Raw genomic sequence first — 72,089 nt, 5'->3', positions numbered from 1 at the left:
TCTAGGATTTTTACTCTTAAATCTTGGCTACATGCGCAGATGCTGAAAATCGGTCTTGTGTTTAGTTAGGAATGAAATTGGATCTCCTTATACAGTCGAAAGGACACAGCTTGAAAATTGTTTTGTGGGGGAAATGCTTCATTGGGAGGGCTAGTGCGTATGAGATGAGTCAATTGAAAGGAGTTTTATTAACGAAAGTACGACCGAACTGTGTATTAAAAAAATACATATCACTTGCAATAATTACAATTCATGTGAAAAGTAGTCGACAGATAATTTATTCATCATAAATCTAAGAAGGGTAGAAATTTTTAATTAAAAAATATAGAATATCATTGAAACATGATTCCTATCGAATACATAATGACTGTGATCAAACTTGAATCCATTGTCCCTTCTAAAGGATAAAGTCAACTTTTTCCGGAGAGATATCGTGGAACAGCATATCAAATGATGAACAAATATAGCGTACTGACCACTAATTTTATTTAGCAGATCTACTATACGTGTTTCGAATACCTTGAAATCATCACTGAGAGACTGATGATGATGGGCAGTCAATCCAAACACGTGTAGTAGAGCTGTGAAATAGCATTAAGCGGGCTGCATGATATCTTTGTTTGTAAATTCTTTTTATGGGATGGTGAAATCTTGGTTCTCGGCCGATATGAAGTATTTGGAATTTTCTCCAAGAAATTTATTTATTCATTATCAACTTCCCCTTAAACAGCACTTGACGGCCTTTTACAAAGAGAGTTTCCAATATTAACAAAGTAGGTACAACACAAACATCCATGCCCTGGATAGGGATCACCTACCCAGGCGGGATTCGAACCCACGACCTTCGGTTTGGCAGGCGAGGACTTTACCCCACCGCCACCGAGGCCGGCATGTTATGCACCTATTACCGTCCGCAGTTATGCACTTATTTCCGTCCGCATCGATTAAGAAGAGGGTGGAAACCGACATACCCAATTTTGTATGTGTCGATTAGAAAAGGGTCACCGCCGCGGTCGTCAACGGCGAAGGTTCATATCCAGCCTGGCTTACCGGGTCCCCGAGATTTTCAGCTGGGTCTTTTTGCGGGGGGAGGGGTGGTTTAGGAGAGAAAGGGCAGGTGAACCAGTGGCTTGCGTTTCGGCAAATCCGGTCCCGCTCTCCGAGACAAAATTTCCACGGACACGATTCTGATCACGTATCCGCCATCGATTTATCCCTTTCGGGGCTTCCGAAACTTTTGACCTTCTCCCCTCCCACGCCTCCTCCGACCACCCCTCTCCCTTACCCATGAACAAGACTACTACACGACTACTCTCGCGGGTTGAAATCTCTTTCATAAATTCCCTCGTCCGAAAAAAATATTAAATTCATCCAGCGGTAGTGAAATGACTTGTGCCGTCACTGTAACACGAAGGTTCATCCATCAGGGTGAGCGATGGATTTGTTCGCATCCATAACACCCTAATCTAATGTAGGTCAGACTGTTGTGAACCGAATTTTGCTAAGTGGAGCCATGCTATTCCATGCATGAACGTGATTCTAAATTTGATTTTTTAAACTGTGGAAATTTTCATGACTGCTGGAAGTCAAGCAGATGTATACGGTAATATAACAATTGAGGTAACTGGAACATTGCAGAAAGAAGTATAGTTTTGTCAAATTTTAAAACATGTAGTGTTGTACAATAAAACATGAATTCAATTAAAGTAAATTATATTTGTAAATTGTTTTTACTAATAGGTACGCGCAGGAAGAAACATAGGCTACAAAGGAAAAAGAATAGAATATAATCGTAGTAAAAGAAATTAACTTACGAAGCAATCAAAGGGAACACAATTGAAGACCTGGTAAAAAAAACAAATATTTAATGAGAGTATTGTAACATGAAAGTATAAAAGATAAATTGTAAATGGGATGGTATAGATGGTCCAGACATTTTAAAATATCGGAAGTGGTGAGCCGAATGCTAAGAATAATGTAGCGACGATTGTTGAACTGAAAAAGTCCTAGAGAAGGATGGGAGGAAGTTGTGCAGAAGAGCGAGGAGAATAAGGGTCGCAAATACAAAGGAGGGAAGATAAATCGTAGAAAGGTAGAAGTAAATGAAGACGTATCGTCAGCATCCTGACCCTGTAGTAGCTGGAACGAGATCCGCATATGTTCGCTTTTATGTAATGCGAATCTTTGTCCTGTTCGAAGTTCAGTTTTGTCCACAGGTTGTTAATGAATACTCTGTAGTGAAAGAAACGTTTTTAATCCTCAAATCAATTTATATATGTACATGCTTATGTAAAGAGGTGTTTTAGTACACCTACTGTCATTCGATATAGCTTTATTATTATTTTCAAGTAATGTAATATTTAAGCTACATGTGCTGAGGGTAATAAACAAAGGATCTATCGCTCAAGTTAAAATCTCTAATCGGATTTGCTTGAGTTATTACGAACATTACTCATACTCTGTTGCAGTCTTTGACATCATTCAATTACACCAATTTGATGCGTTGGGATCGCAAATTTAATAAATCATCGCATGTTGACGTATCCAACTCTAAACTAGAGCCAGCAGTTCCCCTCTGCCGGTAAATATAATTTTATTTAATCTAAATAAGATAAACATATTTTTTTAAGAAATGGATCAATTGGAGTTCTTATGTGGTTCATATCCGAAGGAATGGTTACAAATATGAGCAAATAGTTTTCTCGAATATCAGTTCAACACTCTTTCGTCTTCAATCAAAATTCTAAAATCTTCTGTCAGACAAATTCGGTAATGTATCATTTATTTTTTCAATTACTTTTTGAGCCATTGTTTATTATATCGTTTGAAGATAGTTTTAAATGTTTGAAAATTAGTAAAAATAAAATAAATTTAAAGCCTGTCACAAATATATAACATATATTTCTGAAAAGACAAAGGTGGTATTTTCCTTTACATTCAGTCTTCTTCCTGGATAAATTCGTTAAATATTGTTTATCTTTTACCGCTGGTGTTTGCCAAAATTACTATTTGAATTTAACAAGTATGCCTGAGAAAATAAATGTGAGAAAAAATTCTCACGAAAAATGTACTGAATGGTCATGCTATAATTTTGAATATAAACATGATTTTTAATTTGGGGAAGTTTTCGAGTGGAGTGTAACCTTGGAGCACACTTATGCTCCACATGTGTTCCGCTATTCCGGATTAGCGAATACTTGACGATCATGATTCGTAACAATAATATGCTTGTTGTTATTTAGCATGTGTGAGTTAAGTTGCACTGAGATGGGAATGGTAGAGTCGGAGAGCATTAATGAAAAGCTAGCGCGTTGTACCCAATGACATGAGTCTAAAAGGTCAGATGAGGTAGTGTCCTAATTTGCATGGGAAAGTGGTGGTCTGGTGGGTCCAAGTTAAAGAATTTCGGGATCAAATCCGTGGGAAGCCTTTGATTCCCGACAAATTCTTTGAGTTGTGAGCCAAGGGATAAAGAAATGACCGCTTGGACTCTGAACGTAAAAAATCACGCCTATGACTTAGCTCCACTCCCACTTGTCTTATCACACCATCGCATCGGTTACATGGGATAATTGCTAGTGCTGGGTGCATTTTTATAGAAGTCAAAATAGCAACACAAGTAAAACCATTGTAATGGAGTAGAGTATAATAGTGTTCTGAATATCCTTTGGAATTTCATGAATGTCTCCAAGATAAGAGTAATCAAAAAAAGTTTCTACTATCTCTGTGGTATTGGATCGGGCCATCATCTAGAGAGGATTATAATCCATGAAATCCATAATTATCGAGAGTAGCGCGCCGAAATCCTCATTTTGGGATGGGACGCACCCTTTACTTTCTCTTGTATTTTCCATTGAAGGGACTACAATTAATTTATTATAAATATTTGTTTACTCAGTGTGCCGAGAGTAACCGCAGGGATGAGAGGAAATCGCGCCTGCCACGAATCTTCAAGAATATTCGTAAAATGCAATATGTCGATTTCGGCCGATCGAGTGTGTATCTCTGTATCTGTCATACGTATCTGATCAGCAATAACTTAAGATGATGGGTTGATCATATTTAGGAGGCAAGACTAACGTAAGGTCGGTTTAACTCATTGTAAATTAGGGCAACTCGTGATAATTTGTATTTAAATACATAATTAAAATAATAAATACGGCATAGTATCACTGCAAGCCGCGGCACATGACTCATTAAACTAATTTAGACAAAGATATGTATCTTTTCCTTTATTTTCCTCATTTCGTGAGGGGCAGATCCTCTCAGTCCCCTTCATGTGACCCTGATTATCAGCAATGTCCCCAATGTTGGAAACCGAGTCCTGATACCCGAATACCAGTTATAACTCAGTAAACTGAGACCAGCTTCCATCCCAACGCATTGTATCCATCAGTGCGTCACCGACCCCGAGAAAGCAAAGCGGGAAATAAGCTGCTCAATTAGGGCTCAATTATTCGGGGAAGTGTCAGCGCTAGGGTCCTCTGATCCGAGCGGATGTTGATAGCGGTCGCGCCCGTGGACTGCCCTCCTGTGGCAGAGCGAAATGGCGATGGCAGCCAAGTCGAGCAGAATGAACCATTGCGATGGAACAGGAGTTACGTCCCTCAGTGCGGGAGCAATATCTTATGCCATTTTGGAATAAATGGCTTCAGGCATTACTCTGTGGAAGACAATGATGATTTCGCTTCTTCAAAGCATCAATAATGTAAGGTTTTTTACGTTATATTTTAATGTCAACCACACGTCTAGGTTGGAGTTGATAGAAATACTCAAACTTCCCTCTCCTTTAGATGTTAATGGTATATCAGTCTGAAAATGTTTTATGTCAGATAGTGTACCTTTTGATGGCACAACTTGGCGAAACACGTACGCTCAGTAAAAACATTCTTGCGGGGTTGTTAAGTTATAATTGATTGCTAATAAATGCCTTTTCGTCACGTGTCTCAAACAAGGCCGTAACTGGAAATAATTGCCTTTAGAGATTAGAAATAGTATGCGTTTCGAGTAGGATTAGTACGGTGATTGACATTTCAGTGCGTATTTCCATTACATTTCGGGTTGGGTTGGGTAAACTCATTGACGTCCCGCGCCTGCTGCGTTAAGTGAAATCCTGTCAAGACGTATTCCCTCATGACCTTAACTGAGAGAGCGAATCGCTGCTACTCGATCGGTCATAATTTCATTTCATCTCGAAATATTTTGGGCGTATAGAGTACGTTTCTGCCAGCATTTTTCTGCATTTAGAATTCACAACTTTATATTCAAAAATATATCGAGGTAAATGTATAAAATTCGATATACAGGAAAATTATAAAAAGTGTCCAGTGTTTTCTAAATTGCACTTTCAACACTACCTCCACTCTGAAGAAGGGCTCTGCAAGTGTCCACGCTACCTCCTTTTCAATTTTTAAGGTGATATGGTGAGTTTTAAACGAGCTAAGCGTCACAAAAAACGCCGGTCACAGTTATCTTCTTTACCACTTAGATCGACGTGGTGAATTATACAATGCTAATTAGTTACTCAAAACAGCAAATAGGTTTTATGTATTTAGAATTTAGCATCTTATTTTCTTCTGAATTCGTTGACCAAATTTACTTCTTAATAAATACCAAATACAATGAGAGGATAAACTATTTTATTAATTAACTTAGTGAAGTGGATTTTATTTGAGGTATTTCTCTACTTAGTCAGTAGTCAGGGCGCCTTCGTAGTGGAGTTGTCTGCGCTCGCGAAATGATCTCTCCTCTACGACAGGACTCGCTGGGAGCGGAGTGGAGCAGATCGAATATGAATCTCTCCACGGAGCATCTCTCTCCCCGCCTAGCAACAAGTGCGCCTCCGGAGGCAGGTCGCGGACGCCGCGCGCCGCCGCTATCGTCTCACAGACACACAGACAGACACGGGGACGGCTGGCCGAATGGAACAGCGCTTTTCCGGTCGTTCGGGACATAATTCCGGCCAGTCGTCAACCTCCGCCAAATTCCGTGTTTTTTTTTAACTCGCGGATGCTCTACCCCCCCAAGAAGAGCCTCGCGCAATGATTAGCATTTCCTCCCCATTTATACTGGTGGTTACGGCGGCGATGGAAAATTGCCCCGTGTGAGCCTCGGGATTTATGTTTCAATTTACGGCCAACTGCTTTTCGCATGAGGAAATGCTTCATTTCCTATATCTCCATGATGTTTTTTCGGTATTTTTTTAATGAAAATCCAATTTCAATCGCTGTATAAATCGAAGTTGAGAGAAGGAGAAGGATCTCAAGTATAGGGCGAAAAAAGAGAAATTAAGTTATCTAAGAATAAAGTTGTAATGGTTTTGAGCTAGTTTAAAGGAATTTTAAAGCGTCTTCCTTGCTACGATTTTTTATTCTGGCGCATATTTTTTATCCAAATCGTTCCTAAAACTAATTCAAATATTTACCACTGAGTTCGTATTGATCAGAAATTTCAAAGGGTATGCAGTATGTAATTAAATGTACGGGTAAAATGTATGGCAATGCATTTGGTTAAAATTACCAAGATATCCTTGAGGCACGATACATTGAGTGTTTACATTTTATGAAATAAACTTTTTTCAAAATAAATCTAATTAATTTCCTCCGCGATTTTTTACCCTTGCGCAGATTTTTGTTTCACTCCGTTCCCAAAAGTAATTCCAATATTTACCACTGACGGCGGAAGTAATAGCGTTCTCCGTTAGAGAATATGTTTCAATGGCAGACAGCGGCCAAGACGAAAAATTGATTCATATGAGCCTCCGAATTTATATTTTAACCAAAGTGCACTTATCACGGAGAAGTACTTTTTTTACCTATATCTTCAATATATTTTAGTTTCTTTTTTTAGTGAAAATCCTATTTCAAATAAAGTGTAAACTGAAGTTGAGAAATGAAATATAAAATTCTAGATAAAAAACAGAGTATTTTGTAAAGGAAAGAGACAGGATGAACCCCACCGTGGCGCGCCGTTGACCTTGGCCGTACGAGGATTCCCGCCCGTTAATTTTTAACGCACACAAAAATAAAATTGTGAACATGATTGCTTGGACATACACTGTTAATTTAATACAATACAATGAATAAAATTAGATGTGGAAGCTAGTAACAAATAAAATTAATTCATTTCAGCGCACTTTACAGCGTAGTATGGTGCTGTGATTGACTCTGTCATATGTAGTCAAAGATAGATAGCATAAAAATAGACGTCTTCGTCGTTTTTGTGCCAAAATTGGTGCTTCAAAAATACAAATACCCCATTTATTAGACAAGTTTTACCAACGACATCATTTATTTGGACTAACGTTGCCAACCAAACCATTCAGATAGGTATATAAAATTTTGGGGTATACATCCAGATGACGGCAACTTCCTTTTAAATTGCATTCCCTCACACTGTTCAGTATTCTTTGTCGAGATACGAATATATAATTGCTCTATGATTAAAATTCAGAGGTTGACAGTGCAAATTATTTCTTTCGCATGCCAGCGAAAATTACCATACATAGCGAGCGCTCATAAAATCTAAATTCCCGGGTTTCCTATCTTTCAAATCATTATTCTGTTCTATGTTTTTATATAAAGGCTTCAAAATTAATTCCTCTGAATTTTGTTATGTATAGGCTCCAATTAATGGAGTGTGTTCATGAAAATATAGCCATTCCGCAATTTTGTCATTTAGTTTTAGGGTACTATAAACTATCAAATTTTTGCATAGTTAAACGTTTAATTTTGGTAAATTGATGGAGTTCGTAATTCAGAAATGAATTTTTCACTGTATGGCCTGTTAGCCTTGCTCTAAAATAAATCTTATGCATAAATAAAATTAAATAAAAGATAACCGATGAAGCCTCACTCTTCTCACTAAGTGGGCATTCACCGAAACCATAAACTTCCGGGCCATTTGCATATGGTGCAAAATGAATCCTTTTAGCAAATTTATGACCACATAATTTGCGTAATTCACGAGTCAATTTTTGGTCCTCACATTGTCAACGCTTTCATTCTTTATTATTAGAATTTAGTTTCGAAAGTGTTTCACGATGAAAAATAATGCAAATTTATGCAAACAGAGATAGGTGTGCGGGAAATAAATATACACTGGACTAATGGAAAGCTGACGCTTATTATTATTTACACAGGGGCCGGTACTGAGTGCAATAAAAATAATGAAAGGTCTAAATCACGGAGAAGTGGGCACATATATAAGCCGTGGTAACGAAAATTAGTGCACTTGATTACGCTGAATATATTCTATTTTATTATTCAAAGGTTGAAATACAAAGGCCAAATTGCAGCTTCTGTGCCGAGTATGTGTATTTTTATTTTAGATATATCAGTTTATGTTAACATTTCCTCACATTTATGAACACCATTTACCCGATGGCATGTGTCTCGCGATATTAAATAGAAGGAAGTGGTTGACCACTTATAAGTATTAAGAAGTCAAAAAGTTCACTAATTTTACGCATTTCTTTTCACTTTTGCTATGTATTACCCTAATATGTTTCAATTAGGATAAGCTAACGTAGCAGAATCAAGTTCAAAGTACTCAAGCATCCAAGACTAAATATTTTAGTACAAGGGGGTAGTTTGATACCTCTTATCATATGCATTTCTTGATTCCCACTCTTTGGCGATGTGCATCAATCAATTGAACAAACTTCTTTACTGCCACTAACTGAGTTATTTGAGAAGAATAAGTAAAAATGGTAGCTAAGATTAGGTATTCAAATGCATGAATGATTAGAATTTTTGGAACTTTGGAAAACCTCTAAGAAGTTAGAAGAAAAGAAATTTGCCTACTCAAAATAATGGGCGTATACAACGAAACCTAATTTAACTCCGAAAGCATCGAAGTCGTGGTTTTTTATGGTCTTAAAACATCACTATCCTACACGTAGCTTACCATGAGAATAATTTCCCCTCAAGCTGATAATCGAATCACTTAACTCTGAATCTAATTACTAGCGTGTTGGTGCATAGTACTATCGAGGATTTCCTTTTTTGCGCTGGTAAGTATCCTCATGGGTAAAGCCCCGAAAGATGCAGATTTGTGCTTTGGTTTTCGACTCTAGAGTATTTTTGTCATTAAATTTTATGTAAATTATACCTCTTGTTAATGTGGCAGGCTGGAAATTGCACCCAATTTTAATTAGCACAAGAAAATGAATGCCTGAAATGGATGCATTAATTAAATCTCATGACGAATTTTTCTCTTTTGGGTGTGCTTCTACTTGACTCAGTGACGTCGAATGAATGATGAAAACCCCACACCAAACGAGATTTAAGGCACCAAACCAAATGGGTAAACTAAAATTCTGGATTTTCTCACGAATATTTTTTATGGATTAAAGTCTCATGCACGTGGCACGTAATATAAATAGTTCAAGTCAATATCGATAAACACAGAGACACAAAAAAGAAACACTCACATTGGATAAATAAACTCGAAGCTATCGAAGCACTTCAGGCTTCTTCCTCAGCTGAAGTATGAATCTTCAGCTGAGGAAGAAGCCTGAAGTGCTTCGATAGCTTCGAGTTTATTTATCCAATGTGAGTGTTTCTTTTTTGTGTCTCTGTGTTTATCGATATTGACTTGAACTATTTATATATATATATATTTATTTAAATTATATTGTATAAAAAAACCGATTGCACTGAAGATGATTTAAAAAATAAATCGAAACGTTGACTGAAACTTATTTTATAAATGACCTAAACTCCAAGAAATACTATATTATATTTTGAGTTCCTATTATCGCGCTCGAGCTCGTATTTTTCAAAGATTCGTGATCAAGGCAACGTTGTCTTTAATCCGAGGATCACATTTGAAAGGAGAGAGAAGTTCCAAAATGATATAACGCGTTACCTCTCCAAATAAACTCCGGGATGTGATCCTACCCAACCTTCTCAAGGAGACCACCACGTTTTCGGCGGCGCAGCTTCCATGCTTACGTTTACATTCGCCAAGGATTGAGCAGGAAAGGCAACACGGCGTCCGCGCGATAAATCAACACTCGCGCGCACGAAAGGTCCCTCATATTCCAAAAACAGAGGGAGAGAGAGAGAGAGAAGTAGATGTGGCCCAGGACTCCCGTTTATCCCGACGCGAGCGTGCGAGATCCCGTTTTATTGAAACCCCTACGGGGACTTGGCCGCCTGGATTGGAGAAAAGCGCGATAAAGCAATAAAAAAAAGGAACTGCGTGCGATTTCGTCCGGATTATACGGGCCTCTCCATCCTCTAATTACACCCACTAGAAGCGCCACAAGTTCTGGAATGAATGAATGAACGAAAAAGAAAAGGAAAAACGAAATTTTCGAAAGCGGTAGAATTTCTGAAACCCCGTTTTATTTACATCAGGGAAGAGATTTCTTTTATAAAAAAATTAATTTTTCGCATGGAAGGGCCCCTTTGAAAGAGTTTTAGCCGGTACGGTGCCTGAATTCCTTGACATTTCCATCAAATGCTATGAAACGAGGGGCACAGAATGTTTCTAAAGGGCGGGCCCCGACGCGGTCGTTGGTATTTCATCCCTTGATGGCCTGAATCAAGCCATTAATCAGTTATTTTTGGCTGCCCTTTTTGAGCAATAGAACCATCTCTTTCATTAAGCGGAAAATAATTTATTTCCAGCAAAGAGCCTATTCAGTAGAAACAGGTTTGGGTACAATTATCGATCATATTTGGCATATGATAATATTTAAATGTTAATGTAACGTTTTCATACATTTATCTAAGCTTTTACGGATTTCATAGGTGGCAGAACACATAAATTAAGTAAAATAAGGCGGATATTTTTCGATGAATTCCCACCATCTGAATAGATCAGCGTTATCAATATAGTATTCACCTATTCACGTCTTAGGCATTTTTATTTGCATATTTCCCATTTTAAATTGTCGTATCACTGGCCATTTTTATTGCAAATCATCAAGCGTAATTTTTTATCAACATTAATTTGTTCTACCTTTCTAAAGAATTCCAGATTCCAGAATTATGATTTTTTATCATTTCCAACGTGGCCACTCATTCAACTAATATCAAGAAATTGACGTGGATAAAACTAACTGAGCCTCGTAAGTGCTAATTCACATATTTTGCAAAAAGGCAGAAATTACTTTTTATTTCTAACATATTTTATCCACAGCTTTACAGAATTTTCCAAGCTCTAAGAAATGAGGTTGATTCATTTAAAATTACCGTAGTGAATGCATGAAATTTGCAGTGTACCGCAATTAAAATCCGCAATGTTGCGAATTTCATGTTGTCATTTAAATCAATTTTCAATAAAATCATAGCAATGTATCATTTTTAATACGCTTATGCCGTGAAAAAGTTTTACTGTTGAAACAACATCTACTGGAAAATTAATTCGCATGAGATCGAAAGCATTCAATGCGCGTAAGTAATCCCATCCAGCGAGGGTGGTGTTTAAAGCCAAGATGAATACATGTTCGTATTCAGATATCATAGCATTGGACTTTCTCCTGTGCCATCGCGTCCCGCTACCGATTGTACTAAGGGGTTAACACGAAAACGAAGGATACACAAGTCTTCTGACTCGACAAGATGTTTTGGCTTAAGCCCCAGCCAAGGAGACAATAACTCATGGGGAATCGCTGTCTCCTGCTGCTGTTTACAATTTCAATCCTCCGTCACCACATGCCTTAAAATATACTATGTTGTAATTTATGCTGTACTTATTATTTTATTTTCTTATTAAGCCTTCAGGTTCGCAATACAATAACTCAATCAATTAACAACTTTTATATTATTTCAGTCACTTAGATGCCAATAACATTTTTATTTTGTTTATCACACATGAGAAATTGCGCATTCTAACATACTAGACTACTGTTTTATCACTTAATCTAATAAGATTCCTTTCATTCTACTATTTCGCATGATATAACTGCAGATAATTGTCTGGTATTAATAAAAACTGATTCCTACCTCGCTGAATTAAAATTCCAAAGTGTTTCCGAGCACTTTTGTGTCGCATTTTTGTTGCTTATGACACCACAATTACGAAATTATTTTAGAAGACGCTCCGTGTAAAATTCTCTAAGACTCTTAGCAGCATTTATTTTTCAAGGATTTACAACGGCCACGTTTATAGTGCTTCTTCTATTTGAACCTTAAAGATATTTGGACTTTATATCAAATTTAATTGAATTTTTAGCAAACTCAAATTCTATAATAGGTAGATAAATTGTGGATATTCATTTATCCAATCAGTATAACCGAAAACAAACTAATAAATATGAATGTTTGATTAAAAGGAATGAGGATTTTTAATTTGGGTTGATAAATATGATTCGCATCTCAGAGGCTTGATGCCGTGAACTAAAGTTCAGCGAAATATGAAAGAAAATCCCCTGAATCGAAGTGCAAGCACGTATAGCGGTTCAGTTCTTGGGCAACGTTGAGTATTCATCCCGAATCCTCCGATCTTAAGACCTTAATCCAGGGATTCGGATTCAAGCCTTGCACGCTAGCTTCCTAGGCGTATCAGCGGAAGAGACCATCAGTTACGTGGCTAAGAGAGACAGATACGACACCGTATCTTTCCAGAACACGAAATAGTACACAAAACTGTTAAGTTAAATTACATGAACCTTCTATAATATTGAAAACAGGATATTCATACAAATTTAGTCATTTAAAAAAATCAAAGGCGAGCGTTTAAATATATTCTTGCTGATTGAATTATAATAATTTGATATTAGTTTGTCCCATATCGGTGTTTATTTTCATCTCAGGACTTAATTTTTCTGTGTTTTGATGTTGTTCTTGAAAAGTATCCAAGTTCATTTTCATATTAAATGGCATTCCATATCCTCAGACGATAGATACTTTAAAGAAGTAGTTTATGTGTTCAAGGACCAAGCTACGGCCATAACGCTTTCTACGGAAAATCATATGATGAGAAAATCTTTATAAATTAACTTGAAAGTTCTTTTTATTTTTTCGGAATCGTTTACATAGCTTTCTGCAGCATTATTTCCACTTTGTTCATTTTCACTATACTAAGGCAAATTTTTTTTCTTTAGAAGCAGGTGTTGAAAAATATAAAAGTGAGAAGCCAATATTCCTCCATTGATTTTAAAATTTCGATCTGGACGTGGACATTTTTAATCCTTAAAACCGCAAAACCATTCTTCTTCTTAACCCTTTATAACCCAATGTCGCTTCTAAGCAACATCAAAAATGTTTTAACTTTTAGCTCTATTTAGGAGATATCTAAACTAAATATTATTTTGTAATGTAGACTTTAATGGCGAAATATTTTGCTGCTAGGAAAATTATCATTGAGTGTAAAATTTTCAAGTTTTCAGAATTAAAAATCTTTAAATTCTTTAATTTAAAATTAAAAATCTTTGATTTCTCCCAGAAACAACTCTGGGTTAGAAAGGGTTAAGATATTTTCAGTGGCAGTCGTATTTGTTTACTTCCATGATCAGAATGCGAAAGGTTTCTTTCCATTCTAGTGATTAGGTTGTAATTGAAAATTGTAATTACTTACTTACCTATTTGCTCCAATATATTTTTCAAATAAACTGTTCAAATGCTAGCTATTAGAAAAAGGTGTACACCTTGAAGCAAAATCGGTTGGAAAATATTCTATCGGGGAGCTAAATTAATCAGGATGTTCACGTATGACTTGATTTGCAGATCCCGGGGCGGGCGCAGATTAATTCTCTGGCGGAGTTCCAAGCCCAGTTTGTTCGCCAGAAATCCTTATTTATGATCAACTTACATTTAGCATGACGAGGGGGCTTGAGGGCGTGTTTCACGGGAATTAAAAACCATAGCGGCGAAAACGGATTCCTCAGTCTTCTTACCATTGGCAAGCATTTGTTTTTTTAATCCTTGAAAATACAAATATTTCATAGAATCATGAAAACAAGAGAGACTTAATATTTTACAGTGATGAATTTTATCCTTTTAACATGGCCAACAAAATAAAGCACACATGAGTGCGAACAATGTGAAAAAAATCTTATCACATTTTTTACAGTTTTTTTATTGATATGAGCTTTTAAACATTTGTTTCCATTACATTTTTGCCAATTTCTTACAAAAGCGTTTCACTTGGTAATCAGCCCTTTCCCTGATGACTATGCATGAGTCAACCGTCGAAACGTTGGGCTATAAAAGACCAATCAATGACTTTCGAGGTTGCATGATTTCAGCCTTATTCAAATGATACTAAAATTCTCAAGGCTCATATTTTCTTCTTATTTGCATACACTTGGGAATGAGTATAAAATATAATTAAGTATTTGTGTACTTATTGTGTAGCATTAAAATTTCCAGACTTCATAATTGCCTAAATTTAACTTGGGTCCGTACTACGTTTATTACTTTTTAGATTAGGATTGTAAACAGTCAATTCCTGTAATCTAAAGGAAAATGGAGAGCTTTCCTTCCTCTTGCTTTCAATACTCTGTGCATCTTTCTGATTGAAGATACCAATAGTATTCGCGCTTGCAAAATCCATGCTCAAAGCATTATTTAGAATGAAAAATATCAATGATACGGGAAAATTATGAGAGAACTTCGGAGACACAGATTATTTATTTCAAATGAAGCACAGTTTCTATTGATGAAATACAATCCCTTGTTCAGATAGGTTTTAAAACCCAAAAAACCGATCAAAATCTTTAAAAATAATTTTTAATTTATTTATTGAGGCGAAATAGTGTATTACATGTATGAAATCCTATGTGAAATTGAGCGCTGTTTTGTAAAATAGCATCACATTTCAATAGTAAAAATAGAATATTAATATAATCCTACCTATTATATTTGTACTTTTATCTAATGAGCTGATCTAACTGCTCGGTGAAACCTGTGACCCGATAATATTTATATTAGTCTAAAAAAAGATCGACTGTCGCAAAGAATTGCGGGCTTTCTTGCTTCCTCTTGTTTATTTCTCTCTCTCATTTTGATACAAGATCCTCTCCAAATGGCTAGAACGCCTTGAGAGCCAATTTTCTCTCCATTTCTTTCTTCTCGGCTGAAAAAAAGCAGCGGACACGATATCCTTCAAAGAGACAAACGAGGACTCCGTTGATTGCCTGGTGGCATTACTCTCATCTCTCTACCCCACCGAAGCCATTGAGTTAAGCAAAAAGTCTTAAGAGACAAGAGGAAGGCCTTCAAGATGCACACTGTGCTGATTATACTGGTTCGATACCAGGTTGACCCACTAAGGATAACATTTTGGTTTACTCCGCTTTTTCCTCAGCGTATTTAGTTACTAGTTAAGTAGTCATTCCTTCAGCTAAGTTATTATTAGTAAAGTAACTATTCAGTGAAGTAGTTATTCCGTTGTGTTAAAATGTTAACGCTATCATATTTCTTATTTGTGCAAATTTATAGCTGTATACTTGATTCCGAGCATGAGCGGTACATTATTAATGTTCTCCAATCTTTTTTTCAACTTATGTTCATCTCAACTCTCTACCCCCACCGAAGCCATAAGAGTTTAACAAAAACTCCTGAGAGACAGGAAGAAGCCCATAAAGACCCATACAGTGCTGATTAGACTCGTTAGAAACCAGGTTGACTCAATAAGGATAAAATTTTGGTCAAAATAAGGGGAAAATTACGCTATTTCAACTCTTTTAGTCATTACGTCCATTAACATGCACTAACTGTAAGGGGCTTCTTAGGAAAGTTGTCCGTGATAATGGAGATTGGGTAAAAATACTGCACGAACAAGCAAATGTAAAACATTCTTTTTTATTTAAATAACTTTTAAAAGGATAGGATTTGTCGAATCACCTTAAAAACGTGATGAATCTTGAAAAACCATGCTCACCAGTATTAATTGGAAATATGAAGAATCAACTTATACATATTTACACAATCGTTGCGCTAAAATGCCAATGCCAGTTTCCCTCCTTTGCGCGAATTTATATGTTCACAAATGTTTTCGAGAGTGAGTGGTAAATTATTAATGTTTTCAAATATCAAATTTATTTTTATTTAAACTTACATTCAATATTTATAGCACTATTATGAAACCCAAATGTGAAAAAATATGTCTTCGAAAGAAACAAATTATAGCCTTGTAAAAATCTTCATATAGCGATTTTGTAGTTAAGAATAAAACTGTAGAAAGAAAGTAATTATTTTACCGTTACTTTTTTATCATCTCGTGGCTAATGAAAAACACTTATACAGCTGATAGCCATTATACTACTTCAATGGCATCCGCGGTGGTTTTTAATGAGGTATTTTTGTGGTTAGTTGATATAATTTCACAGTAAGGTCTAAGTAATTTAGTGTTGGAGAAGAATCTCGTTCTTTTCCGGCGTGTTATGTTGGTAAATCCTCCTTAGCTTTTCACGTGTTCGATTTGAAACTCTCATCCTCTGAATTTAATAATGATAAATCGACTTTATTGAGCGATATTAGGACTAGAAAGTCCCTCTTCTATCTAAAGCCTCGTCTTACATTAAAATTTTGCTGTTAAATACATTGTCAAGTTGCTCTTAAAATTACATGTGGTCAATAACGGCAAAAGAGACATAGAAATACGCTTTGAAGAATCTACAAACAAAATTATAGTTAACAAAGAAGTTAGGCCTACGAAGACCCTTGGCTGATAACTTGTTTTGTGAAAGTTACTCGTATCATTGCGAAGTAAGCTCAGAATTTGTACTGTGAATTAATTACTTTATAACATAGTTCTTTCGACACTACGTTGACCCACTAAGCATTAAAGGATAGTCAAAATCAGATTTTAATATCAATAAGGGTAAAAGATCACGAATCCGAGGTTGAAGTGGGCAAAAAATGTTGTAAAATAAGCCGTGAATAATTCGACTTCTCAAAGAACATTAGAATGTGATGAGAAAATAATTGGAATGTGTTCTCTTTTGTTATCTTAAATACAAATCTTATATAGGCGATTGGAGATTTGAAAATAAGCTAAGATTAGGCAACGGTACATTAAAAGTGGTAAAACGCGGAATTTTGTTCCTTAAAGCAAATCTGCTTGGTGAGTGAGTGAGCTGGCGCCATTGTTTGTTTCATTGTGTTTCAGTTTAATTTTTGTATCTCCCCACTGTCATCCTTCTAACTTCCCATACTCCCCACCATTTTTTCTCAGCAAAGAGTATGACCTTGGGGAATTTATTTTCTTTCAACAGTACATTAATTTTCAATTGAAATTGGAGGATGGAATAACACCGAAGTACCAATCCCTACACTTACTATAAAACGCGCCTGATAACTCATTTATTTCGACTTTTCAAGAATTTTCATGAAAATATTTATTAAATCCATAAATGTAATTTATTTTTTCTGTAAAGGATGATATTCTGTGTTTTTATGGCCTTAAAGAGCTTAAAATATTTGGAAAACTCTTTTCTCTTTGTAATTTTGAAGTAAACGGCTTATGAGGCTCGTCAGCGAGGAAGCCTATTTCGCTTGGCGTTATATCTCAAATTGTATAGTTATAGACGAGAAAAATGTGAAAATGGAGAAATGCAATGCGTTCGCGTACGTCAATAGTTGCACCATCACATTTGGGTGCAGGTTGTCCCAATAAGAGCGCGTTTACACTGGCAGTGAAAGTAAAAGTGAGAATAGCGGAAGAGAAAACATATGATATTATAGATTTCTGTGAGCATGTGCATATTTTTAGAATAATATATTCACATTAGAGCCAAGGAAAACAGAGCAAAATGTAGCAAGAAAAAATGAATTACTCCTAGTGTCTTTCTATCTTTATTTTTTTACACTTCAATTTTTGCTCCTTTTTTGCATTATGACAGGGAGTAGTTCTATTTAATCGCTTGGATAGTGTTCCTGCGGAAGGTCGGAATCATATTTATAGAAATGTTTTGCCAAGTTATATTGATAATTTATCGTTATTATATCTTTCTAAGTTATTTCCTAGTTCGACTATTTCGCAGTGTGCCACTGATAAAACTTTCTTACCCACCCAAAAAATATTCATGGCGGTGCGATGACACCTTTAGTTTTGCCCCCGTATATTTTTCTTCCGCATCGAGACGCCCATCCGTCTTTCTCTTGTTCCCCTCGGGAGGTGGGGTGGGGGTGGGGTGTGGTGTATATGGGGCCAACCTCCGGGAAAATGGAAAGAGGGAAATTACCCTTCACTCTCGCAGTTGCCGGACAGCATCAAGCTCTTCCTCCTCCCTCCCAAGCCTCGTTTACCACTCTAGATACTCAAAAACAGCCACCACACCCTCCCCTACCCCTCCCCTATATTTCCCTTGCAAAAACTTTCCTCACGACGTATTAGATTTTTATTAATGCCCTTGTTCATTATAATTAATTTAGGGTAAGAACTTCATCTTATTCGGTTTCAAGTAATTTTTTAATCTAGAGGAAATACAGCCGAAAACATTGCTGTCATTGTTAATGCTATTTTTATGTTTCTGAGCTCAAAATGTGACGAATTTTGGAGAAGGAATTTTGAATGCTTATTTAATTTATTTTTATTAAAATTTAAATATGTCTAAAATTGGTGTTTTGTGTACTATAATATTTTAACTAAATAAAATTTGTATACGTGAATAATTTCGTTGGAGGTAACCCAGAATAAAGAAAACTAAAGAGACTGGATTGGTCTGTGACTAGAGAGTTGGCTTCCCACCCAGCAGGTCTAGGTTCAAATCCCGGCGCTAGCAGAGATTTTTCAGAGACTGTGATAATTATATGAGATCCATAGATAAGTGCTGTGTGGCGGGCTGTTCAAGAAAGTTATTACGTCCGTCTGTTGGGACATTATGCTGTGGCATCTTCCGATTAAGCAGGCTAATGCCGACGTTGGGTTTCTTTCCATCCTCCCGTTACGGGGCAAATGACCTCAGCTGTCGGTCGCCTTCTCTAAACACCACAACCACCACGATTTTCCTCTTAATTAATTCCACCACATTTTTCCGTAAAATTAAGTCAAATCAATGAAGCCGTACCCCTTTCTTTGCCCACCCCCGTCTAAATGCATCCACTCACCTCTTCCTAGCCACATCGCGTCGCTACGGAAACTCGTCGTCTTCGTCCCACGCCTGCTGAACGACTGCTTCCGTCAATCCAACGAAATAGTCGCGACACGCATTCCCATTAATGTCCTCCAGGAAAGACGCCTAGACATGTCGAGAGGAGGGTGCAGTGAGCGTGGTGGCTAGACAAGGGGTGTCTTCCCGCGGGGGCCTCTCGGATGGAAATCCCCCATTACGGTTGGTCACAGTTTGAGGACTACCCTAGCCAGTGACAGAGTCGTGACCTCCGTCGAAACAGGAAGACATTGAAATCGTGGTAGAAAGAGCTCCGCGTTTGTCAAATATATTTGTTAACACTTTGAGAGGAACCTGTTTTAAAGAGCTCGCTTCGCTCATAGTAGGGGATTTTTCGATAAGTTCGAAAATATTTAATTTACTAATGCAATTGGGTTGATTTTTATTTTATCTACATTTGAATTCTTCTAATTTTTGTTTTTTTTTATGATGAAATAAATTTAAATTCATACATTTTACTTATTCAGAAAAAAAAAATAATTTTAAACGGGTGATAGTCATAATATTAGGACCAAAGTTGCAGTTAAAATGCGTATTGACGTAATATTACGTCTTTAATCATCTGATTTCCGGTTTTATAACGTCTGGTTAGCGGAAACCATCTAGCGGAGGCTGAAAGTTATGGTTAGCGTGATGTCTGATCTTATACAGATGCTAATCGGAACTTTCAACCACCTCTTGGTACAGTTGAAGGCTGTACCATGTTATGGTTAGCGTTAACCAGACGTTATAAAAGTGTCAATTGCTCTCCCTTGCAAGACACACTTCCCAGCACTCCGCCTAAATGCACCCACTCACTTCTACCTATCCACGTTGTATTCCTTCCACGACGTACGACCGCTTCCGTCCATTCAACGGAACGGCCACGAGACCCATTCCCATTTATGTCCTGTACACAATACGCCCAGACAGGTCAGGAATGGGTGGTCTCGTGAGCGTGGTGGCTAGACAAGGGAATGTCTTCCCCACGGGGACCTCAATTCGTTTACCGATGGAAAACCCCCATTACGGGTGGCCGAAGTTTGAGGGCTATCCTACAGTAAGCGGCGGATATAGGAGGGAGTCGTGACACCACCCATCGGGACTTCAAGCTAGAAATGTCGCTAGAAAGAGTTCCTTGTATGTTATGCGGGCGTTAACCGTAATTCTTCGGTAAAGCATTTGCTACTCCAATTCTAATGGCGTTCACGCAACATAGCTCTACCCAAAATGTATGTTATCTAATTATTTCACGTTGGGCAAGGGAAACTGAACAAGATATGGTGCGCCCCCTCCAATCGTAATTCCTTCGTCTGAATCTGTGCCTGATGCTGGCAGTGACAAAAATTTCCTATACATATAAGCTATTCATTGGTTATTAGTTGTTGGATATTCATTGGCAATTTGCTGCAGTTTGGAAAGCTAATGGAGGCTAATGAGTAACCAATGATATAAATAAGCTGTTAATATGGGTCCACAATAGGCTTTTCTATTGGAGCCACTCTGGTTATCTCATAAAGATCCATTTTATTTGCTTCTGTATAATATATTGTAAGTGCATGTTCTTTGAGTACAAAAATAATTGTTCTCCCTGGTTTGAAATATATGGCTCTTGGGAATGAGTATATGAAAAATTATATTCTGTGATGTAAAGGTGCATAAATACTATAATAATGGCATGTCATAATAAAGGTGAATATTAAGAGGCTTAACGCAAACTGAGTTTCTCTTTATTTAACATGTAGTGACTCATATTGGCTTTTACAGGTACCCAATGGCTGAGGAAGGCCAGCATTTATCCAAAGTCATGATGATGTCTTCGGCTACCGCGGGTTTGTTTTGTTTCAAAGGACACTTCTCCCGGTTTCCGCCTTTCTTATGGCGGGTGAGGCGTATGGCGATGAGATGTATGAGCGTTTATGGAAGATGTGATTCAGATCTCGTAAAAAAAGATGTAGCGTCAATACTTGTCCAAACGACGGATTTTGGTATCCAACCGTTGAGAAAGAGTATTCACTGAAATATACTGCCATTCGTGTAGGAAATCGACTTTTTTCGTTTAGACCTTCCTCTGAAGGAACTAAACATTTCCGATGTCTAACCATTTTCCTATCCAGCAAAAACTTTTTGCGCCTGCCTCAAAAACCATCTTGCCATCTAAAGTGCAAATTAGCGGGGAAAAATGTGGAGAAGGAGACGTAGGCTAGGAGATGAAGGCAGGTTTATATTCCATACGGGCCGCACATGTGCTTTCATCGCGACACAACCCGTGTGGCGAGATTAAATTTCAATTCTCATACCAACTATAGTTAGATCACTCATTGAGCTGTTGAATGGATTCTCAAAGGTACTTGCAGTGTTTTAACTGCTATTAAGCTAGTTGCACCATTTTTTAGGATTAAGTAGTTGAAAATCACATTACTTACATGTAATTCCATTTTAATTTATCAGTGAGGATATACTAATTAGAAATAACTGGAAAATAAGATCAATCAAACTTTCAATGCCGTGAAAATATCTCCATTATTTCGCTATGAAAGTGGAACCGATTGAACATATAACTTGTCACTGGAATTAATTATATTGGCATTTGATCTGAAAATGAATAAGTGCTTTTGCTTTGGAAAGCAAGATAATATAAAAATATTTTTCTGTTTATTAACGAAGAGTGCTCCCGTACGTTTTGTGGTATTAACAGCATAATAATTGACCAATCCTAAACTTGATTTAAAGTAATTACGACAGCAGCAAACGCGAATTTTGAGAGAGTATTCAAAAGAGTGTATCAAAGAATCCTGTTTACGAAAATTCAGTGAAAGCCGTTATATTACGGGTATAAGAGTGGACCAAAAAATAACAAGGACGTTCTTCAGATAGTGGAATGGTAGTTTCACAGGGTCTTATTCAAGCTTTCATGGCACATATAGGTTCAAAGGGTCATCATAGGTTGCAATTATTATTTGATGCACCATTAAATCCACTGCCAAGGTGCAAAAAATTTGGTAGAAAAAAACCATTCCGTTTGATTAGAAGTTGAATCTGAATCTTTCTCGAAATTCAACTCCAGGTACAAGCAATTTCTTTCACCCCAGTGGAATTTTCGCGCTTGATTGCACGCCAAAATGATTTCAAAAGGTCGTTCGGTACCAATCCCGCAAAGATTTCCCAATATTTTATTTTTCTAAGCCATCAGAAGCGCATATCTGGAGGACTATGGTCTAAGTCTGGAGAAGACAAAAAGTAATCATTCGGGAGTGGGAAAACGATTTCAAATTACGTTTACTTCCCCGATATCGTTGTACTTACGCAAGACTAGTGATTATTTGGGAATCATATCGCTATTTTCTTAGCATTATCCGGTCCTCCGAATGGGTGTTATTGCGTTGTAAATCTTCAAAAGGTTTTATAGAGTCCGCTGAGGCTGAATAACTATAGACGCCTTGTTTGAAAATTCTACATATGACTTTATCGATGAATGAAGATATTTTCTAGAAATTTTGTGTATTGCTCATTTTTTAACCTCTTAATGACCTTCTTCTTTTAATAAAAACTTCAAAAATGGTGCAACGGACATTGACACTTCCTTTTACAATCTAGAAGAAGCAAAATACACTAGATTTCGTTCCTAAACGGTATTATTACATAAGATTCGATGTCAATCCGCTAAGAAACTTTGTCATTTAAGTGAAACTTACCAAAGATTTCATTTCATCGTGCCAAAACATGGAATTTTAGTTCTTGGTTATTGATAGCGGTAACGTGAGAGAAATTTTCAACAATGTTCAGCGAGATATCGCGGAACAGCAACTTAAATAATAAAAATACTTTCCATGAATTTTACTAGTGGTTTCGAGCTTTTCAGCTCTTCGGTGTCATATTCATAACAATACAGTTTGCCCTTTGAACAAAAATTACTAACTTGAGAAAAAAACAGTCGTAAGGAAGGAAATTTTTACCTATATAACAAAAAAATTTATATTGGGCAAAATAATTTTACCCCACACCGCAACTACGAACACCAGTTTTTCCTGTGAGAAAACTGTTCTGCGAACAAAACAGTTTATCTCAAGAGGAAAACATTTTGTCATTATTGTGCATCTGAGGCGTTGAAGTGCACAGTGACAGGAAAAATTGTTGGTAGTGCAACATTTTTATTTTTATTGCTACGAGAGAAAGACCAAAGAAATGATTCGCGAGTTCACTCCGTGGTGAGTTCACTTAGTGGTGACATGATGGAATAAAAAAAAACTTTGTCACATTTCACAGTCTATCGCCTCAGGCACAACTTTATGGAAGTTTAATTTAGCGTTAATGAAAGAAAAAAATTTTTTTTCATTAACGTTTGCCACTCTGCTTTTATTAAAAACTCGACCGGTTCGACATTGTCAGGTCATTATCAAGAGGTAACAGAACTTTGTTCTGTTGTACAGATCTTTGTTTTGTTGTAACAGATCTTTGTTTTGTTACCTTTTGATAAAGACCTGAAAAGGTCGAAACCGATAGAGTTTTTTAAGAATACAGCGTGGAATATAGCAAAGCTAATTTTTTTATTTTATCGCAAGAGACAGAGCCTTAATTGTGCTCATGTTTTAGCGATCACAGGACACAGTGTGTGGCTGAAAAGGCATTATGCCCAGGTCATTATCAAGAGGTAAAAGAACTTTGTTTACAACAGGAAGAAACAAAGCGAACAAAATAAAGTTCTGTTAAAGTAGATCTTTGCACGGTTATAACCGAAATTTTTTTGTTTCCTTTCGATAATGACCTGAAATGGTCGAAACTGGTAGAGTTTTTAATAAATATTATGTGGAATATAACAAAGTTTATTTTTGATTCTATCACGAGAGCCGTGGTCTCTCTACTGTTTTAGTGATAACGGGACAAGGTGCGCGGTGTGACAAGGCGGTGTGCCCTCGTCGGAGGCGCCGAGTGGCGCAGTGCCGCGCCTCCAATCACCCACCTCTGTCGGCTGGGCCCGGGGAGCGGTCGGCCGCGTGGGGTCGCCCGGGCGAGAGACACAGGCCTCTGCAACACCATCCACGCCGCCACCTCACCGCTCCTCGCTCCTCCTTCTGGTAAAAACAGTCGAAGATCAGCCGGCGACCCACGGAAGCTAGCCACCTTCCTGCGACGGGGGCGGACGCATCGCTCCCCCGCCCGGGGCGAAGGAGGCCAAGGGGCCGCCCCGAACACTCTCCCTTCACGATGCTCTGTCCGTCTGCACGGGAACTTGCCCACGGGGCTGGGGGGTATGTACCACGATAAAAACCCTCGGAGAAAACCAGCGCAGCACTCACTCACTTTACTATGTAGAGCCCGATCGCTCTCTCGTCTCGACACCGCCCTCTCCGTCTGCCTCCCGTTTTCGACTTCGCGTCGTCACCGTACAGAAGGGGGAGGGTGATTCCGGAGGAGGGGTGAGTTGAGTGTCAGCGGCGGCGGCAGATGGAGCTGAGGTCGGGAGCGGAGGACGCCGCTCCCACAGTCGGCACTCGGTCGCTCGGGTGCGCGGGACGCTTCTCTGCTCCCCGCCGCTCCGTCTACACTCTCGTCAGCTGGGGGAGAGTGGGGGGTGGGGTATTTTTCCTCACGGAGGACCCTCAGCGCATGCCCAGGTTCGGGAGGGGAGTTGGAGTGAGGAGACAACCCATTTCGCCCATGCCTCTTTTACGGGGGGATATCACATCGATATAGACGTATCGAACTAACCGATGTATCAAAAAAATGAGGCGAGGTGCGATATCGTTATGTTTTACTCGAAGAGCCATCTCAGAAGTATAATAAAAAGGAATATTGAGAGAAGGTGCACTCTCTCGAGGCTGGCTACCCAGAGGGCTATTCGATTACATTGACGCACCTGCCGCAAAAAGAAGATGAAATATCCATAACCTGCACTTGTAATACATCAAAAAAATTACATATTACCAATGTCACTTATTTCATTGCAATATGGCTTCATTGGAATGAAAAAATGCGTCGATTTTCCAGTTTGTAAAGATGCCTTGTCCTCGGAGCAACGGAAAAATCTATGAATTAATAACTTCATGCAGAAAGCAAAATTTAGTTTTTCTGGCAGTGAATTAACGAAATCTATATTTTCAGTTGTATAAAAAACATTTCAGAAACATTGTGCCAACAGTCTTATTCGATAATTTCTATTTCAATCCCGATTTGGAATTTACTGGTGTTGATATTTTTTTCAATTCGCGCATATTCATTACTTAAATGATTTTTATTGTTATAATCGTAAGGTACCAAAGATTTTCATTTCCGTGTCTAGCCAGTTCATTTTTTCTTCTTCTCTGATTATGATCCTAGGATTGGTCTGCAACAGTCTTTCACATCCTGCCTTGAGCCAATCCTTTCACTTCTGTGCATGACTAGCATCAAAGGTCCTACATAAACTGTCTCATGTATTCTAGTTTAGACGTGCCTTTATTTCCGCACACTGTACCTTTCAGTATGGTTTTGACAGAGCTTCTATTCGAAGTATATAGCCGATGCAGCTTTTCGTTCGTGGTTCTTGCAACCCATGCTATTTTCAGTATTTTCCTGTCACACTATCTTTCATATACCTCTCTTATTTTCTTATCTCTTACCTAGCGTTAAATTTGACTAGTGTAGAGGAGTATGATCCATTTCAAAGTCCTCAGTAGTAATTTTCTCATCCCTAAATCAATTATGCTAGCGGTGAATTATTTTTTTGAAACCTGGCCTGGCTGATTCGGCTTAATACTTCCTTATTGCTCCTCCTCTGATGTCCATCTGACGTCCTTATACTTCCCATTTAAACAAAATATTCGACCGACCGTCTACAATATTTCATTTGCGATCTACCATCATGTAAGTCTTGTTCTTGTTTATTTTCATATTATACTGAGAGACAAAAATTCTTCACGTGACTCAAACAGCTCATCCTCTCTCTCTGCTCAGAGAACGATGATACTTTACTTTGTCAATCATCTCTCTTTTTATATCACAGTTATTCTAGTGGTCAATCTTTCTCTCATTTCCTATACTCCATCATGTATCTAAATTATTAAAAGTTGGGTAATAAAGAGCACCCTTGTTACACCTCTTGACGTATTCTTACTTTCCATGGAGTTCAAATGAAGAGAAATCCTTATCTCAAAAACTTTGCTCGTCTACATCTTTTAAACCCATGCTATATCGCGACTTCTCCCTATATTACTTTTTTTTACAAAATTCATTCATGAAAGGCAATATCACCTCAATAATGTGGCACACTTTCAATACCACTTCCTGATACTTCCTAATAATTTCTCGTATACTAATTATTTTAATGGGATACAACCTAAATGGAATGAGAAAATCGTTGAGTTTCCCAGATTTGGGAAAATAACCAATCGTGATAGTTTAAATAGAAATTTTTGATCTTTTGTATCTTAATGGTAATTTTTGTCAGTAATTGTTGAGTAGTTAAAAAAAAAAAACTTCGACACCTCATTGTTAATAAGAAAATGTTCGGTTGTTCATTTTATTTTCATATGATTCACCAACTTCTCGATGTTTTCGAAACTATTCAGCAATCGAACATCCATTTCTCGATGTCATCGGCCACAAAACATCGATATCTCGATGTAACGTGGCTGGTCTCACTTCGTCCATCGTCTCGCCTCTTCCGTAAACTTCGCCCTCTCCTCCCACTCTCCTCTCTTTCTGTATCTTTCTCTCTATCGCTATCCTCTCCCTCTCTCTCTTCTTCCCTTTCTCTTTAATCCCTCCCGCCGGACTCCTCGCGACCCGGGCCTCGTATGCGTGACCCTTTGGGAAGAGATGAGGATGGGTGCGTGTAACAGAGCTTGCGCGGAGGGCGATATCATGGAGGAAAGTACGGAGGAGTAGTGAGAGTTTGTGTTTTGATCCGTGGAGATGATGGGAGGAGGAGGAGGTGGGAGGGGTAGGATAAGGGGATGGGGAGGTAGGGGGAGGATTACGAGAGAGAGAGAAAGGGCGATGATAACGAGGGAGAGAAGGGGATGCTGGAGCATAGAAGCATCTTCACACTAATTGGAATGGAGGCGTAAAAAGAAATTAAAGCTCGGCATTAATTTTTAAAGATGAAAAATTAAATGATATATTGCTCATAAATTTGATTTATAACATTTTATACAACACTCAAAAAATTTGTTTGTTTGCGAAATGCTTTTATTCAAAGTTCTTGTGATATTTTCAAAATTATTACACCATTACTTTTTCACTTTTTTTATCTGTCTCTAGTCCTCGATTTAGCGATATAGTATCAACGAATTTCTAATCTCTATGATTGAATGAGGCGAGAAGTGTTGTCAGGAATATCTGCTACTTTCCAATTACTTTGCTGCATTCAGGGGGTAATTACGGAAGAGTTGGGTGCAATCATCCTCTTAAACCGTAATTTCTGAGAAAATAATTCCTCTGTGGAATTTTCTCAGAGCTATGGAGAGAGAACTGTAAGTGAACTTGCGAGTGACTCCGTAAAGGTTCGCAGATTGCTAGTCTGCGGATACTTCCTGAAATGTTATTTATTATAGTAACTAAATTATTATTATACTAACTAAAATATAATTTTTCACCGGCTCAATATAAAATTCGCATGTTTCAAATTTTCTGTGGGAGTTGAGAGGTGTTGTGTGCGCTTTAGAAACCAGAATAGTTGTTAAAAACCCCAAAACAAAAATATTCCGAGTCCTACTATGGGAGGCTTTATTTTCTCTTTTATCGTTTTCAAGAAAGAAAATTAGAAACAGACTCATATTCTTCTTACGTTTATCAATCTGTCACGTAGATAGCAACGTTTGAAGTTCCTGTAATTCGTGAGTAAACGGCTGAACGCATTGATTTTTCTCCGAAAAACATTTTTTTCATTATTTATCGAATCTATGAATGAATAAGTGGCATTGCATCAGAGCAGGGACGGATCCAGGATTTCTGGGGGGGGGGCACAAGCAAGGCCGTTTCCAGGATTTTGTTCTGGGGGGGACACAAGGAAACCTCGTAATACAAAACAAACGCATTTATAATGGGACCGTATTAAAAATCTTGCATATTTATTTAGTGCCTAGGGGGGGAACGTACCCCGGTTACCATCAGCAGCTGTGAATAATCAGGTCAATACTTTTAATATAGTGAAATTGTTCCACTCCGGTCAAACCTTTAGGGAGCTAGGAGTATTTAAGCCGTCCATGACTCTTGTAAACGATGTAAGGACAAATATTTAAGTTTATAATAAGAAATACGTGAAATAATTCGTAATATATTTATATACGATACATGCTTGAGTCGCTAACAACGGCTCTGTTAATATTGTTTTTCTTGATTTGTAATATTGATTTAACAAAAAAATTATTCTGCTGAAAATAAAATAAAACTTATTTATTAAATCTTTGATATAAAACTTTTCGTATTTTTGTTTGCCCAAACTGTGATCAGACGGGTTAGGGAGGTAAGGCAGGAAAGGGATAAGAGCACAGCATGGAAGGAGGAGAATATGAGGGTGGAGGAGAGATAAGACGCCACACGCGAGGGGGAAATAGGATGTGTGAGATGTGTGGAAAATTTGAGAGAGGGTAATGCAGGATAAGAAATGAAAGGGCGATGAAAAAGATAGCGGTGCAGAGATTACGCTTGCATTGAAGCGTTCAACACGTCCATTGCTCTTTCCATGGCTATGGGCTCTTTATTCGGCTAACTTTTACCGTAGCAATAAGAATCCTACAGTTTTCAAAGCCTCATAATGCACTTCCGTAAACAAAAATATTTCTGTTCGCATGACGCAGCAATGGAATGGTACGTAGTTTTAGCTTTTTATGTAAAAAAATAAGCTGTGCTAGAGCATAAACATTTCCGATCAGGGAATAAGCAATTAAGCCTGTTTTAATAACCTCTAAGATTCTCTTTTTTCACATTTTCACATTACTCATTTTTTAAAGCCTTACGCTGAGGTAAATCGCGGACTTACAAGGGAACTCCGAAAGTATTTCCAACAGATCTCGTTCAAATTTTGCTAGGTGAAAGGAAATCGATACTCATTAGGGGTGGTTTTTGTTTCAGCCGCCTAAGTTCAATGTTTTACGAGATATTAGCGACGGAAAGTAACAAGAAAACGCTCAAAACTATGCAAACAGCATCAAAATTATAGCCCCTTACGCTCCGTTGCTAGGATGAGCTCCGGGGTTGTATTGTTCTGTGGATTGCATAAATTTTTCCTTGTATCTTTCGTCACTAATATCTCGGAAGTATTAGGCGCTGGCGAATGTAACAAAAAGTATACCTAATGGGTATCCATTTCATATCGCATAGAAAAATTTGAACGAGATCTGATGCTGGCACTTGAAGGACTCTCCTTGTTAGATTGGAACGGTCATTTAAAAAGAAGGAGAAATATATTTTGAATGATTTTTCATGATGGATTTGGAGTGAATAACAGATAAATAAACTATCATAATGCTTATAATAGTAAATATGACGAAATCTTAATGATGACACAGTGCAGAACACAATTTAACTTTAATTTAAACAACTTTGATATCGTGGGAAGATTAAAGGCGAAAGGATGAAGGCGGGCGCAGGTGAATAAAATTCATGAGCAGGTGGAGGGTTGTGTTTTATGAAGTAGCACGAAGAAAAAGGGTTAAGCGGGAAATTGCTTTAATTAGAGTCAAGGAGGAAAGATTTGAAGGTGGGCGTCGTTGGACTGCTTGCATAGGTGGGTAAGGGAAGTGAAATGTACACGGTTTCAGGTGAGTCATGACAAACGGAGGTAAGTAATAAATATACGGTGCGGTAATCTATAGCAGGAGTACGGGAGGAAGTAGGTTGAAATATAAGGAATTAGAATGATTCTGGTCAGTTGAATTAATAAAATTGTGCCAGGTAATTACAATGATAAATTTAAGCATACGCGCATCGCACCAAAAAATTAAAAACAAAAGCGTGCGCAATGGCTACGCAGTGATTAGAAGTCGAAGCCGGCATATGAACCCTAACTCTAAGATAAATTGTTCCAGAAAAATATAATAGCACATTTTCATCCAACCTTAATTATTTAATTTACTTAATTACAGGGTACTAAATAATATGTATAAAAGGCTAGATACCCAAGAAAACCGTTATCATGGTTACTGCAATGTGCATCCAAAACATTTTGCGTTGCCATAGCTCAGTGACTAAGGAGTTGTGAACCCATGTTTAGAATAGAATAGAATAGATATTTATTCATGCTCTGGGTAAACCCTTGGAGCAAAAACACAATTTACAATAATTGGCTCATCAAAGCACACATTTCATGAAAATATCAAGGTATATGTTTATGGGACAAAAAAAATCAATATGTTTATGGGGCATCAATAGGGGATAGGGGATATCAATATGTTTATGGGACAAAAAAAACTAAAACTTGTTTCCTCAACCATCTCCTGAAGTAGCTATTGCAGATTCCTTCTGAAACACCCTTTATATTTCCCCTGAGGTTAATCATTGGTCTCCATCACTAAATTAGTATTTTTTTTTTCCTTTCTCTTGACCTCAATTTTTAACGTTTATTAGTGTCTTGGAGTGGAGGTCATTAAGAATTTAATGCAAAATTTTTGGCCAACTTATCAGTATATTTTTGTGCCTTCACCAGGGTTTTTTTTCAGTGAATATGATTTGCGTATTATCACAAATAATACTCATTGCAAATAATAGCCCTGGTGAAGGTATAAAAACATTCCTAAACTTTGACCAAAAATTCTTGCATTTGATTTTTAAAGACCTAAACTCCAAGAAAATAATCAAAATTAGTTTTGTTATATTTCGGAAGATTGGTGATCGAATACGTCCCACGCTCCTTTTCCTTAGAGATTTTGACTCCTCTTCGATCGCCTTGGAAAAATATCCATCATCTCAGGCCAGCTCCTCCGGGTATAAGTCCGTCAAGTCGGGCGAGAATGATACGGTTTCCTGGCGTGGCACTTTTGGTCTGCACCCATACCCTCGTCTTGAAAACCTTCCCTCACCCTTTTATCTATCTATCTGCGACGACGTTGGAGTACGGGCGAGATTGGGTCGGTGTGAAGGGGGCGGAAATAAATAAGGGTGGCGGCGACGTGTGATTGGCGTCCTGTGGGGGTGTTCCGGCGTCGGTGTGCGTGGCCACGGGGTGGATATATGGTTGGGGGTGTTCTCTTTTCACTGCGGTCAGGGAGTGTGCACCGATTGGGGTGGATGGAAGGATTTGGGTCAGAGAAGGGGTGGGTGGCGGTGAGGGTGGCCTCTTTGCCACCACACCATGTCGCGGGGCATCCTCGGAACCCACTTCGCAACCTTCGAATTCATTTGTTTCCCGCCGTCATTGCTTCCAATCTTCCCACCCACTTGAAACCATTGATCGCAAGGAAGTGTCCGGGGAAGGATGGCCTGATTTCAATTTTTTTAAATTTTGAAATATATAGAATGCAATTCTTTTCATCATCGTCATTAGTCAACAATCCTAGTATTGGTTTGACGCACCTCTCTATTCCTCTCTCCTGTCCACTAGCCGTTTCATAGCTACGTATACTGAATGATTTTTCCACGTATTTTTAAGATCTTCAGGGAGGGAATCCCTAATTATATCCGGGAAATCTTAATGAATAGATCAGTAACCACTCACATGTCATCTCGCAAAAAGGACTATTTATGTTATCCTACTCCACGTACAACTACCTACCAGAGATCATTTCTAGTAACGGCATCTAAATTTTGGAATTCTCTCCCTGAGGATTTAAAACAGAAGGGCTCCAACTATGCATTTAAATATAAATAATACATGGCTTTACTCAATGGAGAGCGAAAATAAACTCCTACATAAAATACAGTCAACATATTCCGTGTGTTGTCAAATTTCAATCCTTGTTTACGTGTCATTTCTTTCATTTCATTACTTGATACTTTCATGAAATGTGTGCTTTTGATGAGCCAATTGTTGTAAATTGTGTTTTGCTCCAAGGGTATACCCAGAACGTGAATAAATATATGTTCTATTTTGTTCTTCTCTGCAATGCGTGAAGGAGACAACGGTGATCAGTACAGCGACACTTATTTAACTACAGGCGTGGTAACATTTACCTTAACAGCTGCAGTACTGCGATTTGGGAGGCAAGGGGACGCCACTACATTATTATCTCGAGGAGCCGCAGCTACTCCAACTTCAAAAAAATCGGACATGATGGAATTCCCTCGGGTAAAAAATTCTGGAGGTACCTAATCTATTCCCCAATTCGGATCTCTGGGCGGGCACTAGTGATGAGCGATATATCGCTAACTGTGATTGAATCACCGTTACTGAAAAGTAGCAGTTACTGTCGATGATTTAATACAAGAAATCACTGTGATTGGATCACTGGATTCGGCGACGATAGCACAAGCTGCTACCAAGTGATAAGCGAAATATGGCTACATGTGATTGAAGTGAAGTAGCCGATCACTGCCGGTGACTAAATCACTAAATACTCAAAATCACTGCGACTGTGAATACGTTGAAGATAGCTTCGGCTGGTACCCATAGTATAATAAAGGAAGTCTTATTCATATTTTATGATGAATTCTTCACGAAATATACAGCTAACGGTTTAAATCATGATGGTTTGAATATAAAATATTTTTCAAATATGCCGACGGGATTATAATAAGTGCTGAATCAATTCCTTTACCATATCATATTTACTTAATTATCGTTACATAAACTTCAGAATCATAACTATTCCCTAAAAAAATATTTTGCCTAATTTTCCAATTTTCAATAAGTTTATTTGTTCCTTTTGCGGAGAGCTCATTCATTGGCATTGGAATTGGACAATGTAGCAGGAATAGCAGCGCCACAAACCACCGCTGACTTTTAAGAGTGATTCTCCTCGGCGATCGCAATCACAGTTACACCGTCACTGATGAGTAGCAGTCACAGGTAACGAAGTGATTGGAAAATCACAGTTTCGCTCTTCACTAGCTGCGACTAATCGAGAGGGTACATCGGTCAATTGTGATAAAGGTATGGCATTAGGTACATGGAACGTGAGATCACTTAGCACCTATTATAAACGAGTTTTTTGTTTATGGTGCCTGTGTCTCTACTAATGGCGGCAAAATATTTCGTTTTATTTATATTTAAATAAGTAAGTATAAGTTTTAAAATATAAATTTGATGCTAAACATTGTTCAATTGGGATAAATTGTTTTGCCTATGCTACACTAAACAGTTGCAGTGGTAAAAATACATTTATCTAAGTATCTAAGCAAGTAAACTAAGTATTAATCCCAGTTTCCCATTCAAAATGCATTCAAATTCGTTTGTTGTGCTTGCCCCGCGCTCTAGCGGGCGTTCACTCACCGGCCGCCTCCAAAACTTTAGGTGGTGAATTAACAGGTTTATGAAATTAAATAACCACCAGTAACGAAAGAAACCTGTTAAACAGAAATTAGAGAAAATATAAAACTCGCTTATACGAAAGTGCTTCTGCGAAAGGGATTTTTACAAACTGGTTGTACATCCATATTCTTATCATCGACAAAAATATTTTATGAGGTCTATTGGCCCCTTTTTTCCGTTTTAGGAATGCATTTTAACATTAAGAGACACACACGCAGATTGAAAATATCGTATAATATTTTACCGAAGGTTTAAAGTATAAAAAAGTAATGAGATTAAGTGATTTACAAAGCTTTTTCACACATATTTCATATTTTCATGCATTTTTTGGTCAAACTTGGATCGCCCATTAAGAACTTCTATTAACAGTAGAGGCGAATGCAGGCTGGTGCCTTACATACATGAGAAGGCTGGATGTTATGGAATACTCCTCCAACGGGATGGAAATTACAACTTTCTATCATCAGGAGGTAATTTCCTCTTTACTTGTCTCCTTGGGTTCACCCCTATCATTGACTCATCTCCTAGTGAGATGACATGCCAATTGCCAAAAGTGCTTTGTGAGGGAACATATAACAGTACCTACTTGAATGGATATTTTCCACTATAAAAACAGTATGGATATAAAATTTTCGTTTTCATTTTATTTCGTTACCACAATTTCATGTTTGCATTTTAACGATTCACATTGCATCAATATATTATTAATTAGAGTTAGAGAACAAAAAATATTTTTAAATTGTTGGACAACGTAATTTCTCATTGTGATACTTAAAATATGACATCCTTGATTTGATTCCCTGTGCATAGTAACAAAGTATTTCATTCACGTTGAGGTCCTTATATGTGATGCATACACTCAATAATACCGGAGGATATGTGTTGTTAACTTATTCCGGAACAGTAAGCAGTAAATAGAAAATAGATGGGAAAGATGATTATTCCGTTTTTGTTTGTAATCCGTCGGAAAGAGATATATTCCTCACGACAAAAATGTGGATACTTCAAATAATTAGGCCGTACCGTTGGTAAACCTGTTTCATCCTATCCATAAAATACATTGCCTCAAATTTCCATCCGAATTTAGTGCGCTCAAAAGAACTTCCTATTAACAAAAAAACAATGAATGTGATTTAGCTTACGCCGCACATCGAAAAACCCGAGGCTGAATTGATTTCTATTTTTGGCGATGGAAATTCACGTGCTAGCTAAAATTTGAAACCCTTGGGAAAAGAATTGCTTGGGAATTTGACCACTCCTGAGGTCACAACTTCCGTTTAGAGCTATCTGGGCCAGCGTTTTTCAGTCCATGCTATTTTTCTGGGAATGCGTTGACGTGCACGGGAAATTGAATGATAAAAAATATAGATGGAAATAAGACCTATCCAGTTGGTTTTTTCATTAACCGATTCGGAAAACTACTATTTTATAAGACGAATTCTTGGAGAATGGTAGGGGTCCAAATCTCTGAATTGAAATGCATTATAGATATCGTCATAGATGTTCCTCCCACGAAATTATACTTCCCTCCCCCCCAATCCCTGGATTTTTTCTGGGTTAGATCACAGCAGCTAGCTTCATTTAATAGGTCACCACACTCCCTCACTTTTTCATGTTGAAAATTCCTTGATAAAAACCCTCGTTGAGCGAGGTTTTCAACACAACACCTACTTATTATGAACGAGAAGGAAGGTGTTTTGCGATTGAAATAAATAAAAGGAGAGTTGATACTATATTACCGCATTTTATCTTTGTTGGCATACCTGATTGTATCCAATGAAGGTGAGACCGAGAATTTTATGGGTAGGATATGAGATGTTTGACTTTTAGATAGGAATGAATAAGACCAGAAGATATTTACTTTGTAATTATAAAATCAATATGAATTCGTTCTATGAGAATGTAACAAATAACACAAATGCTTGAATTCAAGCTAATTTTACACTGAATAAGATTTTGAAAAAGCTAAAAATAATTTTTATACCACCAAAAATGGTTCACAAAGAATCATCGTAGTGATAGAAAATCACTGAAGAGGTATTATAAATGGACATTTTCTTTTAAGTTAAATGTAGATGTGATAGCGATAATATTCTAGTTGATCCCGGGAACTACTAAAAAGTTGGTCTTTTCATACACTGAGTCGATGGAGCATGAGCCAAATCACTGCGACTACAAACTCATATAACTATATCAATCAAATATGAAAGGCTGTGCATTAGTATACGACACTATCAAATTTTCCGCTAATAGATTTAGCCCAGGAAATGAAACATTTTGGCTTGCAATTTTTTCAAACTGAATCGATTTTCTTGAAATTTTCACAATAAGTGGGGTATATACCAAGAATCAAAATCTATATCATGCCGACGGGCGCTTTTACCCTGGGGGTGGTTCCCGCCCCATCTCGGGGGTGGAAATTTTTAATTATATTTTGACCACAGGAATCGATAGAAAAATAAATTTTAAGAATAAAATGTTCTTTCCATTTTTTGCGTAAAATTAATATTTTTCGAGTTATTTGCGATTGAAAGTAACAGTTTTTTAAGAAAAAATCAACGATTTTAATCGATTATAGGCAAATAACTTGAAAAGTATTAATGTTATTAGGAAATTGTGGGTTACAAAACTGTAGCTTATAAAAAATTAAATAAAAATCTTATTTTATATTTTCTTTATGACCAATTCGGACCGAGCTACAACTTGTTTATGGTTATCTATTGTTTGTCATACGCTAAATTTGAAAGATTCAATACCAAATAGCGGGAATAATGTAATTTTCGAGGAAAAATTATGCAATCTGTTTAAAAGTGTTTTTAAAAAACTTTCTTATAATGAGAAAAAATATTTTTTATCATGAAATTTGAGCGAGCTATGATTAAAAATAAGATCAGTCCCTACTTTTTTGTACGAAAAAATCAGTGAAAACAACTCCTTATTACCACACTAGACAAAATTGATCAATGCCCTTCAGTATTTCTCTTTATTTAAGTATTGTTAATTGATCCTAGAAGTTTTTCTAATTTACAACTCTAAATTTTGAAAACAATGGAGGAAAAAGTGAAAAGTCATTTTCTACAATTTCGTTAAAAATGCTCTTTTTTTCAAAATAACTCCAAAAAAACTGGAGATAAGAAAAAAATGCAAGAGTAATAAATTATACCTTCTTTATTTTCAAATATTTTGGTGTGATTTAATTTTCTATACAATAAATATTTGGTGAGATATTGATAATTAAAACCTCTATTTCCAAGGGAGCTCCACCTTATTTAAACCCTTAAATCCCTCCCCTTTCAAAATTAATGACTCGAAAAAATTTTTATTCACATGACCTTTTAGTCAGTAAAAACCCTACAAAATAAAATTTAAATGAACTTTCTATCATAAAAAATATAGGAGCTTTGTTTGAAATACCAAACAAATTTATTATCGAAAAATTCGAAATCCACAATTCAGAGCATAATATTCCTCATAATCAGCATATACTTTGTGTACTTTACGTTAGAAGCTAACGATACACACAAATTTGCTACAAAATAAACACACATACCCATAAGATGATACACATATGTGAGTATGTGTGCTCTCGCTCACAGTGACCTGTGAGCATGCATGTGGTGGGAAGACTGAAAGGTATACAGTCTCCGTTTGATTGTGTTTCATGTAATGTCTACATAAATGTACATTTGTTTGTTTATGTTACCATGACGAAGTTTGTTCTGTTTATCATATTGTTATATCTTTTCTGTGCTGTGATTAAAATCATGAGAGAAAAAAGTGAATACATAATAAAAAGAGTAAGAAAGTGAATAAGAAGATACAATGTGAAAAATAATTTTTATTTTTAGGGTAAATTATTTTTTTACATTAACCCCCAATAAGGGTTGATTATTATGGGTTGAAACACCTTAAAATTATTTTCCAAACAAAAAAAATAATTATACATATAATTTAAACTAAATTTTACTCGTATTTAGCTTTAAAAAATAATTTTTTAAGTTTTAGCTTTTAGGGGTAGTTTTCACCCCTAAAAAATAAAAGGCACCCTTCGGCATAGTATAGATTTTGAAGAAGGGGGAATGATTAGTCTAATCCCAAATATTTATGCAAATCGATTCGGTTTGAAAAAAAAATTTTAAAGGAGGTATGATTAGTATAAACACAAATTTTTATGCCAATCGATTCAGTTTGAAAATTCTTTTTTACATTAACCCCCAATAAGGGTTGTTTATTATGGGTTGAAACACCATAAAATTATTTTCCAAACATAAAAAAATAATTATACATATAATTTAAACTAAATTTTACTCGTATTTAGCTTTAAAAAATAATTTTTTAAGTTCCAGCTTTTAGGGGTAGTTTTCACCCCTAAAAAATAAAAAGCGCCCTTCGGCATAATATAGATTTTGAAGTAGGGGCTATAATTAGTCTAATCCCAAATTTTGGTGCAAATCGATTCAGTTTGAAAAAATTGCAAGGTTTTACACTTTTTTGAGCTTCATTTCCTGGACTAATTGTGTGGTTTACAGAACCGTTTAGGGCTCCTTCATGTGGAGAACTAAATGCTTTTCAACGCCATGGTTAGTAAATTTTGTTGGAATTTATGTGAGCCTTTCATTCGTGTCATAAAAGATAGCAATATATAAAATGTTTTTTCAAGCACGAAGGCCCTTATGGTTTTATTCTAAGTTTTTCTACCGCTGACATAGCGCTTAAAATAAAGTATTTCAGCATATGTCTCGCATGAAATACATTCATTAAATGTTTTCCCATATACTCGATAATGAAAGGAATTGTAAATTAAAGTTAATTCGCTCTCAAAAATGTTACAAAGACCGTTTGTCTGGTGTAGAATTAATGACTTGGAGACCATTAAAATTCAAATGAAATGCAATACTTGGATATAACGTATTATGTGATGCGCAATTATTTTGAAAAAAAATCATGACTTATCTCCAATAACTCCCATAAATGCTGTGATACTTGAATTACGCTTATTTCCCTATGGGATCCTTCTGTTTTTACTATGCATCCTGGATATACAGCACCTGGACTCAGTTAAATGACGATAAATTATGGGATCATCCCAGTTACGACGCTGAGATAGTACAGGTAAGTGACATTGAGAGCCAGAAACATTCATGAAATAGGAATATACCTGACCCTTTTTTACCTTGCATGATAAACAAGCACTGGGGCTGTGCGAAATGTGAATGGTAGATTCATCCTAAAAAGACATGAGGACGAGAAGAAGAGATGGATCGGGCCGAGATCCAGCTATGAGGCGCGGTTTTTTGGCTGTTTTCAGTAACAGTTTCAAACTGATCAAAGTTCCACCATTACTCACGTGTATTGTGAGACAGACTAAACGCTGCAGCGGTATCTGGGTCAGGGACACTCACCCGTGGAATCTTGTGCACTAGCTGGAGAGCCTCTAGAGGGCTCTCCTAACTGGTGCGCTTTGAAGATCTGTGCGACAAAATATTCGGTGCACTCTTTGCCGCAAAAACATTTAGCGTTCCACAAAGGTTTTGTCATTTGATTCAGTCCAATCAAATAACAATATCCCTATTTTTTTGTGCATAGAAGAACTCCAAAAAGAAACTCACTGAGATCGATTATACGGAGGAAAAACCACCACATTAACCTTTTATTTTCAATTTTTAGTATCTTCGTGAAGTTGTGCCACTTGAATAATACTAAAAAGCATATATAATTATTATAGATATTATAATTGATTTTTTATTTGTGATGGCGGTAGTTCAACAAATTTTATACTTGAAACTTACTTATCATAATAGTGTAGATCTGTACACCAGTGCGGGCCATTTTCAATACTTTTGTGTTATTTTTTTAAGAACTAACCTTTAATGTGGGTAACAGGTGTTTGCTACCATTTTAAAGAATGAATTTGATTTTTGTTTTTTATTTGTTTATTTAGAAGTTAGTTCTAATTCGTTAAAAAAATGGGAAACTAAGATTTTTCAAAATATTACCCCCGAAGCAAAAATCGAAGGATTTCACGTGGCGTAATGTTACACCCACAGCATGTAAAGTGTAAATTTTCGGCGAAATCATAAAATAAAAATACGCTTAAAATATTGAAAAAAGAAAATGTCACAACTCAGCCCATTGTATGGATTTTAATGAGATTTTATTGTTATGCTGAATTTTTTTACCATGTCTTAGGCTAAAATGGCCATAATTTGTTGCTTTGAAAAGTTACGGCAGAAAATTATGAATCTAATCCACCTAATAAATGTGGCTGATAAGTTACAATCAAAGTTGATAAAAATGGCTTATCCTAATGCCCAATAAGAGCGCTACACAATTGTTGTTTTTACTATAGGTCTCTAATAAATAGAGATTGCTGAATTAACTAATGAATACGGCAATTTCCAACATTCCTAAAAAATAATCCCATTAAATGAAAGATGCTCCCTAACTGAGGCGCACATAGTAAGAGATTATGATTAATGCTATATTTAGCGAATATTTCTATTTTCGCAAGGTCAAAATTACATAGAAAATTCGTTGATTGAAGAGTGCGAGATTCAGGATTTTTAAGTCCATTTAGTGAATTGGTGGTAAAAAAATCATTAAGCATTATAATAAGAAGGAAAATATTCGCAGTTGATAATATTTAACAACATTTTCATCATTCTTTGTTCACAATACCATTAATGTAATTATTAAGTTATTGTTTATGTGGCTTAGACACGAAGGTAATCAAATGGCTTGAGGCCTTCACCGTTAAAACGGTGCTAATATAAAAGTAATTTTTACGGATGTAATAAAAAACATTGTGAAATTTGTTCTGGGACTAAACTTTTTTGTCTTTTGCCAGTGTTTGATTACGAACGGGTGAGAATTGGTGAGAACATCCTATTCACGCTCAGGTATTTGTGAAAATCTTTTTTCACGCTAATCCCAGCCGTATTGCTTAATGGATCTCAAGAGGAAAGAAAAAGGAAGAGGGGACGACAAAAAATTCCCAGGAGGCGAAGATTCTTCCCCAGAGCTGGAGGGACTGCGAACGTCAGGAAAGGGACAATTGTTGGCATAGAGGTACCCGTTCGCAGGCGAGCACCATATCGTGCTAGCTACACATTTTTGCGTCTCTTTAGGACCTCTCCGAGGGAGAGGGATGAGAACGGGCAGCGATGTAGAAAGAGAAGAATAAGATCCAAGAGATGAAAAAGGGATTTGGGAAGAAGACCCAACTTTAAGATAGCAACAGACTGATTAAAGTGAGGCATTTTCTTCAGAGTATATGCCATACACAAACGTGACTCCTTTTTCCACTGTTTTTCGAAAGTATTAGTAATACTTTACTATTAATTATTTTTACTACGAGGACGCATTACTGCTACTCAATTGAACTTTATAGCGATACATAACAAGTTTAAATTTTTCACTGTCATCTGGATATTTTAAGTCATATGGACTCACGCCGGTATTTGCCTGTTTCACAGATTTGAAAAATTTTCTTCGTTATTTCCTCAGCATTCCTTCGTTATTTTAAGCATTTAAGATTTGGGGAGGGGCTTCTTCTATATACCATGAAATTCTTAAGGAGATAACTAAATTTTTATGCGTGTGATACGCTAACCAAAAAGGCTAAGTATAGACGGAGGAGACACAGTGAGCCCCCTCTTAAAATTGACCCCATCGGGGAAGGAGTTTGAGTCTGCTTGAGAGCGCTTCCTCCCCCACCATGTGGTTGTTAATCGCATAAAATATTAATCATTTACATTATTTTTCTAAAGTAATTGTGATACCTGGAAATACCGAGGTATATATTCCTTGAAAGCAGCCGAGAGTCATTTTTTATTAAGATGATGCACCTACCGGCAACAAGTAATGATATAATGTTGACAAATGTATTAATTGATGGAGGTTAAGATTGGGACATATCTTTAATGTGGAGTGAGGTTTTAATGATCCGGAAATGACAACCAAGCACAAAGTAAACCCGTTAATATTTTGCTAACTCGACTAATACAAAAAAGGAAATCTACAAGCGATGATGTTATAATAAGGAGAAAGCAAATAAATGTCAAAGACGATTTTATGAATAATGCTTAGTCTAAAACATAACATATCTCTTTTCAAAACTCTCAGTCGCTTTTTCATCATTTATTTCTTTGATAATTGTTTAAAGACCATTTTTCTATGAAAAAATCAATTCTTATTCGACAAGTTAGCCACTCATATTCCCAAAAAATCGCCTGAGGTTAGAATAATTTTGTACTCCAGATAACTGAGATGCACCATTGTGGCGGGGGGATGAAAAAAGCTGCCCTTCTAAGGGCGACTGGTATTCTTAAGCTAGCCCTTACGAAAAGTTTGAAAAAGGGAGAGAGCCTGGAGAGTGGAGAGTATCCGATAAGAGCTTCTTCTTCCATTTCTTTTCTCTTGCAACAACACATCTATTTACTCCCGAAGGATGTGGTCTCAGGGGAACTTCAGGAAACGCGGTCTTAGATGGATGGGAGTGGGATGGAAGAGAGTAAATGGAAGATGGTGGATGGGAAAAAACCTCGCAATAAACAAGAACAAGTACACAAGGTGGTGGGGCGGTAATCAAAACCTGAGATCGAATTTGAAGCCCTAAATTGAATATGGGTAATGGAAAAGTTAGCTAATTAAGTACATTATAATTCATTGTATTCAATTATGATACTTTTCTCTCTCTTTAAGTATTAAATCAAAATAAATAAAAGTAAAATGATCACTATCGTAGGAATCTAATAATTGATAATCGCTAACTAAGGAATTTGCCAATCAGAGTCATCAACGGTATCGAGATCTAGAATTTTAGCAATTCTTTCTTGGAAAAATTCCATGCCTGAATCGCTGCTAAAATCTAAATCTTTGATCTATGTATACTTTTTCTAGAAAGTACAAGAGTATACCATCGGGGTACACTCATACAGAATTTAATATTTGCAGAAAATAAACACGGGGAAAATTTATATCCACTTTTATATACAACTTCAATTTATCATAGATTTTTTGATATCTCTATGGTTGATCGCCTTCACATCAGTTTATGCCAGCGTAGAGATTTTTAAATAAATCTCCACATCTATCATATTTGAATTCATGGCTGAAGACTTAGGTTAAAACACCTCATGTTTTGTGTTGAAGTGCATAGTGTCCATTCGTACTGTTGTGGATATTTATGATTCACCTAAAAATGAAATAAAATTATACTGGAGAGTGCATATATATGTACCTACAAAGGCGCAGTGGAGTCAGGGACGCCATTCCCTGGCACGCCAGCCACTAAAAGGAACTCGGAGAGAGCGTAAGAGGTCTCCGGAGAGAGTGGTTGGAGAAGATACTGCGCGGCACATTTTCCAGAGAAATTGTGCGTGAGGAGAGGAAGCGGCGGAAGTAGGGGAAGTGGAGGAGGTTGATATGGGGTAAAGTTCGGCTCTGATGGGAGTGTCGTCGAGGAACGTGAATCGGGGAGGGGATAGGTCGGGATGGGTTGGAGAATATGAATTTGGAGGGAAGGGGAACGGGGCGAAGCGTATTTGAAATTCCGTATGGCAGATGGTGCAGACCGGGAGTTACATTTCTATCATAGAAACATGTAACCCACATAACACATATATTGAGACCTCAATACTATTCCTATTGCTGCAAATAAACGATCTTGACCAAGAATTCTTGCCATCATTATAAATTACATTTTCTTTCTTTTTTTATTATTTGAATGAAAATCTTTCATTTTCTATCGAAATCGTTATTCTTTTGTCTATTCCACTTTTTTCTTACGCTTATCCTAGGAACTTTCCCCATGAAAAAATTGCAATGGCAATGTATAAGAATGTATAAAATTTTGAAACAGGTTTATACAATTTACAATTTTTTCATAGAGGTTGTAACTTTCATAACACGTAAATCTCGTTAAAACGCCGTTGGATTTGTAAGCAAAGGGCTACTACTTTGATCCTACCCATTGCCTAATGGAATCAATAACGAAAACGCCTAGATAAATGGTACTACATTTTGAATTTTAGATCTTAACTTCAGTGCCCAGTAAGCGATGCCTCTCAGTGTTGTACCAAATGATAACTCAGCAAATTGAAAAGCGTTTATTTGTTATTGAAGTATTGGAAGGAGTGGAGCGAATGTATCATCAAGTGACTAAAAGTGTCTTAATTCGTTCAGAAAGTACAACTAAGCTAAAATTTATGCTCAAGGGATATCTTTTAAAGTAAAAACTTGCAATTTTTGCTATGTTATCTAAACTATGGATTTTTTTAGTTCCGATAAAATTAATTTTCCTGTGAACTATATCATTAACCTATTTTTTATCAGTGAATGTTATATGTAATATTGAAAATTCCTTTTCTCTATTCCTGAAAGTAATAATAACAATTCCAAATAATTTTATCAAAGATTAATAATTTAGTATAACAAATTTTGTATAATATAAGTTTTTCGGCAAAACTATCTATGTCTTCATATTTTTCTTGTTCTAAATACTCTTTCACGTCTTAAAATTCCCTCAGGCTTGCAACACGGCAAGAAATTCAAAGCCGAACCATTTTATTTTTTATCCTCTTGCCAGCCAAGACGTTGAAAAAAGATTATTCATTGGGAAAGAATAAATTCATGCATAAAGAACTTTTACGTAGCTTTCGCATCAAGAATTAATATCTCCATAAATATGTGAGAGTAAATCTCTTTAAAATTTAGTATAAGCTCGCTTTATAATCCTTCATTTTCTTGTTGAAACCCCACGTATAATATCCTACACAATATAAATGAAACCAACGGTGTAAGTGGAGTTGTTGTAGAACATAATGTTGTCTATGAAATGCGTGAAGGATGTTGTGCTTAGAAAGTAGGAGTACACAAACTACTCGAAGATACATTTCTACTTGTGAATTTAGAATTAGTGAGCTTATGTACTTAAATATTTTCGTGCGTAAAGTGTCTTTGTCCATTTAAATGTGAAAACATTAAAGTAGGCATACAGCGCATACTTTAAGTACTCCATTTATACTAAATTTTAAGATAATTTCTATTTTTCGGAGGGGTTGGGCTGGAATATATTTAGTCTCCGTCCTCGCTGCTCCCAGTCAGTGGGTGTTGGGATGAAGAAGAGGGGGAGGGCGAGTTGGTGTATCACTGCTTCGGAATGTCCCTCATCATCGCGTTCGAGTGGGTGCGGAGAAGAAACGCCGTGAAATTGTGGAGAAGAGGGATTCCACGCAGGCCCCGTGGCCCAGAGCATTAGAAACACCCACAATCTTGGGTCTCATAGAAATTCAGACTCAATACGAGTATTTGGTGACGCTTGGTCCATATTAGCCTGGATCGAGGTTGATGTGCGTACTCGTTGCTTCTATTTCTCCTGCCGCTTACAATTAGTGAAACCAGTGGTCATATTCAGACAGAATTTACGCAAACAAAAACATCTAATTTTTAAAAATGTGAGCATATATTTTAATAGCAAACGGTCAAATTATAAAGGTGCGATTGTATCTATTATCAATTTCCATCGTCATAACACTTCAAAATAAAGCCATCTAGGCAAGCAAATTTATTTCGCCGCACTAGGAGACTTTCAATATTATTTTTAAATATGCAAGACAACATTTTATTTCGATGCTATTTTTACGGTTTTCATATTGCCGCATTACAATTTGGAAAGTTTGAGCAAGTACTTGAATAAATATATTTATGCTGTATATAAATAATATTATTAACAGAGACTCTATAAATGGCATAGTATCTTAACAGCACTTTATTTCTTTCTGGGAGAAAGAATTGTGACCTATGTGGTAATAATATTATAATTTTGTCTCCTGTCTTCCGTTTGAAAATCCATGTAAATTTATTCTTTAGATAGTTATTTGGTAAAAGACATTTCGAATTCCATGAAAAACTTCTCTCAGGTGTAATATTTTATCAATACGGACGATTGGTTGCCATATACGTTTCTTTACTTTATTTTCTCGAGTCAGAGTGATTTTTATTTTAAATCCCATCCAACGAAATATGAGAGGTTCCCAAGAGAAAAACTCTGCGTGTACTCATGTTCAAGAACTGGTCGCTTGTACTTATTGTAGACATTAAAATAGGCTAGAATCATCGGCTGTTTTTTTTATTCCAAGGTTATTAGCGGGTTTGCTCTCTAGAGAAAGAATTAAGGGCATTAATGGAAACAATGCGTGCTTGGTTCTTTTGAATATTCATTCTATTTAATTTATCACCACCGGCAAGGTTCCAGTACTTCGCTGCGAGCGAAATTCACTTTTTTTACAAATTTTAAGCATAAATTTTAATTCTGTCTGCTGCAGTCGCTGCATTCAAAACAATTATTAAACTTAATAGCAGAAGTATATTTAGATTTTGTTTATTTATCCTAAATTGCCGCTAGTCTCTCGAAATGAAAGTAAACTGTTTTTAAAATTAGTGTGAATAATGTTCATCGACAATGGCGAATAGATGAGAAATAAATTTTAAATTAAACTCATAATGTAAATATTAAAATGGCATAAATAAATATGATGAAGAATTAATTACTTTCGGAAAATAATGCCACTGATATTAATTTACTGTTTGAGAGTAATTTTAGAATAGAATTAGAGTTTAATGTCAATTTTGCAATGGCCTGACATGGTATTTGACCGTATCAGGCTTATTCCAAGTTTAAACATCACCTAAATAAAGCCGCTCCAAAATTGTATTATTCATGTGGAAAGTTATTACTAAGCAAGTTAGGCTCCATCGATTTCTAGATCAGTATTAAGGAACTTAGCAAATTTTTTATTATTCCATTTATCTTTTTGATGATGTAATCAATAAAATATTGTTTAAATAACATATTCCATATTTATAATTTTTATTGTAAAACTCGTAAATTTATTCATTGAAAACTACCATTTTTGGCTGTTCTTCAAATTAAGAAGTCCATCTGATAAATTTAATGGTCAATACCTGTAGTGCTTATATAAAATCGAGACCTCTTCATATAACTTATTAAATATAACATATAGATTTGTACTTTTTAATAATTTTACTGCTGTAATTTGAGATTGTCCAATGGCTCTAACTGTTTGTATATATCCAGGAAATATATTTGGCGGATTTTGTGAAGCACTTAACAAGCCAACCACAACTTAAGCTCTAACATTCGATGCTATCAGGGGCGGATCCAGGATTTCTTTCTTGGGGGGCTCAAGCAAGGCCGTATCCAGGATTTTGTTCTGGGGGGGCACAAGGATACCTCGCAATACAAAACGAACGCAATGATAATGGGACGGTATTAAAAATCTTGAATATTTTTTAAGGGCCTGGAGGGGGGGGGGCACGTACCCCCGTGCCCCCCCCCTTAGATCCGCCTATAGATGCTATTTATTGTGCTATTGAAATTTACATTTGTGATATAAGTTCGAGTCGGCATTGTGATGATAACAATAATTCATCTTTAATTGAGCGAGATTAGAACTAGAAAGTCCCATCTTTCATTTAACCCCTAAGATAAATAAGATAAGGTATTAATTGGAGTCTCTTTCCTATGATTGAAGGGATTGCAATTAGTTAAATAAAATGCCGTGCGTATTCACTCCTTGCCATTCAAGATGTAGTATAAGGATACTATGGAGAGAAATTTCAAAGAGGATACACCTCTCCATCTCGAATAGCCGTATTTTATATTTTTTTCTGGTGACGTATTGATTATTTGATTCTTACGCTATCGTCATTTAAGCCCTAACACCCATAGAATTGACCTTTGTAAAAATTTGCAGTTTCCGAATTATGAGTAATTGAAGTTTGAGAAAATACTGAGGTTAAATTTTTAAATGTTACATGCCGGCAAATATTAATCAATTCTATTCAATGCACAGTAGAAATTTCAAGATTTCAAGACTTCATTAATTTATGTTGTCGAAAATATCGATGGTAGTATTTGCGAGAACTAACGCCTACAATTATAATGGTAACGATTAAGGTAGGCATTCAACGTAAGAAATGGAATTATGAACAGTAAAAAGTAAGTAGATTTTTCTTTTACTGTTGATGAGAGCATTCCTACTGAAACAATATTAACCACCATTTCCCAAAATTAAGATTCGAACATGCATTATTCGTTTAATGAGTGCATTATTATGCAACGGTAGTCATTATTCGTCGGCATTCCCGGGCGGTTGGAATGCTCTTTGCCGCAAATCTCGTCGGATGAATTCCAAGGGAGCGGGTATTCTTCATGAATTAACTATAATAGGCACATTAGGGCCGGCCCGTACGTTGAATCGATTTTGATGACCCAAGACCATTGTTCTGGCCCTTGGGGACGGGTTTTCTCGCTAATCCACCCCTCGTCGACAGGGGCACTGAAGGTCGAGGCCGAGGAGGATTCGCCTCGTGAAAGCTTATCAGGTGTCTGAGTGTGCCGTTTCTCCACTGCATTTTACTACTTCTTCGTTTCATATTTGTTTGACAATAGGTGAGATTAGATACTCAACCCTTGACATTAATTAGTTCCTAATTTATATCAATGCCATCACAATTAGCAAGCAAGCATTGGAATGGAATTTATTCAAATTGCAAAGGAATGAATTCAAACATTATCGGTGATTATTAAGTTAAATTTTCTAACTTCATGGCTATCCCGGGAAAACTTCATTCATATAGCCTTAGTATTCTAATTCTGTCAGTCCTTACGCATAAATACATGAAGTTGATGACCATTAATTTTTTGTTTCCTGACATTTTTTAAAATTGCACTCATGCATTTTCATACACTCCAAAGCTCGTTCTGTAGAATCGCTTTCCAGTCGTTTCGAGTTCATCATCATTGTATTTTGTCGTCTCTCCACCAGGGATTACGTTAAGAAGAAAATTTAGCTAATTTGCCAAAAAAAGGGAGAAACAGCAGTAGTTTATAGCCGAAATAAAAATGATAGCTACATGCCGCTGAATGGTCTGGTAAGCTAGGATGCATTTGAAGAAGCCAGCTTTGCATTGTTTTTTGCAGATGAGTGGTGCTTAAGGAAATCTACGAAAACAAAGCCGCCAGTGAAATAATATTTTCTGTCTTTAGTTTCTATTTCATTTTTCATTTTTTACAATCTTATATCATAATAAATACATATTAGAAAAACCTGTAAGCAAGTAATTTTCGTGTAGTTTGAACTTATATCTTAGATTTTGTTAAAAATATTAAATACTTGTAACAGTTGATTTAAATAGGATTCTCAATTGATTTCCACCAGTTAAGAGGTTCCATTTTTTTGCGGATTTTAATTTATTCTTCAAAGATTTCAGTTTATTCATCATACGGGAGAGGTCGTTTTTGGAAATATTTTTTTCAGTGAACTTAAACAACGCTGAATTTTCCTGACGAATGCTCTTAATGAACGCTCCATTAACCGACAATAATTTATCATTTGTAAGTTTACAGACGTGTTCGTCTTCATGTTTGCTGGCTCAATTCAATTTGCAGTTCAGTTCACTTCTTGCTGTTAACTGATGTTTACTGTAGACTCGAGCACAGTGGGGAGGCACTCCTGGAACACTTGATAGTAGGGTAAATTTCATCATTGACTGCTAACATGGTATCTCATGGCGTGTAATGATGAAAATTTTGAACCGTTATAGCAAATTTAGGCATGTGAAAGAGTGAATTACATTATTTTCCATTTCACATTTTAAGTATTGACCGATAATTTTCTACGCAGGATTTAATCGCACAACATTTTTTAGTACGTAATTATGAGGTGGGATCATACAATACACGATAATACATCTCACGATGATGATAGGGCACGTATTGAAACCGGTTGCGTGATAAACTCATTTGTAGACATTGAGGGTTAGTTATTTATTTCTTGTATACTTTTAGGTTTATTTGACACGAAAACACAGTAAAAGGGTAATTATTTTCACAATTGATCATAATTAAAATCATAATACAAAAATAACTTTATACACTAATAGTAAAATTAATCACCAACACATTCAGGGCTGGATGAATGTCGCATACAAAATTCTGTACAAATTTATATCGCTATATTACATGCCGCTAACATAGACGATAGCTGTCCACGAAATTTTTCCTTTAGTGATTTTGCATTTAATTGACTTTAAATTGCAAAAAATGAGATAAATATTCTACTGGTATTCTGTTGCGTTCACGCAATAATTTTTATTCACATGTCTTATCTATAAAGTCCATTTTAGTCGTATTTATTGTTGGTACTTAAAGATCATTTTCTCAACCAATTTTATATAATTACCTTCATTAATTTCATCGTGCCAATTTTTCCTGTATGGTAGGCTTCCACCAATTAAATCCTAAAATTATACTCTTTAGCTTCCATCTCATTCAACTGTGATTAAGTTTGAAAATTTCACAAAACATATACCGTGCGTAGTTAAGTATGATTTAATGCTTTCCCGGCGAATAATGTGGGTAAACTTTTCTCGGGATTCCCACCGGGTTAATGTTTTTATATCGGCCAACGTTTCAAGTACCGTCTCGGCACTCATCTTCAGGGCTGAATATTGATTTATTTAAATAATTTAAATAAATCAATATTCCCACCGGGTTAATGTTTTTATATCGGCCAACGTTTCAAGTAACGTCTCGGTACTCATCTTCAGGGCTGAATACCCTGGTGGGAATCCCGAGAAAAGTTTGCCCACATATACGTAGTTGATTGAAATCCGCTTGTTCACATTGATTTTCCAGTTTCACTGGTCTATTCTAGTGAGCATTCATCTCACATGAGGATTGGATGGAGGCATTCAGTTCCTCATGTGTCCTTATCGCGATCACTGTGCAAATATTTTCCCGCCGTCGATCTCTCCTCGCCGGAACTTGACCTGACGTCAAGAATACCGAATGAAGGAGCTTCGAGCAGAGGAGCACTCGAGAGGGAATAATTGACTGCCCCTCAATCTCTGTTTCCCCCTGATGCCTGAAGATGGAGCCTGTGCGCACACACGGGGTCGAGAGAAATTCAAGAGTAGCGGCGCCAAGGGAGAGAGAGGCCACGCCTGAATTAGGGCCTGGATGAGCGGAGGAAGCTGCCCTACGGCGCTAATTGACCTTTACTCGATAATTAAGGGCGGATCGGATAGAGAAAAAGGAAGGAAGTGGGGTCTCACCCCGTGGAAAAGCTGGAGTTAGGTGTCTCTATGCTTCCAAGGGCCCGTGTAAAGGGTAATTAAGAATTTGATGATAATAAATTAATAATTGGATTGGTTTGGTGGTTGACAAGGTACTTTCTCGTGATGGGAACCCCAATCCCAGCAATGGAGGAGGTTTTTTAAGGGCACCTTATTTATACTTCAAATACAATTTATTTCCTTTTACAATTTGAGATTTTGATAAAATCTACCATTTCATCAAAAACTCAAGTCGGTTTGGTGGCTAAAAGAGTTCCTCCTCGTGGTGAGAGCCCCAAGTCCAGTAATGGACGAGGTTTTTCACGTGGCCTTATATAAACTTAAATTACAATCTATTAGCTTTTACAATTTGTTTTTTTTTTAAAAGAAATGTTACATTTCTATTTCATCCCGTTACTGGCGTTAAAGATCGGTGTCAAACATCAACAGCAACGGTTAAAATCAAGATAAAACTTCAAGTTTCAATATATTAGTTTGCCCTTTCACAAAAATAAGCCCACATTGTTCGTGACGTCCATGGATTTATTGTTACCGCTGCCTATGATTCCAGCTCTAGTTCAAGCTAGAAAAGTGCAATAGGTGACTTAAGAGATACTTATTCGTGGGTTTCCTGTCCATAAATCTTGGTTTGATACATGAGCTTTGCAGTTTCGTGATTAAAATAGGTCCATCACTCTATACTTCTGTGCTCATATGGATTTTTGACGGCTCTATATAGGGTAGCAAAAAACTAAGGAAATTATCACTAGAATTATCATTAGATGTTACTGTAGTCAAAGCTAGTTCATCAAAGAATACTAAAATCTAAAAAAAAGTGGAACAGAAAGGAAGCTAAATTAAATTATAGAGAATTGAAATGGCCAAATATAATGTTTCTATTGCATTAACTACATTTTGAAACGCTTTAAAGGTTTTAGGAATTGTCTTGAAAACCTAACGAAGCAAATTTATCCAGTCGCAAATAGTTCCCACCTTGACGTTGTTAGTTCTTTTTTTATTTTACAGGGATCTACTGCGCGTGTTTGTATCCGGTCTCCTATTTCAATAAGTTCAAAAAGTTTGAGCAGCGAGTAAATTGGCGATTACATACCTGCGCTGTAGTTTATTCAATGGGCGTTTTCCAGTGGTGTTTTTATGCATTCGAATATTGATATAACCATGTCGATTCGCAAATAAAGGTGCAAAATATTAAAAAGAAAAAATGCAGTTTAATTGGTTACTAATAAAAATATTTTAAAAATTCACTATCCCAAAATATTCCTTTTGATTAATCGTTGTAAGATGTGGAAATCGACGTACAGTATCTCTCAGTGGCGCCGACTTCTCGGGGACCGAGCCCCCTCACAAAATTCGTTATGGGTGTGAGGAAAACATGTGTCAGGCTTGCCGATTTTCCCCGGAGTGTCCAGATATCGAGATTCGAGCGATCATGGTTCAAATGTTGATCATATGACTATTATAAAATGCTTAAAAAACTTAAAACTCACTACTTATAAAATTTCCCGCGGCAAGATCCCAAGTTTGGGCCCCTCCAATATTTTTTGTAAGTCGGCATCCCTGGCCTCTGGTCTGAAATTCCGTCACGTCTAAATGTGTCGATTTGCCTCGCTTCCAAATAGTACACGGAGCATTTGCATTGGATCCTTTGGACGGTTGTCGGTGCCTTTGAGGGAGTAGGAATGGCGATAGATCTGCGTCGCAGGTGCGCACGGAACCCAGCCAGCGATCAATTCTTTCCCCAACGCCTCGTCCTCCGCTCTGGGGTGCGGGCTCAGCCTCCGACGCAGCCGTGCCTTTGAAGTGACTCCACCTTACAGCTTTGCCCCTCCTCAACTGTTACCATCACGCTTTACCAAAAAAACTGGGACATTTTCAAATTTACCAGAGAAATCGAAGAGAAAACGAGGCAGTTAAAAAAATATACGACCTAAATTGCTGGAAAACGGTCAAAAAGTTTTTTTAAATTTTGGATTAAGAGGCTTTTGTAATTTTACTTATGGTAATATTGTCAGTGCAATAGAAACATAAAATTTTTCCGTTTTAATTCTCTGTTATTTAATTTGGATTACACTAGTTCCTAAGGAAAAATTGTAAGCACGTGCCTTCGTTTTGCTTTGAGTGCGTTTTTGTGCCCACTTGCCTATTTTGAAAAATTTATGTCAGCGGTGAGTAAATTGGCAATTGCACACCACTACAGTAGATCATTCACTATTAGTTTCAAAATCAGTATAAACTGCGGAAAGTACCTAACCGCGATTAGGCAACAATCAAGAAGGAAAAATGACCATTCACAAATCCATTGAATGTTGGGAAACTCAAATACATCGATCATAATGTATTGGTTAACCAAATAATATCATTTATAGTACCATAGGTGTTATTAATTCAAAATTTCAAATGAATTCGGCTGTTAGAGTTGCATAAAATTAAATTTAACGTTCGAGATATTGAGTTCAAAATTATTTTTAAAATATGAACTAATCAAGTTGCTTCTGGTTGGAACTTCCGCGATAGTTATTGGATTTATAGTTATTCATGATGGTTATAATACCTTTAATTCCACATTTATATTGAAATACACTGACCGAAATTTTAGAATTCGCACCGATATCAAAATACCAGTGGAAAGGAAATACTCAAATGGCCGTATAACTGCCGCACTGGTTGAGTACTTCCTTTCCACAATTCCGAGGCCGTAGAAGCTCAACCCCCATTTTTGCATCAAAATACTAATTTATAAGAGTCTTGCCTACCGTAACCTGGATCGATACCTTTCATAAAGATATTTAGATTTGCGAGAAGTTCTATATTTTCATTCCTCAAAGGCGTACAATTATGGGAGCAATTGGATACTTTTGTGCGAAATGAGACTTTCCCAGAAGAAAAACGGTTTTCTCGTGAGCTCTACACTTCCCTTTTACAGAGGGAGATGGAAGTAGTGTGGATATAAAGGGCGCAACACAAACAAACCCCGAGGGGACTTTATAATGACGCAGGTACACACACACACTCCCCGCCCACTATTAGAAGATGCCCGGCCTCTGACCGCGGCGGTCGTGTGTGGGCTGTTGTCCTTTTTGCGTTCCGCGACCTCTCTCCCGCCGTGCAGTGGGATCACGGGCAGCCGGGCGTCACTGAAGGTCACGCGCGGGGTGATACCCGAGTGGTCACCGGGGCGTGGTGTTTGGGGAGGTGGGGAAAAGGACAAATAGGAGGGTGGGTTGGGTGGGGGAGGCTCTCTCCCGGACGGTAAAAGGTTAACGCCGGACACGAGGAAGAGGGGAGAGGCCGTTGTGTTTTTTTTGAAACTTTAATGGGAGTCGGAATGGGGAGTGTCCGGGGGTCGGGGGTATTCTTGATGGGTGGGCGTTGAAGGGGGAGGTTGAAGGTGTACAAGGGGTCAGGATGAGTTAGAGAAGGCCTGCAGCCTCCGGGTGAAGCTTCCGACCATGTACACTCCCGTTACATACGAGACGTGGCCCCGCTGGAGAGGTCTTTGTCGAGAAAAGAGGGGAAAAAATATCCTCTTATTTTCTTGAATATTTCAAATAAAAATAAGGAATTTATTAGAATATGCTAAAAGTTTTGGATTAAGATAGTAATAATGGCATTAATAATTATAAAAATAACTAGCAAGGACCATACTAGTGCCAGTTTAGCACCGGCCGGGAATAATAAAGATAATAACATATAAACGTAATAATAAAGGTAATTGTTAAGATGAAACAAGTCATAGTTGCAAGGTTTATCCTCATTCGCGTTAAAATTCTTAAACACTCGCAAGAAAACCGTAATAATATTAATATTAATTACTCTGGCTAACAAATAAATCTTTACAACTCCCGATAGAATCAACACAATCATGATAATAATCATGCATGCAGCCATGGTGAAAGAAAAAATGGCATTGAATAATTCATTTGACCAATAAGATATTTTCGCATGCAAATTCAGCTCCGCGGACAAATGGTATTTAATTATGAAAATATGTCCTTTGTTACCAATGCACCTTTTGTGTACTAATGAGACTACATTGACATTGTAAAAGAAATGATAATGCAAAATGATGAAATACTAGATCCTATAATAAGAAGATTTAAATTTTTAAATGTAAATACCTGCAAAGGTTTATTATTCAAGGCTTTGGATGTTAATTATTATTTTACAATTTATTTGCTTTTTTACAACATTTTTGCTATTACAACCTGGTTTGAAGGTTTTTTTTATTTTACAAATTTAATTGGCTATTTAATTTCCTGCCTTCGGAGCTTAAGCCAATTAGTAGTTCGACTTAAGCCTCGTTCTCAGCAACTAAACTTTTCGTAACTTGCCTTGGCTAAAAAGGTATTCTGACAATTAGAGCTTAATCCGCGAATTAATCGTGAAATCGATTTCATAGGCCTTACGGTATAAGTTATGTCCCTAGATAGGCAAAACTACTTACCTTATTATTATTTATTGTCACGAGAAATTCAAGCTTTTTTCTGCTAATGAATATTCTTAGTCAATTTACGCTATTTTAATTTGTTGTGAATAGTAAGTTCTTTTTATTTGCAGCTTTTTTAATCCTTAGTTACGCTAAGTAAAGTCGAATGAATTTTTTAGAAACAAGGCATAATTATTCTCGAGTATACTTGGCAGACCCTAGAGAGAATGGATAACAGTCGCTTTGAAAAGGAAATTAAATAGTGGAAAGTGGATCTGTAGAATTTGTTGTCCGTGGAGATCCCATGGGGGTCAATTGCAACTAGAGGGTGGTGCACAGCGGAGTGAATGCAAGGGTGAAGGGACACATGAAGGCATCAGAAACCCCCCTGGTCGAAGTGTGTCCTTCGCCCCTCTTGGAACACCATCTGGGAGAGGTATAAAACTGCCATTTGATGCAAGGGAATGCTACCCGAGGCCATACATTATTCATCCATCGGCTCCTTGTTTATTTTCCCGACAAACGGTATCATTTGACACCATCCATGTGGAGGTCAATGGCCAATTATTCACGCTTTACGTCCACGGTAAAGACCATATGGTATTTCCGCAGAGGGTCCAGATAAATTATTTGTGTGCATTAATGCATGTAGCGCGCTCTTTGTATTCATCGGGTCGTATTCTTAGGTTTAGATAATTTTGCATTGAACATTTTAACACGTAGCGTACCGGGGTATTTAAATTCCTTGGAACGCCGATTCTGGAAATATGTGCCTATTAGTGCGTAATGCCTTTGGTTTAAACATGGTTAAAAAGCTAATGTTTAGAATATAACTTTGCCCAATCAAACGTTATCATGTATCAATTCATTATGAATAACGAACAACAACTGAAAACGTACTAACGAATACGTATTGTACGCTTTAAAATTGTTTAGGTTGACGCGCCTAAATGACGAGAATCTTCGTCATCCGTCCAACTATATAATTATTTTTAAATTTTCCTGATTAAAGCATATCATATCGATTTTTATCATTAATGTACGAACTGATTTTACATTTTATGGAAGAATGTTTTTACTTTATTTATAAGAAGTCTGAAATTTCTCGTACAAGAGGTTTTATATAGCGCATTTGTTCAGATGGATTATATGAAATTGACAATCCATTATCCTGTTCGCGGGACACTTATGTATGATAATATTTTAATATTATTTAGATAGATACATGAGGGAAATGTTAATGTAGGATTATCCTACCTTCCCGAAATAGTCAGGTTGAACAGTTCACGGGAAGCAATGAAGGTTTGGTAGCTGATTTTCATTGTGATTGGTCGAAACATTTGGAACCAGTGTGACTTGCTTTTTAGGTAACGCCCACTTTTATTTCATAATTTGATTGCCAATAGCATGGACTTGAATAAAATTTGGCCAGAATGCCACGTTTTTACATCTATATTGGCAATAAAACAATTGGCAAACTATCCCATCGCGGCAGAGTTCGAATTGAACGGAAAAGTGAGGAAACCAGTCTTCTTTCCTATTCGTGACGGCAGTGCGGTGATTTACATCCGATGTGCTTTTCTCCGGTCCATTAGAGCCCAGTGGTCCTGAAGACCAGCGTTGAGGAAGAATGCGAACTTGAATGAAGTGCTTTCCAAAGGTTGGAAGTTCAGATGCTTGAAGATCGAGAGTCCTCTTTGGGAAGGCTGAGGCAACGAGGGGCGGGGGGTAAAATATTGCGGCACCGCTTTATCCTCGAGCTATTTTACTTTAAAAGAAACGTGAATATGGTGATTAACTCTAACTTTTAGATAAAATAGCTGATGCCATGGTTTTATTCGATGGTGCCTACATTAATTTAGCAAACGTCGCGAGCAAGATTCATAATAAAGGCAGAAGAGAAAGCTAGAACAAGATTAATGTTTGCCCTTTCGCAGATGCCTGCCATTTCTCACGTAAATGTGTTTCACTGCACTTATTTAACGAATTAAACTGTTTTTCATTATTAATTTTTATTGTATTTTTTAATAGAATGTAAGTTTCCTTACCATTATTCGTAGACAAAATTGAACAACAGTTTGATTTGTGAGCTAAAATATTTACCTTCAAAGAGAAACACATCAAATTCAATGCAATAAATTTCATTTTATGGATTTTGTGGAAGTAGACGTTTTACGTTAAAAGTCGTAAAATGAATATGTTAGTCATGTAGGTATACATTCAATGAATGCTAAGAAAAAATACTTTGGATACGCCCTATTTTTATCATGCTTAAGTCCCAAAAATGATTTTCCCTTGCTAAATGTTTAATGTTTCCCAATTGCCAAAACATTTAAAATACGTTATAACTCTTAAAAAAATTCTGGCGATGCTACATTTTAAGCATAAATTTTCAAGTTCTTACTCCAACTCAATTAATGCCGTTGAACATTTTTATTTCATATTCATGCACTCGCGTTTTAATGCCAATTTTCATGAATTTCATGTTAATTATACCGAATGTATAATAATTCATGAAAAATTTATCAAGTTCTAAGAAAAGAATGTTTCGAAAATTTACGCACTTAATTAAACAATTTATTTTTAATCAATTCCTTTCCTAAGTATTTTGTGCCTTTTTCAAGTAACCTATTTTTATGTTGCTTTTTCTCGCATTCATTATTGTGTATCCTAAGATCGTAAATCCTCGATTGACCCCGACCTTCCTTATACCTTCATTATTGCATATTATAAAAGCACGCTAGCAATATAAAAGGCATCATTATTTTTTCCAAACGGAAAAATAAGGGGATTGTTTAACTTGCCGTTTGATTTCTATTCGCTCTGCTATTTTGGACCATTCTCGCACGTGTTTTTCAACATTGATAAATCTAAAAGTATTCAGTAGCAGGATTTTATTGTGAAATGCCCTTTGCTGATTTTTCTAAAAAGACTATTGCTCCTTATTGGACTCGTAGAAAATCCTGAACTCAAGGGAACGTAATTCATTTGGTTAAGTGGACCGCCCACGTCCCAGCATCCCATGCGGTCTCCGCGCTATCGCATTTCAGCAAATTAATTAATTCCAAGACGATATGTGAGCTAGATCAGATGACATAGATACAGGGGAAATTATATGAAATATGGATAGGTAGAGTAGCGTTTTTTGTTCAGGTATTCAAGATGAAATCGAATGGCTTCAAACACGCTAGATAACACGAAGTTTCTACTATTAGAAAGTGAACATATCTGTGAAATACTTGTAAAGATAATAAATTGAATGTGAAGAAAATAAGTGGGAAGATAGCGCGCTTACTTTTTATACTATCGCGTACTTAATTACGGTTTATAAGCCGAAAGAGTGAGGAAGTAACCTAATGTTGTCATAACAAGTAGTCAAATACGTATGTGAACCAAAATCCAACATATAATATGTACCCATGCAAATTACATTTTATAATTACGTATCCTAAGATGTTATCATCGTAAATCAGGTCCCCCATGAGGCGTTTCAGTAGAAAAACTACCATAATGGGCTTGGCCCGGTTATTAATCCTTGCAGTTATACATAATTTCATATTAATACTGTCTATATTTTGGCTTTTTCATTGTTATTTTTTGTGTAGAGTGCATAGAATTTTTAATTGAATTTTCAAATCGTTATGAAATATATTAGTTGAGCTGTTACCAAGTTTAAATTTTCTGCTTTGAATCCATACGTTTCATAATCACATGTTAGCGGGCGAGTGGGTACATAATTCATTCAGTAAAACCACAGGATGTAACCTCGCTCGGAGATAAAAACAAACTATTTTAAAATGTTCAAAAAAAATTAAACATTTTTTGTTATATATCCTCGAAAATGAGATATGGTAATGATATAACATTGGTTGGTCAATTTTGTATGATAGGTAATATTTTTTGAGAAACAGTAACGATTTCATATAATTTGATCTCTTACTTAACTGTTTATATTTTGTTTACGATGATGGTGATGTTGCTGCTCCAAAATTTAGAAAATTAAGATTGATACGGGAATAGGAGTATTTTTATATTAAAATGCTCGCTCCACTATTATATATTGAACTGAATGGGATATCCTTTCGGACAGCGGGTTTTTGATTTAGAGTGCTCGAGTTTTGGGTAAGCATGGTGCTGACTAGAAAATATTTTATGGCGAAGTAACAAACTATGGCCACATCTTGTACAGTGTGCACTAAACTACTTCACTTAAAACGCCCTCTTTTAATTGAGAATACGATTTTAGTGTGAAGATTATGCTAGCGCTGATTTTTACTTCGTTCTACTCCATGAATTCTTCCGTTCTCACCAAATCTCAATAAATTTTTTCAGTAATTTTGACCATTTTCAATTAAAAACCCAATGCTATTAGTCCTGAGACTGAAGTAATATTGATTGACGCCCTTTGATGCTCTTTGGAAAAAAGTATTTCCAGGAAAAATTTTTTGTCATTTCAACTAATTTTACAGGTACATTTCAACATTTTTATGTCCCCGAATAAGGTGGAATAATTATAAAACGTATGGATTGCTATTCTGCAGTTGGCATAATAAGAAAAATGTGCTTTTTTAACAGTGTCGCTATCGCATTAAGTGAATTTAAAAGTTTTGATTCTCCGAATGAGGTGGTATAATTACAAAAAATTATGAGATTCTATTCTGTAGCTAGCGTAATGAAAGGTATTTTTCAATCTTAGGTGAGGAAGGAACGAGGATGTTTCACCCATCAAATCTACCTAATGAGCGCTATAATTATGACGCAGAAAATTGGGGCGATGAAAATGAGAAAAAATAGAGCATGGAGAGCATCATCCCTTATACGGTTGACGCAGAAGGGATTATATTGATTGGTCCAAGTCTCGCCAATTACACGCTGGATTCCTTTAAGTGGCGAGGGTTGGGCGGAGGAGGGGGCGGTTGCTAGGAGGCGGGAAGGAGATGGATTCGAGTCCCCGGCAACCTCGATTCGTGGGACGCTGAATGTGATGAATGGCTTTCGCAGGGCCGGAAGCAGGGATTGGGGGCGTCTCCAGGGGCCGTGGCGATTCGGGGAGGAAGCGGGTTGTGGTGGACCAAGGGACCGTGCTTTGACGGTCTGTGCTTTGTGTTGTCCCGGGGGAGGGGCAAGTGCACAGAGGATGGGCTACTCTCGGAGGCATCATTTGAAGCGTGATTCCTTTTGCACGGAATTTAAGAAACCATTCTGTGGATAGGAAAAATCAGAGCATGGATAGGAAAGCTGTATAAAGTTCTTAGATATTAGATAAATATTACGAATTAAAGTTGGTGCGAAAGCTGCCAAGGTGTTGCGTAATGAATGGTAGCATCTTTGGGGTTTCCACCGTGTTCAATTTCAATTCAATTCAATTAATTTATTATCGTGGGCCATTTGGCCCATGAGATAATTTACAAGTGCACAACAATTAAGTAAAAATCATTTGACAAAGGTTCAAAGAAAAAAAACACTACAGTAAGACTCAGTAAATGCAAAAAAATAGAGAAAAAAAACAAAAAACAAAAACAAAATATAAATCTATACAAGCATACCTATACGTAAAATTGCATCCCGAATGCGGATACCCGGTTATCTAGCCACACAAAATTTTCTGTCATATTCGTTGTTTATAGTGATAATAGTTTCGTCTGCGTTCCAGCGTGCGTCTTCAGATTGAAGTGACGACGTGAAGACGCATGCTGAAACGTAGGTGACACTATCATTATGTAAAAAGAACTCTGTGGAAACCCCGGAAGATGCTGCCAATCAATTAATACGTGTGATTCCCCGCTAGGAGAACCGAAATATAAACTTATGTGCAAGTACTGAATGAAGTCCATGCAGATGAAAATCTATTGAAAAAATAAAACTTAGTTAAGGAAAACTCATCGGACACCGACTCAGTCTCGGCAACTTCATATAAAATATTTTGGAAGGAAAAAATTCCAATCAAACGGTAGAGAGGACGACCAAGAATTTCGTAACTACCTAGAAGTATTGGCGATAAAACTGGAATGCACCTTGCACAAATTTACTTTGACTAACCATGGCAGATGTGTTTACATATCCCTTATTTAGCCTCAAATAATTTACTCACCCACTAATCCACTTGGAAAGCCAAGCTGAACTTTTAGCGAAGCATATAAAGTTTCAGCTTTTTTTAACGATAGCATGCATGTATTTTTCGTGATGTATAAAATGTTTAAGTTAAGTAAGTTTAAATCAATTCCCGACCGCAAAATATGGACTGATATTGATTTAAACCATGTTTTATCTCCAGGGTTTCAAAATATATTACTTCTCACCCCTTGATTCCCAGTAATATTCACAAAAATGATGTGAGCAGAAATTCTGAATGTTTATATTTTCCAATAGAACGTCAAAACTACTTTAGCTAGGAAAAATGATATTATAAACTGAGTGAAAGTTAACACCAGCCTCACTTTACTAGTTGGAAATTTTACTCTAATAGTTGGAAACTAAATTTTTTATCACTGATTAGTGTACATTGGTAACGGGTGAGTAGTCGGTTCCTCTGTACAGCAAAGTGATGGGAGGAATAGATGAGGTGAGAATCGTGGTGAGCAAAAGAACCATGATGTACCGTGTCCTCCTAGGAGTACACTCGCTAGGAATAGTGACTGGAATGTCATTTGGGGCGTAACACCTCAGGAGCGGTATTGCAGGCACCACCTTAGGGAGGAAAGAAATCAATGGATGGGGAGAATATATTTAATACCGTCGGAATATTTTTTTCATAGAAATAACACTTGGCACCTCATCTCAGAACTCTTTCATGAGGTAAAGAAAACTGTGAATTTTAAAATCCAATAAGAGTCCACATTCTCAAAAAGGACTGACTATGTGTGAAATTTTAAATTCCTTCAAGGCTCTTGATAATAACATGCTAAATTTTTCATAACCAAGACCGGAAAATAAATTAGCGTGGAATTGATTAAAAGTATTATTTTTTCGTCAAAATGTAATTAATGAGACTCCATATCTCGCCAATGATTTTTTTGTTATCGTTGACGGTTCATTGCCAGCCCTTAAAAAAGGAAACCTTAAAATCTAATAAAACGTTTACTCTTGCGGTATTGTAAAATTTCCATTAGTCTTTACCTCAATTTGTCAATAAGTATGAGCTGTGGAACAAGTACTGTTTTTATGACAAAAATATTCCAATTAGGTTATTTTGCTTGATGAGAGATATTGTAGTTGAACACAGAAAAAGACTAGTACATATTTGGAATAGAGCAATATTATTACATTGCTTATGTCAGATAGAGGTAAAGAGGAGATGTCTCTCTCAAAGCCATTAGGGTGCGGATGTGGCGAGTCGGAATTATAGTAGAACAAAGGGATGGTGCTCTGTTAGAATTGTGTTAGTGCTTTGTATCGTCTCCTGGGGAGAACGCGGAAGGTCACAGTGCAAGGAATAGTCACGGAGGCGACATTTGTGGCGCGATTCCTTTGGACGTAATTAGAGGCACCGTTCAAGGAAGGAGAGAGGTCGTGGATAGAAAATTAAATTAGCTCTCCTGATGGAGTATATTACCCTCAGCGTTACAGCATGGAACTCGCTCTTGATATCATATTAAATTTAAGCTTGTCCAGGTGTTATTAAACTATAACGAACTATATAACCAATTAGATATTAAGTATTTTGGTCAGGACTGGCGGGCGGGAATCTCCTCCGGGTATCTGCGAGGGCCCAGGGTCTGTACTTGTACAATTGATTTTTGCTGACCGTCCAGTGGGCCCAAGTGTCTTGTTTGCGAATTTTCTTTTAATTCAATATGCCAAATTCTGGGTTGCAAAGCCCTTTGCTTCAAGAAAACTTTTACGCGTTGAAATACTGTTGGCTGTTAAGATAGGAGTGAATAAAATTGTGGGCATGTTTATTTCATCTACATACTACCCCGCTAGCCGAATAAAAAGACGTGTGGCAGGGGATGTTAGAACACCAGCCGTTTACACATAAAAATCTAATGCTCAAACAAAATTATGACTTGTATTTATTGAGACCCTTTATGGTTCGGGGGAAAAACGAATTCCCATATCTATCCGTTCGGCAAAATATCTCTCTCGATTTATCGCTTCTGTCGCACCTGGAAATATAGTGGGACTTTAATATGATGTTCTTCGTGCCACTCGTAAAGATATATATACTAAATTACTCAAGTAATCCAAGTATAGCGCGCAGCCTCCGAGTCTCTTGATGCTGCCTGTACGCCCGTAGCATTTTTTGACGAATCCAACAGCTCTCCTTTGTATTTTATTCAGTTCACGGATCAAGGTTTTCTCCGCTGGATCCCATGTGCTAGCTGCATATTCAAGTTGCGGCCGGACGAGTGCAAAATAGCTCCGTTCATTTACTTTCTCATCCAAAAATTTTCCCAAAATACGCTTGACGAATCCCAACTTCTTCAGGGCTCTACTTGGCCATCATAAGAACTGAAATAGCTGTTTCTTTAAATTTTAAATTAAAATAAATAGTATCAATCATTAAAAACGCTCTCGTAAATATTTTCTATCACATTTGAGGGGGAAGTTTGCAAATTGTGCCCCTTCACTCGTCAACATTGAGGGCCTTGGATATCGCAATCAAACTTCCCCCCCCCCCCCTCATCCATCCCCGAGTTTCTAATTTATACCAGGTTCTCCAATCTTGCTACTTAGTTAACTTATGAGATTTGATTAGATTAGGATTAGATTTGAAACCCGTCTTTAAATGAATCATAATGTAACGCAGCCATGTATTTGAAATTAAGTACTCGTCCCAAGTTTGTGCCTTTTATTTGGAGTCCAATACAGGAAAGGACCTCGTCAGGGATCAGCTAAACTATGTCTTGCGTCGGACTGGTTCATTAGTCCTCCCCACAGTACATACACGTAACGTCCATTCGCAGCGTCAAATTTTTCTGCATTGAGAAGGTAATTTCTCGACGTAAGCACGGAAATCAAACCGTTGAACTCTCATCACCGACAACATAAGTCATGCCAAAATTCACTTAAGTGAAAGAAATTCGTGGTTCTTCAGATGCCCAGCAGATCCCACAAAATGATGCAATCGGAGATACAACTTCTTCATACTTGCGAACTGTACGTAAACGTAATTTTTTTCGTTTTAGTGGTAGAAGAAGTAATAGCGCGTACACTCAGCATAAACTACTCCCTACGCGCAGGTGATATTGTAGTTCTGCTCAAAAGAGTGTGGTGCTCTGTAGTGTATCGCATGTCGGTAAGAGGTGGGGAGTCGGTGTCCAGGGGCCATATCAGTGGGAGAAGGGAGATAATCGACAGGAGCATGGGGGCGATGCTAATATGATGCTTTGTGACGTCCTGGGGAGAGGGCAGAGGAAGGATTGATCACAGAGGATACACTTGGAATCCGATTTCCATGAGACAGAATTAGAGGTTTCCGCCTAAGGGTGAAGCAATGGTTAGGGAAGAAACCATAGTAACAATTTCGGTATAGGAGAAAACTTAGCCATAGTTCTTTGATCTCATTAATGACGAAAAGATAATCAATACCTATTTTTGTAATAGCAAGAGCTGATTTTCTATTGGAAATGATTATTAATAGAATTTTTGGCTGAATCACGACTAATAATTCACTATAGAAGCATTGATCACGTGTTTTCTGTGCAGACCGTGTGAGCTTTATGTATCTCACCATTCGTTATACATCTAACTAATTAATTAACATTTGAAATGTCAAGTTATACTATTAAACCTACGAACATGATAATACTCCTATTTCGTATACAAAATCTCTGACATTTTCGCTTTGAAATACGTTTATTTTTACGATTTAACTATTTTTTGTAGATAACTTAATTTTTAATTCTTGGTGTACTAGGCCTATGTAATAGAGTGGATCGAAAAAGCTTTAATGTCGCAAATTGTTTCCGAATTTCCTAATCTTATGGTATGACTAGATAGTATGCAAACTATTTTTGTCATAGTGTAGAAAACCTCTACCCAGGGCGAAGATATTTTGCAGACGATGAAAAAATATCAAATCAACATTCACAGCAAACGATTAAGAATGGCATTTCTCGTGAAATGGTTTGCGGCATTAGCCCTTTTTAAATCCACCCTATAATGCAAGTTACAGCGTGCTAACGAGTGATAAGTATAGTAGTTTCTGAAAAAAATTAATTTGTATTGTTCATTACCATAAATTTAGTAGTCCTGGTATCCATGATATAAATACTTGGCGTTAATATGCGAAGTTCATTCATTATGTAAAGGCAATTGATAATTTTCATTCCTACTCAACAGGGATCCTTTGAATTAAGGTCAGGAAGGAAGGGGCCAGGCCAGATTGCCGTGGACCAAATGTCAGTGTGACGTCGCGACGGTGCTTCATCTCTTCCTGGGAAGAGTAGACCACGAGTCCATAGAGTAGGGGAGATTGATCACGGAGTATCTGGATATACCATTTGGGGTTTGATTCCATTGGAGCGAAATGTGTGGTGCCTTAATAGGGAAAAGTGAGATCAATTCGCAGAGGGAAATTTTTTTAAATTATTGGGAATAAAATCGCGAGCCATATTTGAGGAGTAATAGTAAGTCTGAAAAACTGTCGGGTTTTCAATCAAACGCAGATATTTTGGTAACTTTTAAATCTTCCATGAAAACGTCAACACATTAGCTTCTATTTGCTGGTTATAGATGGCCTTTGTACGGTAAATTCTACTAACTAAAGGACATGGGGAAATCGATAATGTGTGCTAAAAATGAAGGAAAGCAAATGATAAAATTTTTCGTAAAACTAAGTCTTCCATGATTGGAGGACATGAGGATTGCACCCGTTGAAACATATTCTGAGGCATTTAAAAGTTCAAATTTGCAAGAATAGTTCAATTACTATGAATTCGGTTGGCAGAAGGCATGTGATGGTAATGTAAGAAGGATCCAAACGTTATTGTAGTATGAAGATGGCCGTAATCAGAATTAATCAATTCAAAATATCGTTGATGTGATACAGAAATTTAATGATAGATTGCATATTATATGTTATTCCACACCGCTCGAAACCCAACGGTGCTCACATTACGATGAAATCACTAGAATTTCTCTCGCCACTTGTTTTCACCAATCCTTAAATTTTGTTAAAAAATTTTCCTTGGTCTCCTTTTTATTGTTATCTGTTTCATTGTTATTCCAGAAGGTGAGCTCCAGCTTGTCTCATTTCGATTTCCCCTTATTAATAAGTTAAAATAGCAGGCAACCCCAGCCCATCAATGGAGTCGGGGAAGTTTCCCCGGCCCCCATGGAGAGATGCGAAGAGCTCCGTTGCGAGCATATATCTCCCACTTTATGTCTCTGTGTATTTGCGAAAATTGGATTCAGGGGCGAAGTGGGAGGAGAAGAAGGGAAGGTGAAGTTTTGATATCCGAGGCTAACCGCAGAGGGGGAAATGAGATTCGGCCTCTGGTCGCTTTCGGATCTTCAAATCTTTGTATTTACGCACACATCGGGGAATTGAGGCCCAAAATGGTTAACCGCGCGCATCTTATTTTGGCGCTGTCTGGCGAAAAAAAATGCTTTAAATCGTGTTATAGCAGAATGAGGAGGAAATCGAGTAAGCCCGGAGAAATTGACTTCTTAGAGTCTGGTGGGGATCATGTCGGTTCGGCTTTTACCTAGTTGCGTGCCAATCTGAGTAAGGGATGTTTCATGTGCATAAACCAATAGATTATGTTCACTTCTTTGCCGTATTTTTTTTCAAACCAAACTTTTAGTGAAAATTGGAAAATTTTGAGGAAAAATCTAGAGTTTTAGTAGTATTTTTATCCCATTTTTGTGCTTGATTTACATTAGCTCTGAACGAATACGGGGTGGTATAGCGGCGCATTTATACAGCGAAATAGGGACTTCTTGATGGAATTGAATAAAGCTGATTTCATGGCACAAATTTGGACGCCGATATCCAGTCACGAATATGAGAGAGGAGTAAAATCAACTGACTGTGGCATTACTTGTTGGAACGAAGATGGAAGAAAGAAAGCAAAGACAAATTCCTGTTCCACAAACATTGCTAAAGCTTTTTAACGCTGTAAAAAAGGTATTTCTAAGTTATTAAAAAGTTAAATTAGGTATTATTACAATTTTAAAAAAATTGTGGATGAATACTCTGTGTTTTCTTATGTTTTAGCATCAGATAAGAGCTTAGAGGGAAGACTTCACCTCGCACCATCGAACAAATCACCGGGAAAACTGATTTCAATTGTAAATGAAACAAAGATAAATTACTTGATAGTCAATTTTTTGGCAGGTTTTTTCATATGCCTACTTATTTCCTACGATTTTGATTACTCATAGACAATAGTTAACCGGGGAAAACGATGGGAATGGGATGGATTTTCTTGCATATATGGCCAGTACTTCATATTACATAATTTTTATTCAAGCAGTACTATTTTTGAGGTTAGAATACCATTCTCATTACTATTACGGAAATAGGAAATATGAATGAGGAAATAAATTATGTTTTTAGTACCTGAGAGAAAAATCCTCTAAGTGCGGAGTGGCCAGGAGAAAGGAGCTGCCTCCCCACACTGAACCTATGGTAACAAACGCCTGTAGTCATAGGCGGATCTAGGGGGGGGGGGCACGTGACCCCCCCCCCTAAACCATTAAAAACTGCAAGATTATGCAAGATTTTTAATACGGTCCCGTTATCATGGCGCTCAATTTTTATTTCGGGGTATCCTTGTGCCCCCCAGAACAAAATCCTGGATAAGGCCTTGCTTGTGCCCCCCCCCCCAGAAAGAGATCCTGGATCCGCCCCTGCCTATAGCGGAGTCTGGGTATAATTGATACCCTCACCTATCCAAGATGCCCTTTGGGCCACATCACTGAGTGAGTGTGCTAGAAAAGTGATAATGAATGTTTTAATAAATGTTCCACCGATGAGATTTTTCATGCCACTTCATAGAAATTCAAAATTCGTATTAATTAGGTCCCCATAGAATAAATTGTGAGATGTACAAGAGCTTTAGCAAGTTCAATAATTTTTTTTTAATAATTATATTTTCAAAAAATTTAAATGAAAAAACTATGTACGATTTAAAATGTTTTCTTCCAGTTCAGCATTGTAGATATCTTTCTTAGGAGTGCATATTTTCCCCTACAGTTTTTCATTTCCCTTAAACTTTAATCATAATTTTGGTAAAGATTTTTCGTACTGTTCGTGATATATCTGTGGAAGGTTGCTCTTTGCTACGAGCTATCTCATCTTCATTCATGGCATACCTCTGAGCGTCTCAACAGATTTTACGTATCTCGGCGATGCGGGAGCATATAGCGGGGCATTTACAGCGTTAAATGGGGATTTCGCGGTGGAATTGAATAAAGTTGATTGCATTTTGCAAAAATGGACGCCTAGATCCAGTCATGAACGTGAGGTAAGAGTTAAGGACGACGATTTCACCAAGCACCATCAAAGTAATCACCGGGGAAATTCCTCCTTTCAGTTGTAATCAAAACAAAACTTTGAGGAGTCGTGTAGGCGTTAAGGGATGATAAACCTACCTAGGACTCCGAACTTTGAGGCCATCTAAAGCATTTTAGGGTCGGCCGGGAGAACCAAGACTGGAAAATGATAATAATAGTAATCCGATAAAGAGTGGCCCCAATGTGTGAACTTTTGACTCAGGATTCGCAGAGGGCGGAATATTTGCTTGGCAACCTCTCCCGCGCACGCTGAATAAAAACAAAGACGTGAAATAAATAAAGGCCTCGGAAAAAGGAAAGGGAAAATTTTGGAGTGGAGGGAGGAGTTCACGGTAGAAACAAAACAAGAGCGAAAAAGGAAACGCGCAGGGAATTATTTATAAAGGGAAGGAGACTGAAGAGGGTAAGATTGGAGTGGGGGGAAAAGGGAATGGAATATAAAGAGGTGGTGTAGGTGGAAGACTCAAGAAGATGTGGAGAATGGAGGAGAGTCAGCGCTTTGGGATATGGGTCGGTGGAGGAATAAAAAAGCGATTTGAAAAGTTTGATGGGAAACACGGAAGGTTGGACTGAATGGAGACAGGAAGGTGTTCCGCCTTGGACTACTCGGGACTAAATGCATAGCTAAGATATAGTATTAATCTTCACTCCATTTCGTAAAGTACTTGGCCAAATCATAGGAAACATACCTCAAGGATGTCCCAAATATAAAATATCTGCCAAATACCCGCGGCACCTACCCATATACCGACACCATACCTCAAATATCTACCAAAAACCCTCCGGTAAAAAAATTAGGCGTCGATTAGAAACACGTAATAAAATAGTTATTTTAAATTTTGGATTCATCATCATTGGAAAATATTCCTTTTGGTAGCTTTGACGCTATCACCGCTCAATTTTCCGAGCAGCTCTTTATTCCAAATTTAAATCGAATTTTTTTCTTTACCACATCTTTTATAATTTCTTTCTGTGTAACTGGCTGCGGGTGAATAACATCATTTCCTCTGTTCCTTTCCACTTGCCTTAATTGATTTTCTTCAACAGGCTATCACGTATCAGGCTTTCTCAGCCATAACTAAATTCACTGACCATAAAATTTATGATAAATTGTTTTCTCTCCGCTTTAGAGTTGAATTCTCAGCTAACGGTACATTTTCTCTCTCAGTATGCCCATTTTTGAAGTGTTTGCCGCCTCTTACCTATTATGGTCTCTCAGCAATGCAAACCGAAGATTTGTGTGGTTTTATTGGGAGTTGCAATTAGTGAATAATGGTTCGTATTAGTGAAATTAATTGCCTTAAGACGAGAATAATGATTTCTTTTCGGAAATATATATGATTTTAGGAAACAAAAAGCTGTACTGAAGAGTAGAAGAAGAAAGGGCAACTATTGGACACCATTGAAGGACCAGGTAGTAAGGCCATGTCAGGACTTGGCAATTATGCGAGGAAAAACTTTTAAAAAATTAAGGAAAAATCTTCTGAGGAAGACTCGGTGACTTGGGATGGATAAAGTAGAGCACAAGGCAAGAGAAGCTAAAGAATTATGTAAGGCAGGGTAACAAAGAACTCAAAGAACTAGCTAACTACTGGGTAAGGGAGAAATAGATGGCCGAAGTAAAGCAATCACAGGATTTTGTTACGTTCTATCCAAGAATGAATATTTTTGGGGACTTTAACTGAAGTGTTCACAGTATTACAGCGAAAGGAAACCTTCATGAGTAAATTTCAATCGAGTTTTAGGCTCAAGAAAGAAATAATTTTCAAATATCTTGATAAATTATGATACATTTGGTTAAGAAAAAAGTTTGTTCAGCATCATTACGGAACAGGTTCATAATAGGTGCCAAAAACTTCCCGCCTCCGGTCAAAAGTCAGAATTCTGCTCTTAAAGAGGGGGGGTCAGACAGCAATGGGAGGAGGGGTACATTTGGAGGTATCGCACTCGAGAGATGACGAGTCGCGTACTTTTGAAAGATGAAAGTCGTCGCTTGGCCGCGGGGGGGCGTGGCAATCCATTGCCGCAGCAGACGCCCCGGGGGAACTCTTGAGGACGGCACGCTCTTCATAGATATGAGAATGGGAAACTGTGCCGGGAAGAGGACGTTGAGGAATGAGCAGAACCGTAACATTTCTTTCTCCCACATAATTTTCCCATCTGTACGCTTCTCTTCATGGAATCTCAGGAGGATGGAATGAAAGTTTTGACAGTGAGGCACAGCGTCACATATCCGTTCTTAAAAAGGTAGACATTCACACATGTATTTCTTTTCGAGTAACAACTTTTGATTAAGTGCCGAAAGTACTTGGATTTTTGGAATAAGAGTTCTTAGATTAAAACAAAAACATTATGCGCTAAATTATTAATGTATCTGGCACTAAAAACCTGAAATCAAAACTAAAGATAACTTTAATAATATATCAAGTAACTAATTTTTGAAGCTTAAAACCTTTGGTTACAGTTAAATCAACAGTGTAAAAATCTTTAATTATCGACTATTTTGAAGTATTGGATGGAAATTTTTAAACTACACACACTCATGTCATCGAGAAATAGAAATTAGACTATTGCTTTCCATTCTTTCGGACTATCTCTGTAAAATATGAAACAAAGATAAAACAGATAGATTGCTGTAGGAAGAAGCAGGTAATTATATATTTATTAATTACAAAGGTTATTTTGACCCTTTTAATGGTGCATTTTGGATCAGTTATTTTTTGAGAATTTTCAAAATATAGGTTTAGTTCATTGATCTGACATTCTCCTTATTCTCTGTATCCAAGGGTGGTTCCAGGATTTTTTCTGGGAGGGCACAAGTGTCTGAAAGGCAAACGATCTTCTCATACTTGAGATTATAAACAAGATATGTACAAGAATTACTGTATGAAATATTCTCTTTATTAAGAGTTAATCACTTGTAATTAATTGATTGAGGCTCCGTAATAAACAAAACAAAACAAATGAAATGAGAACCGTTTTAAAAACTTTGTCTATTTTTTAAGCGTCTGTGGGGTCCATTTCATGTCCCCATGCACACCCCTAAATCCGCCTATATCTTTTTCTTTCATTCCACCACGATTATCAGTATTTCCTGTTCGTGTGCTTTTGGGAGTTGTTCTTCAGAAGTCGAATAAAAAGGAATATATTTTCAGCATTTAGAATAGGGAGCAAAACCATTTCAATGCATGAATAAATGGTGTGCGCTGATTTGGAAAAACTAACTACCATAGGAAAGTTCGTTCACATTTTTTTCGTATGGTCGTTTAAGACAGAGATTGAATAATAAAGGAACTCTTATTGTTCCTATTTTCGATACGCCACCTACTTCTCGAGCAATTGGCGACGAAATATCGATAGTCTTAACCCTTTCGCAAGCAACCCGATGACGTCACGTGGTGAAGCTGAGTAGGAAAGCGCTTCTCAGCTTCTCCCCGGCCTTGTGAAAGGGCTTCACATGGTTTGTTGTTGCCTACGCTCTTGAGAGCGATTCCTTCTTTCAAGCTCACTGAACAATTAAATGAGCAAGAAGCCCTTCAACTTCCGCATTTTCTTACTTTAAACTTACGTGAAGATGGCTCATGAGAGAACTTTTTTATACA

Source organism: Ischnura elegans, chromosome 2, assembly GCF_921293095.1.
Source record: "Ischnura elegans chromosome 2, ioIscEleg1.1, whole genome shotgun sequence".
NCBI classification, from domain to species: domain Eukaryota; kingdom Metazoa; phylum Arthropoda; class Insecta; order Odonata; family Coenagrionidae; genus Ischnura; species Ischnura elegans.
The sequence above is the reverse complement of the archived record's forward strand: the minus strand, read 5'-3'. Positions refer to the sequence as shown.